This window comes from Mytilus edulis, chromosome 3 (genome assembly GCF_963676685.1).
Source record: "Mytilus edulis chromosome 3, xbMytEdul2.2, whole genome shotgun sequence".
NCBI lineage: Eukaryota > Metazoa > Mollusca > Bivalvia > Mytilida > Mytilidae > Mytilus > Mytilus edulis.
The window spans coordinates 85,975,218-86,047,306 of NC_092346.1; the positions used below are offsets into that span (position 1 = coordinate 85,975,218).

The 72,089-nt window shown below is 31.6% G+C and overlaps 3 protein-coding genes across 7 annotated transcripts; 2 read left to right on the forward strand and 1 right to left on the reverse strand.

Annotated features, from left to right (window-relative positions):
- Positions 1-10,261: 10,261 nt before the first annotated feature.
- LOC139514605 (very long-chain specific acyl-CoA dehydrogenase, mitochondrial-like) lies at positions 10,262-35,444 on the reverse strand. The gene is made up of 20 exons (XM_071304021.1): positions 35,286-35,444; positions 33,614-33,728; positions 31,792-31,864; positions 31,326-31,390; positions 28,468-28,576; positions 27,212-27,306; positions 25,997-26,128; positions 23,015-23,128; positions 22,515-22,600; positions 19,267-19,361; positions 18,532-18,635; positions 17,372-17,476; positions 16,702-16,788; positions 16,219-16,281; positions 15,602-15,703; positions 15,097-15,194; positions 14,347-14,419; positions 13,804-13,876; positions 12,541-12,689; positions 10,262-11,987 (listed from the first exon to the last, which is right to left on the reverse strand). The coding sequence occupies exons 1-20, from the start codon at positions 35,357-35,359 to the stop codon at positions 11,850-11,852; spliced, it is 1,950 nt and encodes a 649-aa protein (XP_071160122.1). The 5' UTR covers positions 35,360-35,444; the 3' UTR covers positions 10,262-11,849.
- On the forward strand, positions 23,810-25,180 carry LOC139518179 (uncharacterized protein KIAA1958-like). The gene has a single exon (XM_071309867.1). The coding sequence runs from the start codon at positions 23,996-23,998 to the stop codon at positions 25,178-25,180; it is 1,185 nt and encodes a 394-aa protein (XP_071165968.1). The 5' UTR covers positions 23,810-23,995.
- A 5,367-nt stretch (positions 35,445-40,811) lies between the features above and the next one.
- Positions 40,812-54,025, forward strand: LOC139514607 (23 kDa integral membrane protein-like). 5 transcript variants are annotated; one of them, XM_071304030.1, is made up of 8 exons: positions 40,812-40,944; positions 44,545-44,623; positions 46,080-46,298; positions 47,271-47,345; positions 48,001-48,111; positions 48,702-48,905; positions 49,275-49,358; positions 51,011-52,023. In XM_071304030.1, exons 2-8 carry the CDS (start codon positions 44,558-44,560, stop codon positions 51,071-51,073), a joined length of 822 nt encoding a protein of 273 aa, XP_071160131.1. In that variant the 5' UTR covers positions 40,812-40,944; positions 44,545-44,557; the 3' UTR covers positions 51,074-52,023. The 5 variants fall into 5 exon arrangements, with proteins under 5 accessions (XP_071160131.1, XP_071160127.1, XP_071160129.1 ...); XM_071304026.1 differs by lacking the exon at positions 40,812-40,944 and adding an exon at positions 41,340-41,563 and having other exon boundaries at positions 51,011-54,025; XM_071304028.1 differs by lacking the exon at positions 40,812-40,944 and adding an exon at positions 41,343-41,494.
- Positions 54,026-72,089: the final 18,064 nt, after the last annotated feature.

Consider the following 72,089-nt stretch of genomic DNA (forward strand, 5'->3'; position numbering starts at 1 on the left):
TCGCCTCGTTTGTGTTTCCGTTGTGTCGTTTGTTTTCTCTTATTTTTTAGTGTGAATTCACATTACTACAAGACGTGTCACGGTACTTGTACGACTTTGCCCCCCACAGAGCTATAGAAAAACAGTACATTAACGGGTGTTACACGGACTCTTTTTAGATGATACACGGACTCTTTTTAGTTGTTACACGGACTTTTTTTATGAATAGAATCACTCGTGCATGATCAGTGAGTTCATAGGCACTTTAACTTTCAATTAGATTTGAACTTTTTTGGTTCATCGACTTATTTCCTGTCTTTTTATTGAACAAACTATTTACGTTAGCATCAATATCTTTTTTCAAACATTTCTAGTAAAATACTATTTATATCAGTACACTAAGGAATTAGAAATTTAATTAACTTCAAAAAAGGGGGGGGGGGTATGGTTTTCCCCTAAAAAAGATATTTTGATCCCAAATTTTATGAGAAAAAAATTATGATGGTCAAGCAGATGAAAAATTAATGTTTTGCATGATTCCTGATTTTCCGAATACCGTAAATAGCGCTAATTTAAACAAAAACATTTGGAGGGTAAATAGTTAATATACTCAAAAAAGAACATACCGCCCCCTTTATGAAGCAAAATATTTGGTCAATAAATGTTTTCTTCAATATATGGACATGAATAGTATTTTGGACAATGCTGAAAGTAAAGAAATGTTGATACTGACGTGTATATTTCAATAAAAATAAGACAGGAAATAAGTAAATTAAAATCAAATCTTATCAAAAGATAAAATCCCTATCAACTCACCAATGCACGATTGATTCTAAACAAAAAGTGTTCATGTAATACACGTCCAAATAAGCAGTAAATCTAGAAGAAAATCATTCAACTTATGTCATCAATTTTGGGCGGTAAGCTGCGATTGGATCATAATGTAACACGTGTTTTATCCCGATCAACACTTGCAGATGTAGAGACGAGCATGAATTAAAAAAAAATAAAGAATATGCCTCAATATATCTAATATTAAGACAAAATCCATTTTTTCATAGACATTTCATACACTAATGAAGTAGGAAATTCATTCTTTTGATACATTTATATTGTTATCGAATTTATATCAGTGGCGGATCCAGGTCCAAATCCAGGACAAAAACGGGGCGGGCGAGTGGGTCCGACTTTATGTCCACATTTAAATGCATTGGTCATCCAAAAAACCGGGACCCCCCACCACTGAATATCAAATTCATGTATTTGGCAAAAAACGCGCGATATTTACGATATTTTTAAGGGGGGATGGGGGAATGGAATGGCACATCCTGCATTTTTTCATCAAAAATAAAGATCAAAGCCTGTTTATTCTAAAATGAATTAGCCCCCCTCCCCGCTTTCCTTTTCATCCATAAAAATCAAACGTTTTCTTTAATATATTACTTTTTTATTGCATTTTAAAAGTCTTAAATGTGTACAACATTCATATTTTACTTGAAACGGTTCTTTTTATCATTAGATTCCTGATTTTTTTTTTATAAAAGATGAAATACAAAAGTAACAAAAGAAACAGGCCGGTAACAACCAGCCGAATAGTTTTTCTGCACTTGTAGTCAGGTCAAGGTCCTTGGACCTGACTACTCGTGCAGAAAAACTATCCGGCAACGGTTGTTACCGGCCTTTTTCTTTGTTACCTTTGTATTTTATCTAATACTTATCTATTCCAAATTCGTGTATTTGGTTTTGATGTTATATTTGTTATTCTCATAGGATTTTGTCTAATGTTAGTCCGTTTCTGTGTGTTACATTTAAATGTTGTGTCGTTGTTCTCCTCTTATATTTAATGCGTTTTAGTTTGTTACCCGATTTTGTTTTTGTCCATGGATTTATGAGTTTTGAACAGCGGTATACTACTGTTGCCTTTATTTGTCATAGATTCTGGTACTGAGATGACTGTTTATGTCAAAATCGAGGTATAAGTTTAAAATTGAGGCAGGGGAATGCGTTTCTGTTTGGTTTTATTTTTTAATTTCTAGTTCTGGGGATATATTAATGAAACCTGATCAGAAAAGTTCAAATTGTTGAAGAACATCATCAATGTATCTAAATGTGAAATTAAATGTTCTGGCTTTTCAATCATCTTGCTTTTGACAAGTGTCTGAATGAACCCCGACTCATGAAAATACGAAGAGGTCAGTAAGGAACTCCGACTCATAAAAATGAGAAGAGGTCAGTAAGGAAAATCGGACAGTTCGTTCCCATAGGAATGTCGACAATTTTTTTGGAAAGTCTACCTCCAAATTCAACATATTTGTTGTCAATAAGAGACTTCAGGATACTGATCAATTATTCCTCTGTGTAGAATGTTTTACCTTTTTGTTCATTATTTACAAAATATGCTGCATGGTATCACAACCTTTAAATTTATAGCATATGCTACTATTTATATGTTGAAAGGCATTGTGTATTATTTCAATTTCATATGGGGGAATGGTAATATACAGGGTTAAAAAATCAAAAGTTTTGATAGGACTTATCTCAAATGTCACCAACATTCAAGTGATTATAAAAAACTATTTACTATTAAATATCGATCAAAAAAAGTAGGTCATAAATCAGAACAAAATAAGAAACATATTATTCCCGAAAAAAAACCTTCTGACTGTTATATTTGTTATTCTCGTGGGGTTTTGTCTGTTGCTTGGTCCGTTTCTGTGTGTGTTACATTGTAGTGTTGTTTCGTTGTTCTCCTCTTATATTTAATGCGTTTCCCTCAGTTTTAGTTTGTTACCCCGATTTTGTTTTTTATCCATGGATTTATGAGTTTGAACAGCGGTATACTACTGTTGCCTTTATTTTTAATATCTATGACAAAGAATACATCCAATGAAAAGATGACCTTTGAAATAATAAGAATAAATAAAAACATCTACTTTAACATAAAATTATGCAGACCATTTGAAAAAGATGCAAACACTTCTCTTATCGAATAGGATTAGTTCACCATTAAAATAAGTTGTTTTTTCCTGGTTTCTATCAAGAAGATGTACAAGAACATTGACCTGTTTAAACAAGGTCAATTACATGAATAATATTGTAATTTTCTTTCAGCAATTTTTGAGCGTTTTATGATTAAAGTTTGTTCAAGCCCTTCAAGGCTTAAAAGATGTTATTGCGGCACATGTTGTAGCTACGAATTTCAAACATTCTGAAATATCAGATGATTATGTAGAAGATTAATTCATTTTTCGATATTTGTTTTTAATTTAAACCAAATTCGAATTTACAAAAGAAAATAAAAATTACGAAACATAATTACTTAAAAGATTAAAATGTACATTTATTTAATCGAACAAACAAGATATAAACCCATACCAATATCATGAAAACTAGGATTTTTGTGGGTAAAATCCTTGTTCATGAAATATTTACACTTACCTGCCTCCTTAACTAATTGCAATTTCCCTCTACTTCCCCATACGTTCGTCGAGTTTTTTTAATATAAATACGGTAACACCTCCAGTTATCTTCCTTGCGTAACTCTTCAGTTTCTCGAGACCAATATAAAGTAATTCCTCGAGAGGGGAGGAGGGCGGATGAGGCAGGTAAGTGTAAATATTTCATGAACAAGGATTTTACCCACAAAAATCCTAGTTCACTTCAATATTTCCACTTACCTGCCTCCTTAACTAATTGCAAAAGAATTTGCAGCCCTACTAAAGGAGGTGGGAAAGGAATTAAATAAGGAATTAAAAAATTATATTCACCTATTTCTGTCTTCCTCTCTTGAAAGAATCCAAAATTGCTGACTTGGCAAAAATGAACTGGTGGTCTGGAACATCCTTCAAATAGAATGAAGTGAAAGTAGTTTCAGATGTCCAGTGACCTGCTTTTAAAATTTCTTCAGCTGATACACCACAAAATAAAGCCCATGAAGTAGAGAGTCTTCTTGTATCATGTGCTCTTACTGTTTTTAAAGTGTCTTTATCTGCATTTTCATATGCATATCGCACTGTATTAACAATCCATCTTGCAATAGAATCCTTTGAAGCTTCTTTATGATGGTTTTTTTTTATAAGTAACAAACAGTCTGTTTGATTTCCTTATAGATTTTGTTCTATTTATGTAAATCCTTAATGCACGGCAAGGGCATAGTTTCAAATCCTCAGAATCAGTTGCATAAGAATTAAATGAAGGAATGAATAATGGCTCCCAAGGCCTATTCAAAGTCTGTGTTTTTGCAAGAAACTGCATATTTGGTAATAGTTTAATTCCGGTTTTTTTTCAAATCGGAAATGTCCATCATCTAATGATAAGCTATGAATTTCACTAACTCTACTGACTGATGCAATAGCTACTAGAAAAGCTGTTTTGAATGTTAAAAACTTTAATTCAATTGAATCTAAAGGTTCAAAAGGATGTTTTGTTAGCATCAATAAAACTAAAGGTAAATTCCAATTTGGGGTCAATTGACGAATTGGTGGATTCATATTAAATAACCCTTTAATCAATGATGATAACTCAGAACTGTTTGAAATTTCTAATCCATTATTATGAATCAATGCTATGGCTGACTTGTAACCTGTAATAATCTGTGGTTTGCATTTTCTTACAGTAGAAAGATATAACAAAAATTCTGCTACTTCTGGTATAGTTGAAGAAGTGGAATTGATATTTTGTTCTTTACACCAACTGTCATATATTCTGAGTCTTGCATCATACACTGTTTGAGTAGATGTTTTTCTGGCATTTGCCATAATTTCTGCAGTTTTTTCAGAAAATCCTTTTGACTTATGACGCAATTTGATAATTTCCATGCCACAAGATTTAATGTTTCTGGACTCTGATGAAATATTTGTATTCGATTGTGAATTTGTGAAAGCAGATCTGGCAGAAGTGGTAGTTTTATTGGAATATCTATCAGTAGATCCAACATCTGAGGATACCAAGATTGTCTTGGCCACATTGGTGCTATTAGAAGAACAACTGTCTTTTCTTCTCGAATCTTTTGTAATATCCGAGGAACAAGGATTGGAGGAGGAAATGCATATGCATACATGCCGCTCCAATTTACAGTTAGAGCATCTACTTGAAATGCTGCTATGTCTGGAACCGGAGAGCAATAAACTGCTAACTTTTTGTTCTGAGCTGTTGCAAACAGATCTATACTTGGAGTTCCCAGTCTCTAAAATATAATATTTACTATCATATTGTTGAGTGTCCACTCTGTCATCTTGAAAAGATTTTTCCCCCTCGAAAGAGCATCTGCTAGTAGATTTATCTTTCCCGGAATGTGAACTGCACGGATAGTTACTTTGTTCTGAATACACCATTGGTAAAGGTCCCAAGTTAGGTAACACAGTTCTGGCGAATGGGTTCCGCCCTGCTTGTTGATATAACTTATCACTGTTGTATTGTCCGACCTTATCAAAATATTCATGTCTTTCACGATCTGTACAGCTTCTTGAAGAGCTAACTGTACAGCCTTCAATTCCAACCAATTTATATGTTTTAGTTGATAAGACTTTGGCCATATTCCTGATGTCTGCCAAGTTCGTAGATGAGCTCCTCATCCTAGTTCTGAGGCATCTGTGATCAATGTCAACTGAATTGTCGGCTCCTGTAAAGGCATTCCTTTGAAAATATTTGTCCGATTTGTCCACCATCTTAAATGTATTGTTAAGCTCATTCGTACAGGAATGAACTGATTCAATGGTTGGATGTTTGGCCTCCATAGTGCTAACAAATAAAGTTGGATTGGCCTCATATGTAATCTTCCCATGGGTATTAGGTAAATGCATGAAGCCATCAGACCTAGTAATTTTAAAATTACTACTGCTTGAATCTGTTGACTGTTTAGTAATGCATGTATTATTTCCAAAATACTTTGAAATCTTGTCTCTGTTGGTGTTACTATCCCTTTCTCTAGATTGAAAAGGGATCCCAAGTATTCTATATGTTGGGTTGGTATTAAGTTTGACTTTTTCTGATTTACTATAAGTCCCAAATCTTGAACTAGACGGAGTACAAAATGCATTTGCTTTACAAGAGCTGTTCTGTCTGAATTGCTGATCAGCCAATCGTCTAGATACATGAATATCTGAATCATTAACTTTCGTAGGTATGCTGCTAATACAGCCATAATCTTTGTGAACACTCTTGGGGCAGATTTGAGCCCGAATGGCATTGCTCGAAATTGGTAGCTGTGACCTAGAAATCGGAATCTCAGGAACTGTTTGTAATCTGTGTAAATTGGGATATGATAATACGCATCTGCTAAATCCAAAGTTACTGCATAGTCTCCCTTTTTTAAAGCTTTCATAATTGAACGGAGTGTTTCCATCTTGAAATGATGAGGCACTACTATTTGGTTTAGAGGTTTCAGATTGAAAATCGGTCGCAAACCTCCTTGTCGTTTTGGAACTACGAAAACTGTGCTGTAATAACCCAAGTTTTCTTGCCCAACAGGAACATGTTCTATAACATTTTCTAATAAAACACTTATTTCTGTTAAAATAACCGACTCGTGAATACCATATCTTGGAACACTTGTCTCTTTTATGTTTAAACATGGATGACTCATAAACTCCAGTTTTAGTCCTTCCAGTAAGGTTTCTAAAACCCATTGATCTCCTGTGATCTTTGTCCACTTCCTGTGAAACATTAGCAAACGTGCCCCTACCTGGGGACTTATATTTACAGTTTGTACAAGGTTCTTTGAACTTATTTCCTTGGAGCTGGAAAACCTTTTGGGCTCCCAGCTGCTTTCCGAAAAAAATTTCCTTTCCTTGAAAAATTTCCTGGACGAAAATTATCTTTGTTGGAGTAGTGTTAGTTCTGGCAACTTAAGCTCCACTTTCAGAATTTTCAGAATAGTCACCTTTCCTCTTTCTGTTAAAGTCATTTACCGAAGTGCGATCATCTCTAGACTTGTTAAAGTTCTTGCTATAACTACCAGTATTATTATAAACATTCTGGGTTTCTCTAGCATCCCGTAAATTTTCTGCTGATGTATGCAGTGTGTCAAAGTATTTTCCATTAAAAAGTTGACTGCCAAAAACGGACAACTTTAACAACTTCTTTTCTGTCGACTTACTTATGAAGTTAACATTTTTCAGAAAAAGTTTTCTTCTACTTAATACTGAATTTGCCATGATTCTGCCTGATAAATCAGCCATACTTCTAAAGCAATTAATTAATGCTTTACGTCCTTCAATTCTATCATCCTCACAAGTTGCCTCATCCAAAAAGGCAGAAATCATAGTACCATATGAAACGGCTCTAAAAAGTGTTTTGGCAGAATTGTCCATACGACGAAAAATCATTATCTAATTCTCTGTGAAAAGGTGGAATATTAACTCCAGATTTAAAAGAATTGCCTTTATGACCAATAGGTAGCCCTTCCTCAATATTGTCATCTAACTTAGGAGGACTACAGAAAGCATTAAAATCATCTTTCTTAACCATGAAAGCCTTATCATCCCTGCCACGAACAGCTCTGTTTTTCAAATGACCAGAGATAGCTTCCTTTTCTACAGATTTTACCATGTCAATAATTGTTCCTTCCAAAGGTAATTTAATTGCTGATTTTTTATCATTCTTGTCAGGTTTTAGTCTTGCCGAAACAAAAGAAGGATGTTCCTGATGAGTCTCTGACGCTTCAGGCTCTATATTTAGAACAGTTGCCATTTTATTAATGAAAGAAATCCATTCAATTGGATCAGAAGCACCAGGTGTCCCTTGTGGTACCTCCACTGGGGTGCAAGTATACATTTGACTAGATCGTGGCGATGCAGACCCATCAATCTTTTCTTCTGGATCAAGATAAGAAACTTGATCTTGATCAACATTTGTCATTAAAGACATCTGATCGTCATAGCTTTTGAATTTGTCAAAATGTGGCCTTTGGTTTTGCAAAGTTACAGAACTAGGCTTTCCAGGAGGTTGAACATTAAGAACATTAGCATTGATATCAATCAATTTCTTTTTGAAGAAGTTTTGTATTTGTAATTGTACCTGTTCTTGTACAATGGCCGAAATATCGACCATACAAGTGCTGTTGTCAGGTGTATTTTCAGTGACAGTGTCGTCATTTGAAGCTCCGACTGCCGCCTCCACAGGTGGACTTATGTCTTTGAAATCTGTCAACCCATCTACACAGACGGGTTGAGACAGTTTATTCAATTTAATTGCCTTCTGAACACTTTTTCAATCATTTACATGACCAAACTCCGATGTTCCTTTGATCAATTTTTGCAAATTTTGCAAGGGAATGACTCGTTACATATACGATGTGTGTATTCATCCTGTCCGGACATTTTACACACTTCTTAAACTTATCTTCCTGTTTCTCCATCTTACGATACAACTTCTATAATCCAAATAAACGTACAGGGAAAGCAACGCATGTGCTTTAATGGCTGTCGCCGAGAGAAACTGAAGAGTTACGCAAGGGAGATAACGGGAGGTGTTACCGTATTTATATTAAAAAAACTCGACGAACGTATGGGGAAGTAGAGGGAAATTGCAATTAGTTAAGGAGGCAGGTAAGTAGAAATATTGACGTGAACATGCATGTTCTTCAAAACTATGTTTTTTAGAGAGAGTTGCACAGGTCTGGCATCTAACGATTAAACCCTTGATTTTAAATGGATACAACACGCTTAACGAACTGCTTCTTCTAAAAGCATTGCTGTAACTGATCTTTTCTTCTAGGTAATAATCTGAAATTCTCTAGACATTGTTTAAACATGTCAATGTTTTGTACACCTTCTTGATAGCAGAAAAAAACGTATGTTGATGGTGAACTTATACTAATTGAAAAGAAAAGTGTTTAGTATTTAGATTAAAAATTTGTAAATTTACAATTTATCAAATGGTTAATTTTTTAATTTTTTTTTTTTTGTAGATGTTTAATTTATTCATGTTATCAATTCAGATGTCACCTTTTCAGTGAATACTTTGTGATAGTTATAAATAAGAACAACTTTCAGGTCTTGCATTCCCCCGATTAAAAAAGTTCAAAATGTACAAAGCAATGCAGCCCTGAATTTAATACAAAACACTTAACGAATAGCTTCTCCTTAATAAAGCATTTCTAAATAATACTATTTACTGACTCATTCATGATTTTACTGAAATAATCATGCCTTCTAACACTATTAAATATGTATATACAGCTACATCATTATCTGAGCAGTTACTAAAAGCTCTGTTTATGCTTCTAAAAAGTATATTTGAGTATTGAATTTCAATACAGGAATGTAATGTTAATATGTATGTTGTAAATCTTTAAGTGGATCACTATTTGTCCCAAAAAATATAAAAAAAGAGTGCACACATTAAAATGTATTGTCTGTTCTACTTACTATTAAATTCATATCGATAGTCTGCAACATGAAAAACTTTATTACAAGTATCACATAAATATGTCATTGTTCTATGATGGGGGTCAGTCAGATGAACCATGCTAGTCCAACTCACAATCATTCCATACACCTAATGTAGTATCTGAGATATGTGGTTTAACAATATCAAACTTTATCACATATATATCCATAAAATGAAGTTGGGTTCAGGTGAACTTTACACGACAGACATGTTAACCAAGAAAAATGTCAAGCAACCAAGAAAATGAGGTCAAGAATAATGGACATATGACAGATGGAAACTTTGTGACATAATGCATCTGTATAGAAGGTATGGAGCATCAAGGTCTTCCAACTTCTGAAAAAAATAAAGCTTTAAACAAATAGTTTAAGCATCGCCAAGACCACCATCAGATTGTAATCAATATGTCTTACATTCTGTGAATTTCTTCACGGGCAAGACAGACACCTTTCATTACTGTGTATTTAAACAATGATGAACTAGAATAGAAAGCACAGACAGAAACCCATCATAGATGTATCATTCAATACAATGGTTGAACAGTAACAAAATGAAATTTACTGATGTTAAAACGTTAAAAAAGCAGCTGGCAGAAGGTTATAAAAGAATGTGAAGAATACAAATTAGTTTGATTTTATGTTCTAAAAGAACCCCTAAATTGTTGTTGTTCAAATATCATACATTGAAAAGGAATAACAGTTTCGATGCCATTGACTGTTCTAAATAAAAGGAGACATTCTTATTGGGCCAACATTATCTTAAATGTCTATATTGATGCAAATTGTTCAGACATGAGTTATACCAATATTACCTTTGAAAGAATGTTAGGATATTATTAATATTTTTCTTTTAATTGCAGTAGTTAAGGCTTATGGCAATATAAACAATAAAATGGCTGGTAATTTCATTTTATTCATGATAGAACTGAAGTTACATGTTTGTTGAAATCATTACCTTTAAGTTAAATCATATTTAATTTCTTGCACAACTAAATGATTATTCATTGGTCCTGAGTCAATTCAAGTAAACCACCAAATTCAGTATAATAAAAACAAAACATATACACCTAAACTAACTCCAGAAAGAAATAATGATTTGTCACATAATAAATGAGTACAAATTTTTAATCTACTAAATACTAAAATAACATTTGTGTTTGATTTTTCATATTGTTGCTTAATATATATAATACTAATTACAAACGTTAGTGAATCAGTTACATATTTCATATTTATCACATTTAAACACACTAAAAAGTAAACCATCATCCCAATCTTTAAATAATTGTATTTACACTTGCATTGATAGGCATTGCTTAATAACTACATTTACAGACAAAAAAAATCAATGCAGTATTTTTTTCATATTTTATCTATTTACAAGCTGAGATTCACATGTTTATACATTTCTAATCAGCAAACAAAGAAATATCTTGGGTTGTTTTTTAAGCAAACTTAAACACAGAAATTTGTAAGCTGCAATATAACTTGATGTATAGCGGTTTCAAAAGAAAATCATTTACGAAATCATGAATTTACTCTAAATATATCTTTTGAAGCAGGTTATTTCCATTGTAGGGCAGTAGATCTGGAGCTGTGATTAAACCATTAGCAGTTTTTAATCCATGTTTATCTGAAGATATTTGGTTCATTATAAAAATATAAATTATTGATGGTCTTTTTCTTTCACCATACTTGGATTTAATTCATATATAAATATTGTAATGTTTGTATATAAAAGTTAGACAGTTTTCTTTTTACTATTAAACATTGCTCTGTTCTGCCGCAGAATGTAAAACAGCATACTTTCAAACAAGGATTCCTACAATTTAGAAAGTTACATTTTGTGTGACAATCATGAATTCATAGTGCTTGTTCGATATTGCTTAACTGTGTCATTTTCAATAATAATGAAGACTAAAAAAAGTGAAAATGTTAAAAGATGAAATAATGATTTCAGAAAATTACTACCAATAACTTGTGGCAAGTTTTAAAAGAACTTCAACACATTATACAAAAGTTCTGTAAAAACACATAAAAAATGTCTTTTTGAAAGACACAGGTACATAAATATATTACATAAACATTATAGTGGAATCAAATCTCAAAAATGTGTCATAGTTATAAGAGAAATAATCACATTCTCTCACGATTTCATTTATATGATAAAATCTGTTTAATGATCCAATTCTAGTAAGTACATACCTTATAACTATTTTTTGTTGGACAACTTTAGATCTTTTAAAATTTTGTATATATTTATTCAATTTTATTCAATTTTAATATACATAAGAATGAAGAAATGTTCAGTTAATCTTAATTTTCTAATTTAAAAAATTATTCAAACATAAACAATTGATGAAGAAAAGTATACATCAATCTGACCACACTTTTTAGAACACTGTGTTTTGCTAACAAATATTTAAGATGTTTTTAATGCCTGTTGGTTGTTTGTTCATTGAAATCCTAGCTATTTCTACATTAAAATCCTAGAGGATGTTCCTGTATAGTGCCATTGTTTTCCATAACATCTGAAGAAATCTGAGCTAATTGTTTATAGTTCTTCAATGATCCAGCAGAATGTGTAAGTTTTAAATTCTTCTCAATTTTCTGTGAAGCCTGCAATAAGAATGATATTTTAGCTCTTTAATTATGTTATGTTATTTAGTCATGCATTTTCACAGAAATAAATGATTTAAATAAAATTATCACTCTTGGTTTGTTTATGGTATTCAAAATGACAACAAAACACAATATTTTATTTGTTCAGTTAGAAAAATTGGGAAAATAAATATGTTATCTGGTAATTTTTTGTATATTTTCCCAAAAAAACCAACATTAAAAATTTGTAGCTATCATCAGGAAACAGTCGAAAAGGAGTGTCTTCTGTTCACTTTTAACTGTTACGAGCAATAAGAGTTCAAGGTGATATATTCTTACAATTCCTCCCTTTAAATCCATCTATTTTTTTTAAATTGAAACTCATGGTAATCACTACACACATAGAAGTTTTATGTTATTATCAATATATTATAATAAACATGCAAGATAAGAACACTATAAATTTTTAAGGTAAAATATCCTCTGCTTCTGGAACTAGGGTCATAATTAAGCCCTTTAATGAAGATTTCCTTAAATAAACTCATTCACCCATCTGTGATGCTTATCTTACCTCATCACAAAAAACCTGACAAATAGTACTTTCATGCTTGGCGGATTCTAAACCATTGGACAGTGATCTGGATGCTCTGGACAAGACACAAACCATGGCATAGATATCGATAGCGGAATCAGATACTCGGTTCAATATGTATTGTTCATCTGAAAAATAAATAAGTTTCATTATACTTAAAAGACTTTCATAGATATTGTGAGATACTAAATGAATGAATACTTCTTTACTTTATTTGAGTCTTGATACAAATCTTTTACTGAATTCTGGTTAAAATGTATCCATTTATTTTATGAAATACATTAGGATATCACCACAATTGTTTTTTCTTCGTAATATAAGACTAACCCCATTTCTGGCTAAAAATTATCATTAGGAAAAAAAAAATTCCTGTGCGTATACTAATTGAAAGAGCAAATAATAAAATTGAAGAGACTAACTTCTTCTTTATGAACAATCTTTCTCATATGTAGTCTTATATACTACACCTATATGACAATTGCAGGACTCTCTGAGATATCACCTTAATTATTCATAGCATACTGATAAATTATCTTATAAGTTAACAGTAAAGATTTACAAACATTTAACTTTTTTAAAGTACTCCTTGTAGAAAAATATCAGCCAGTGTAATTGCAGAATTATCTATCTAGCAAGCTTATACAATGCATCCCCCATATGAAAGCAGTTATGGTCTATAAACAATGTGTTTCTATTGCTACTGGCATATGATTTCTGGAATTTCTTATTATTCATAGAATTATTACATCTCACTTATTAAGGAACCTGGTTTAAAACTTGAACCCTGTCTTCAAACTTTTATCCCACAAATTTACATCATTACAGTTCTACAAAAAAATTTCTGATGTTACTATCATACATATGATAATTTATCAAAGTGTTACTGCTAAGCTATTTAAATTCATTTTAACTTGCATATAACTTATGGACAAATACATTGTTTATTTAAGGAATGATTGTCATATTTTTTCTGTCTATGAAGAAATAATATAAAAAATGTGGTGCACACTTAGCGGGGGACACCACAATTTTTATGTTATTTCAAATAGACAGAAAAAATATTAGTCATTTCTTATAATTTAATTCTAAATTCAATTTAAAACCGGTGTAAATCATGAAAAAACGTTGATGACGTCACGGTCACATGACAAAATTATGTCTATGGGCTCATTAACAAAACAATGTCAGCCAATCAGAAGACGCATTACATCCAAAATTACATTATATCTATTTAAATCATACTTATAATGTTCTTCTTGTATTTTGTTAGTAGGTCTTCAACTGTAAACCCAAAACTTTCTATGGCTTTAGCAGTCTGTAAAAGAAAAGCAAAATACATGTAAATTAATGAACATATAATTTGTAAAAAGTAATTTAAATATGTTTTATTACTGCTGTTTTTATTCTAGCTTTAATGTCACATTAATGAAACTGAATACATTGTACAGGTTTACAATGCTAACTCCTTCACTATATACTATAGCAATTGATCTAAGCTATTATCTAATACATTGTGTGTAGTTATGTATATTGTTGTTTCATGTTTTCTATCTGAGGCATTTAATTGAAAATTTAATCACTTTCCTTTGTTTTTACTTCACAGGTTTAAATTCTCTTGCTGTATTCCAGTTATAAATTAACCATACTATGACCTTTATAATAGTTAAAAGTATTCAGCTGTACTTTTCAGTTTTTGTGTGTGCTTGATTGTTCTCTTGTGACAACCTTTACAATACCACATTATTTTCAGATGTTAATCATAAGCCACTATATAATGTGCAGTACCTGATCAGCTGATGCTGTGAGATCTTTATGGACATACTGTGTTAATGAAAGACCTGTACTCATACCAGCCATTCTGAAAAAGATAATTAGGTCTTATTATAGTTAAAGCTTACTGCAGTGAAAACTGCCCAAACACTACTTGAAACCAACCTGAATAATTCAATCCCTACCTGTATTCCATCTATTCTACTTGCAATTGCCCAAATTCCTAATACACTAAAAAGTCTTCATGAATCAGGGATTTGGATTGGTGCTTGTGGGAGAGGTGACCAATTAGCAGTCAGCTCAATTTTATTGCGATATGTAAATCCTGAGTTAGTTACAGAATGATTAATTGATGACTGTTCATTGTCTATGTATTTAGGCTTTAATGAAGCAATCACAGCAAGAATATGAGAACTGAAGTGTTATGGTTGCCTTGAAACCAAATTTCATTGAATGTCAAACCAATTTTGTAGTCCTGAAGCCTTTCCTGATTTTTATTGTTTCAAAACAAAACCTCAGAAAATTGTATTTCAAACTGCTATATTACTTCAGTACCTAGGAAAATAGAAACATCTATTAAACGCCTTCTCAACAATACAAACATTGGAATAGATTTTAACATCATGAAAGAGTGCAATTTTTTGGTGGGATAAATATCATGAAAGTGTGCAATTTTTTGGTGGGATAAATATCATAATAGCACTTGACTTTTTTCCTAATAGTGTTTCTGGAATATTGACTCCTGATAACTATTATGTTCCCTACCTTTTAGCCCTGGTTCCAGCAGCACCAAACAAAGTCCCAACATTTGACAAAGGATTTTCTAAAGCTTTCTGTAGTTGTCGTAAATGTTCTCCAGCATGCTAAAATAATAAAAGTTTATCAGAACCAGAATGGATATAGTAAAAATAATTCTTTCATATAAATCTAGTACAGTTAGTAATTCTGGGAGCCAGCATAATTATGATATGATAAACTTAAAATCTTGTAAATTCATTTGTGCTTTATATTATGCAATGCAAAAGTTATTATTTCCTTTTAATTTTAATTAAACATTCTTTTACTTTCCTCATTCAACAGTATCAATAACCATCATGATAACTATAAATAAAGGCTCCCTTGGTGTATTGATTGATTTTCATTTGCTGTACTTTAAATTAAACCTGTTTTCAAAGTACACATGGATTACACCACATTTTTAACAGAAAACTATCAAACACCACTTCAGTTTTATAATGATTAGAAAGTATGGAAATTTTGTGATACTTACATTCATGCCTGTTAAAGCCACAAGCAATCGAAGAATTTCATTGGTTCCTTCAAAGATTCTAAAAATCCTCAAATCTCTCATTACTCTCTCTAATCCACAATCCTAAATAAAAAAATTTCTCCAGATTAAGATAACATGATTTGATTTTCAAAAATATGAGTTTGAATTAAAATTTAAATAGAATTCTGCAAAGCAAAACAAAACTATTATTAACAATTGACCGTGACCTCCTATATTGATATTTAGATTATCATGTTCAGTAAAGACTATACAAAAGAAGTAATCTGTACTGTTCCTTATTAGCTTCATACTTCCAAAACCATAGTAGTAACTAATCTTCAAGTACAAACATAGCCTAAAATCTATAATCTAATTGACATGTAGTTTGTCAGTGCACTTTTTCACTTTTTTCTTCTTCAATATTATAAATTTGTTGACAGAAAGTGGAATTCTTGAACATTCAAAGATTGTGTTTAAAACAGAATTAACTCAGCTAGGGCAGAGCATCACAGAGGTGGTGATGAGGATACATAATTTGCAATTTAAAAAATCTGTTATAGTTTTGTAGGTATATTTTGATGGCGAATATTTGAGTATATAAAATTAAAATGTTTTACCCTCATGTAACCCATTCCACCAAGGATCTGTACAGCTTCATCTGCACAAAACCAGGCTGCTTCCTGTTCAAAATAAAGAATAGAATACATAATTAAACTGCTTGAAAAATGCCCTCTTGTGGTAAAAATTTAAATAATGGCCATTTTAAGTGAAATCATATTAGTATTTTGCACACAGAAAATTGATGAGTAATGTTAAAATACATCATACTGTCTACAATTTTCACTTTAAGTCTGATACCAAATTCCATGTAGCTCTGATTTCTAGTGGAAGAAGATATAAGTAATCTATAAACAGAAAATAAATGAGGGAAGGTTTTTTCCAGTTATCTGAAAATTTCCCATTTTTTTCTGTTGTAATTATGACAGATGAATGAGTACCCTTTTTGAACAAACATGTTTAAATGAGTTTTTTGGAAAATACTGATTAACAAGATAGAGAATTAATTGGTACATTAATTGGTACATTAAGGCTGTACTTACAGAAGCATACACCTTACTGATAGCAGCCTCAATCTGGAATTCTGTAGCTCCTTGATCCATATTAGCTGACAACATATAGGCCATGGACTACAGAAAAAGGTTACAAAATATGCAGTTTAGTATGAAGAATAACCTACACTACAATTTTGAAATTGTTTAAAATCTTGAGTATGATTTATACTGCAACAAGTAAAATGTTTAGAAGGTATTGTTTTTCCTTTATTACTATAATATAAGTGTTCTGCTGACATTGTCAATAAGCACAATGGGATTTAAAAACTCCCTTTATTAGTAAAATACGAAAAAGGTTGAAATAAATATTTTCAAAATATACCTCTGGATACTGTATTTTGGCAAGCTTCTGCCCAAATTTCATCAATGTAGATTTGTTAAGTTATTGCTTTTTTTAACCACAGACTGCACCTAAATGTTGACGCAGCTGACGGAGGAATCTAGGATCGCTATGTTATGCTGCTTTTGCAAAATAATTTTTCTCAGGTTCGATAACAACAAAAGTTTAAAAAAAAACTTAATTTGTGAACAAAGTTTAATGATTTGATAAAAGTATTCAGTCAACTATGTAAATTGGTGCACTACAATTTATAGTATTATTTATAAATAACCTGCCATAACTAAATAGATATAAAATTACATATAAACCTATTTATACCTCAGTGACATATTGAACCATAACCATTCTAGCAATCTTCTCTTGTATAGAACCAAAGTCTGATAATTTCTTCTTAAACTGGGTTCTCTGTGATGCATGCTCAATCTGAAACAAACAAACAATCAATAATTATCTTATAAATTATAGCATTTGTTGTGTTAAATTCTTTTTCTATACATTTCAATATAGTTTCCAGATTGTTTTATCCATATATTTCCCCTGTTATATCATTTCCACACTTAGTAACCCCAAAACACCTTTAAATTAAATAATAAGCTACTTGGATTTGTATATGTAGATGTTGTCAATGCACAGTCAATACTTAAGGGCATACGATACAGTAACAGGGGAGGTAATGACGTTGCTAACGTAAAATGTTATTTTCACGACGTTAAACTGTGACATATCGGGAAAAGATTCATTTTTCGACTGATTTTTATCATTCAAACTGATTTAATTTGAAAACGAGTGCATGGACCCCTATTTTTTTAAACGACATTTTGTTTCATTTTGCAGGGAGATTATGTGGATCAAATTTTATAAAACTGTAAATAGTGCAATTTTTTTAATTTTGATAAATATACAGCTAAAAATTACGTTTTTTTCTCAATTCATGACCATTTGATAAATATGAGTTATTTCTGAATAAAAAATGCATAAATTTTTAGGATACTTATAAAATACAGAAATTTACAAATTATTTAACAAGACACAAATTGTGTTTATCTTTTAAAACAACAAAGTTATATCTTTCTTTCGAAACGAAAAATACAGCTACAAATCCGAATTTCGAGCAAATATACAAAACTTTGACCTCATTTAACTCAAAAAGTATCACATGAAGGTATATTTTTTTATTACATATTTGATTTAATCAGGCAAAAAATAGCCTATATGGAAATTTTCATCAAACTGTAAATATGGGATCAAAACTGTATCGTATGCCCTTAATACATGGAACTTAAAACATTTTTTGAGAAAAAACATAAAACAAATGCTTCTATCAATAATGGTTAGGGTGAAATCAACATTATAATATTTATAACAGAATTTGCCAGACTGTTAAAAAATAGGAAATAAAGCAACCTTTTCATATCTCATCTAACACAAAAAACATTCTCATACAAATCTATCTTATCCAAGTTTGACAAAATACTTACAGCTTTCTGAATACAATAGTTCATTGTCCCTGAGAGAGCAGCTGCCATACCAAATCTACCATTATTGAGAACATTCATAGCTACCTTAAAACCACCTCCAACCTCTACAAAGTACAAAAGTAAACAAGACTTGTACATTTTGAAATTCATTATCTTATTTCTAATACATGTAATTGAAAACATATTAGGCTTGAATAGCACATCTATCATTGAACCTATCCTTTGATTTAGACATTAAAATTCGCTCTTGTAGTATGACATTGAATCATGAGTAAAGTCAATCTCTGCATTCGTGAGTGTTTAAACATATGTAAGTAATTGAGTCTTTATTATATCTATGCATTTGAGCAGTCAAAGTTCTGCAGATTGGATCAGAATAAGTATTTGTATGAAGCCACTTGTACAAAGCCTGGTTGTCATATAAGATGAGATAAGATATAACAAATATATGCTTCTGTATAAATTTACTTGAGATACTGCAAAAATGTAAGTGTTCACTGAATTTCCAGGTGGTCCCTTTCTTTCAAGACACTTTTGGTTTCTAACGCATATGTTTTCTTCTAAAACAGTTTTAATTATCCATGGATACTTTCAAACATATTTCATAAAAGAAATGCTTTTACATAATTTCTTCAAATTCAGGTTTTAAACATTCAAATTAGATTTCTTATTTTAAGACAATGCTTGATTATCAAATAATTATAATAGGATGAATTTTTGAAACAACTTGTTTACCTCCTAATACATTTTCTACTGGAATGGGGCAGTCTTCAAAGTATACCTCTGCAGTGTTTGAGGCCTTTATTCCCATTTTCTTCTCTGGAGGACCACTGAAAATATTATATTTAAAAAAATTTACATTTCTAATTTATATAATGAACCATATCATAATCATATCTGTATTAAAATTTTAGTTTATGACCCACAGAAACACTAGAATGATGTTTTATTTTTAAAATAAGATTCTTATCGAAATTTGACTTTTTTATTACACAATTTACAGATGGTATCAACTTAGCATTGGTTATATGACATATATACTTGAATCGATATCATTCATATTTCTATTAATATTTTATGATATTCAATAAAACAGGGAAAATAATTAAAAAACACAGATTCTATTAATTACAATGGAAAATTACTAGAGATGACTGATGCATACAAATATCTAGGTATAATTTTTAAACCATCTGGATCTTTTACTACATCAATTGATCAGTTATCTAGAAAGGCTATTAAAGCTATATTTTGTATTAGAAAATTATTATTTTCTGAAAAGATGAATTTACTACCACATTTAAAGCTTTTGATTCATGTGTTAAACCTATTTCATTATACAACAGTAAAGTTTGGGCTACTGTTAGTTTAGTGAAACAAAATACTACCATCCAGTCAAACTATGCAAGCTTTAAATTTTTTAGTCCAAATAAGATTCAAATCAAGTTTGCTAAATTTTTATTGGGTGTAAATAAAGGTGTCGTTAATAATGCTGTACTTTCTGAATTAGGTTTATTCCCAATTTCATTGTCAGCCCTTAAAAATATAATTAATTTCTGGCTTCATATCATTAATATGGACAGTGAGAGAGTATGGTAAAGAAAGCATCCAATGAAAACTTAAATATGTCTAATGGTTTTTGTAGTAAAATAAAAGCTAGGTAAATTTGGTTTTCAGCATGTTTGGGAAAATCAAAGTACTATGTCAAAGACAAAATCACTTTTTCATTTCAAATAAAACAACAGGAGTTCATTAAACCCTGGAAACAAGCTCTTTTTTGTGACTCTTAAATAAAGATAGTCATGGTAATAAACTAAGAATGTATCGCAAAGTTAAAAATAATTTCCATTAGAAAAATATCAGAGTGGTGGATCTAGAAGTTTTCATAAGTGGGGCCCACTGGCTGCTTAAGAGGGGGCCCGATTTCGTCACGCCTCAGTGATTCCCTATATAAGCAACCAAAATTTTTTCTCAAAAGGGGGGCCCGGCCCCCCCCCACTAAATCCGCCTCTGTATCTCCTACTGGACCGTAACAAAAGTGTTATTTCTAAAATGGCAAAAATTAGAATAAGTAATAGCGAATTACTAAAAGAAGTTGGTAGATATACTAGAACACCTTTAGAACAGAGAATTTGTCCAATTTGACAGGATGGAATTAAAGATTAGTTTCATTGCCTTATTAATGTAAAGCGTTATAATTTAATAGAAATATACTCTTTTGTAATTTAGGTGATATAGTTCAATCTTTTGTTAATATGTCTGAACAAGTTAAACTAAGATTCATTTTGAAAAGTAATGATACTGACATTTGTACTGTATGTGTAGCTGGAATAAGCAATATGCATGATTCCAACATTCATTTAAAGCAAACATAATGTTGTTAAGAACTGTTGTAGTAATAAAGCCATGGATTTTTCTAGCATTCCACTGAGTCCGGTATCTGGACCCATTCCAAATGGCAAAACCCCTATATTTTTCCCAATTTCAGGTGTAAAAATTCCCAAACGTAGTCAAAATTTCATATTTGAAAAGTTCGGATTGAAATACGCAATTTAGCCTTTCCAAAACTACGCTCTTCACTTTAAAGGTAAAAAAAGCTCTTCACTTTAAAAGTAAAAAAAGCGGGAAATCCTTATCACATGTGCGCTTTAAGAAGCCCCGAATTTTGATAATAAAATAAAATATTTTCTTTCCTTTTGTAAACATGTCGTCTCATAATAGTAAATACGAGCGTTAGCCTTTCAAAAAGGCTATTCGACTCTTAGCTGATGAAAATGGAAAGTGCTCTCACTTTGTAGATTAATTCATTTACTAGAATACTGAGCCACGTGCATCAATCAGCAAATTTTACCACACACGTGAGGTCACATGCTATGTGAATTATTATCGTTTAACGTTGTTGTTTACTCCAGAAGGTTCGACTTTTTATAGATAAAGGTTACCTGTGTAAAATCTAATTGCTAAAATAGAGAGGACAAATCCGATACTCTACGGGATTGAAGGACATTTATTTGGTTTGGATTGTCCTAACCAATCAATAAACTTTGATTATTCACGTCTCGTAATATCTTCCAATCAGGAAGCAAGAAAAATTCACGCACTATCTGTCCATCGTTCAATTCTTAATCTCAACTCCTAGGAGTCGAGAATTATGTGAAGAAATTGAAAAACACCGCGGCAACAAATCCCGTAAAATCTTATCTTTTTTCAAACCAAGAGCTGTAATTGACGATGCCTCAACTGCATGTAATGAGTCAGAGGCAGCGTTATCTAAGACTGAATCAATTGAAAATGTTACCGATGTTGTTGATGTTTCTTCCAATGACAATTTAATTTCAAATGATAATCAAAGTCAAACAAATACCGATTCGCTACTGATACAACCTGAGGACCAAGCTTGTAAATTCCAAACTCAAACTGAAAAGCTTGATCGTCTTCTTGAGACATTTAAAAACAAAGAGGACAGAAACATAAAATTATAAATGACAATGAATCATGTATCGTAGTTTTTCTTAATTTTCACAAAAAAAGATAATTTCTAATGAATTATAGTATAATACATAGTAAAACTGACTTCTGGTTTATTTGTAGTTTTCCCAATTTCTATATAAATCGCGTAAAAAAATTCCCAAAAGTGGCCAGGGTCCTTTTTCCCAAAATACCCAGATAAACCCCTGAAAGCTTATTGTAATAGCTTGAATTAATAATATAGTATGAATAACATCTCCACTCAATGTAGATATTAACAATATGTGTCTCTTATTGAGAAAATATGTCTCTATATATTATTTTGGGGTTATTTTTGTATTTGTATTTTGTAGATGTCAGCTGGTATCATTCCTGCATTGGAATTTACACCAATCAAATTATTTGATTTGATTTATTCAATTTATTTCTGAATCCTGGCAGTTCAGTTTACATCTTATAGGACAAATATAGAATAATATATTAAATCCCTACCTTACCCCCCAAAAAATACTTACTTTGACACACCACCAAATGATCGTTCCACAATAAAAGCAGACAATTTATCTTTGGTTTCTCCTGTCTTCTCGTCTTTAACTGGAGTCTGTAAATAAAACATATCAAGCTTTATAACATTTTCTAGTCACACATCTAGATGTACTGACTGATGTACACCATATGTTCTACAGTTACAGATTCTAAACACAACAGTAATTAATTTGGAAGGAGTTAATGTTTGAATTGCAATGACTTCAAATTTATTTGTTCAGAACAGGACAGCTTCAAAAAAGGACCAGGGTTGGTTTTCGATGAGGTCATGAGAACTTTAATGATTTCAAACCAAATGAAACTCTAGTATAACTTTGTTTCAAAACAAAAGTGTGGATATATCTGGAAAAATAGTTTCCAAAAAATAAATATCTTCACTCTTGAAATAAGTTGAACAGCAAGATTTACATAAGCTGACTATACATGCATGACAAGTATTTGTATGTTAAAGTCGTTTATCTTTCCTTACCTGAGCAAACACTGTGAAAATTTCAGCTAAACCACCATTACTGATCCAAAGTTTGCTACCATTCAATATAAAATGTTTTCCATCTGGAGATAGTTCTGCCCTACATTTAGCTGACTACAATATACATACATAAATATCAAGTAAGAAACAACACACAGTTCATGGGGGCTTCAATATATCGTGATTTTATAACGGGTTGGCCCTTTATGACAAATATTTTACCCTGAGCGACAGCGAGGGGTAAAATATCAGCATAACGGGACAACCCGTGGTAAAATCACGATTTATTCAAGCCCCCATGAATTATTTCGATTCTAATAGGACAAATATGGCAATTGTTTTGAATCGAAGCGCTCTAGATAAAGGCATTATTTGCCGTTCCCATAAATAAATGCACTATTTAATTGACGTAAAAGAACAGAGCAAACTGAATAAGTGACATGCTTAAACTGTTTACAATAACATATTTAAATAGGTTTGGATAAATCTAAATGATAATTGTACTTATATGTAAATCAAAATGGCTTATTTAACACATTTTAACATTTTCTTTTTGCGATGATTTTCGGTTTCACAAGCATGTATTTAAATTCTGACGTCATCATTCTTTACGTCAGGTAGCTTCATTCACAAAAAAACATATGACGTGGGAGTAAGATCGGAACAGCCCAAACAATATATTCATATTTTACCATGGGTGTGTACTCAAAGCATTTGAAGGATGTCATGTTAGATTATTATACTTCATGTAAAAATGCCAGATTTTGATTGGCTTAAACGAGTGTGTCATTTTACTCTATCACATAGCTGAGCGGGTGACAATTTTTTTGAATGTTACCCTCTCGTGCAGAGCCTCAACTGGTTTCTTCAATTGGTTACCAGATTGTATAACTGTCACATGTACGCTTGAAAGTAACGAAGATAAGCAAAGACATGTAAGATCCTAAATGACACCGATTTTAATCAAAAACAACAGGCGACATGTTTGCTGAAGTTTCAGAGGATGATATAACCGATTTACTTGAATTAAAAGACTCAAAGTCAACAAAAAGATGCATTACACATAGTCTTAAGAGTTTCCGTGGTTTCCTAGGAGAAGACAATGAATTTGAAACGTTTGATAAACCAAAATTGAATGAAAAACTGAGACTGTTTTTTGCTTCGTTACGAAAAACTGACGGGAATCACTTAAAAAAGTCTACCCTCACTAATTATAGGTATGGCTTAACAAAATATTTGAAAGAACATTGTTCCATAGACATTACAAAGGATGCTCAATTCGCAGGTTCAAAGGATGTCTTCAAGGCTGTCGTTGTAAACTTAAAGAAAAAAGGGTATGCCTCTACTGAACACAAACCCCCTATTTCTAAAGAGGACTTACAAAAGCTTTATAACACTAATAGTATTGCAATCAATACGACAACACCTTATGGATTACAAAAGAAGGTATGGTTTGACATAATGTTCTATTTGTGCAGGAGAGGCCAAGAAAACTTGAGATCCATGACAAAAAACACATTTGCTATTAAAACAGATTCAAGTGGAAGAGAGTATGTGCATCAACAAATAGATGAATACGATAAAAATCATCGTGATGAAGCTTCCCCTGATGATACCGTCGGTGAAGCAAGGATGTACGCAAGAGAAGGTGATCCTCTGTGTCCAGTATTATCATTTAAATTGTATCTGGAAAAACTTCACCCAGCTCTCAATGATTTTTGGCAGCGCACAAAGGATTCCTTTGATATAACTGACACAACATGGTATTGTAAAGCTCCCATGGGGAAAAACAGTTTATCAGTAATGATGCCAGAAATTTCTGAAAAGGCTAAACTTTCTAGAAGGTACACGAACCACTCTATACGCGCAACTTCCATTACTGCAATGGATGAATCCGGCATAGAAGCTAGGCACATAATGCGAGCCAGTGGACATCGAAGTGAAGCCTCTATCCGTAGCTATTCTAAGAGACTAAGCGAAAACAAGCAACGTGAGATGTCTGACAGTTTAAATAGTATTCTTCAAACTAATCAAAGTGACAATATTAATCATGAACTTCAGTCTGAAAATGCTAAAGGTGATCACAATATAACTGTAACTACACCTGAAGCACAGCCATTACTTGGGCTCAGTGCAGCTGAAATTGAAGCGTTTTTTTTCATATGAAACCACATTGGAAGAGATCCCTGTCCCGCCTATGGATATTACGGTTGCGCCGCAAAATGTTTGTGTATCTGATAACCAAAACAAAGAAAACTCACCACATCCAGCTGTTTCTTCAAATGTTCAACTGTCGATGAACAATGTGCAGCCATGGTGGAACACACACACAATGAATTTATGTCCTAATATTACTAACAGTGTGGTCAATTTCAACATTTACAAATGATTTTCCAAATTTAATTGTTTCACCAACAAAACAGTCATTTTCAGTAACTGTTAAATTTGATCCGACAGACAGTTAAATTTATTTATTGTTGAATTGTTTCATATATAGTTATATACAAAATGTTTATAACATTTGTTTTTTTCTCTTGTTAAAGAATTGATGAAAATATTTCTGTTTTCTTGTTTTATTTTCTCCATTATGTGACATAAAAAAAAAAATGGGGTAGATGCGCACATGAGACAATATCTTTATTTCTATTATCTTATACACAAATGCCAATACAACATGATTTAAAGTTGCAATATTTTTTCAGATAAAAATAACAGAACATTCAGTATAATAAATTAAATAACACATAGCTGAGAGGGTGATAGACAGATTGTAACCCCTTGAAAAACATTGTCAACCTCGGCTTCGCCTCAGTTGACAATGTTTTCTCGGGGTTACAATCTGCTCTATCACCCTCTCAGCTATGTGTTATTTATATAATGTCCAATATATTCTACATTCATCATTCACACAACTGCCAGCTATACAATGAGACATAACAAAAATTACCAAAACTAACTGATTAACTATAAAATTATACATACTGCAGCATCAGATCCACTGGAAGGTTCTGTCAGACAATAGGCTGCCATGTTTTCTCCACTTGCAAGCTTTGGCAGATATTGGGCTTTTTGTTCAGGGGTACCAAATAATAATATACCTTTGAATCCGATGGACTGAAAAGGAAATACATTATATTTTGATCAGTAACATACAAATAGGCTACTTCAATCTTTAGTCTGGTAAAAATAACCTCTGGATATAAAAGATACATGAATGACGAGATGTTTAGTAATTTTTCAGCCTCATCGGGATAAATAAAGTTAAGATGAATGCATGTTTGTGATGTGAAATTCGCTTTGTACTGGACAAAAATGTTGAATAAATTTTATGTAACCTTTTGATGATAGTATGCACATTATCAAATTAAACTTCATGGACAACTGCAATATACAAGGCAGCACTTGCTGCGGCAAAGTGGAAAGGGATTAATATAAGTTGCAAAACTTGTTTCCCAATCCACTATAAATAAATATGTTTAGATTAATAACCATGTTAACCAATCAAACTGTTTGTAAGCACTGAATGGTAAAGATTGCTTCATTTATCAGTGGGAAGTAAAATTAAATATTGCAGATGATTTTAACAATGACATCATTTATATTTTTAGAAGATTCCTGCACCTAGCAAAAGTTATGTAATTTTCTTGACAAGTGTAACATCATTTTGTGCCTTGAATATCTGAGCATATATTACATCAATTAATTTCTGGACGTTTTCATGGATAGGATGAATAGAATGCATATGTTATTATCAATGCACTATATTTTGTGTATCAAAAAGGTAGTGATAAGCCTTGGAAGATTTAGATATCAAGTCAATCCCATAAGGTTTTGATTGCATTTCATGCAATCTTTACCTAAAATCTTTCACCTGTTTTCAACTATCAAATTTCTATATTGAGGGAAATTGGGTCAACATGATAATTTGGCATTACATTTTAATGTTCACATTACAGGAGTCAAGTGAACTGTTTCAAGTTGATGTGACCACACCTTCAAGTAAAATATCTCAACCAAAATCTTTATCATCATATGGGACCAACTTATTGATGCATGAACAGACCAAAAATAATAAGGGTCCTTGATTACCAAAAGCAAAAAAATCAATCTAAAAGTAATATAATAAAACTAAAGAGAAATAGGAATATATCAATGCTTAACATCTTTAATTATGACAATATTAAACCAATTAATTACCTGATGTGCACCTAATGTAATCCCAACTCCAAGATCATGTGAGCCAACAATCTCTACCAGTCTCGCATACTGTGTATTACTTAACCCTACACCACCTACAATACAAATAAAACAATTGGGGATGATTTGTCAGTCTAAATCTGATAGGTCATAATATTTATCACCATTATATTTTTTGGCTATTTGTCTTTGGGTTGTTATTTTCATTCCTGAATAAGTCATCATGGTGCATTTATTTTTCTGTACTACAATGACTGTATAAACATTTTCTGTCAAATAAATCAATACAAAATAAATATGATTATAATTATAAAGAAGCTTCCATTAAAAGTAAACATGTTTCGTATTCATTTATCAAAATGAAACCATGTGTTGATATTGTCTACATTGTTTCTTCTTTAAATTTGATATTTTATAATTTGGAACAAGATAAAAAACGTTTCATGAAACATCTGTCATTATTAAAGTATTACGGTCATTTATGTATAGGACTTAACTGTCTTAATGTATTTTTTATACTATCGCTTGTCATTACACTGATAAGAAGATTTTATAATCAAAGTGCTTGTAAGCACGGAAGTGTAAAGATTGCTTTAATTTATCAGTGGAAAGTAAAATTAAATATTACATTGTAAAGACAAAGGAAGATAACTCCAATTTTTAAAGATGACTTTAACAATGACATCTGATATTGATATATATAAAACAGATCACTGAACCTTGCAAAAGTTTTGTGATTTTCTTGACAAGTATAACAACATTTTGTAACTTGAATATCTAAGCATTGAATTCATTGATAAATTTCTGCAAATATTCTTGTATAGAATGTTATGATCAATGCACTATATTTTGTGTATCTCAAACGTAGAGATAATTCTTGGAAGATTAAGATATCAAGTCAGTACCATAGGGTTTTGATTGCATTTCATGCAACCTTTCCCTAAAAACTACTTTAATTTTGGTAAATCTTACTGCCAAAGTCTCCTGTCTGTATTCTTATAATAGGAATCTTTGTTCGTATTTACCTTTCAATAATTTAGTGTTGATAGTAGATCTTTATTTGTCTCTTTTAAAGTATTTTACAATTTTATAGTTTTGGTTTGATTAACAACTTGTCGTCATACATTTTTTAACACCATATTTCGTCTTAAATATTATTTATCTTGGTTTTAAAGTGATGTTAGATTGCTGTTTCATTCACCTTACTTACATGATAAATTCTCATGTGTTGCACCTGAAAACAAACTTCTTCTTACCTAATTCTTCAGGGACTTGTAAACCAAATGCCCCTAACGCCTTTAGTCCTTCCATAACATGGTCCTCTACTTTTTCTAATGCATCATTTTTCAATGCATCATTTTGTTCCTACAAAAACTTGACAATTGATCAAGGGTTTAAACAACAAAGGTCTGAGGTTATAACCATAAATTGGCATTATGCAAAAGTCCCGGGACATCAGTTCCTGAAATAAATTATAACACCTCACCTTTCATTTTCTGAAAAAAGACATTAGATTAGTCAATCCAAAAGTCATAACTCTGAAACTAATTTTGATTCTACAAATGATTTTCACAAATAATTACTTATATAACATAATGTATGTATTGGTTGTGTGTGTCCCTTTTATTAAATAACCAGAGAACATGTACAATCTATTTTTCTAATTTGTGTAGTGTTGTGATAAGAACAGTTCATGTATACAACATCTTGGCGTAAATGCTAACAGAATTACTTACAATCAAAGAGCTGATAGCTCTGAGGTGGAAGAAGGTGAATAAACATGATAAAAGGTAATTTGAATTACCATAAAAGCAGCCCCACTAACCCAGGCTGCTTTGTTCCATTTATTGTTTTTGAGATACGGAGGGACATATGAACCCCCTTCTTTTTTTCTTCAAAAAAACTAAATATCACTAAAATAAAATTTTGAATCAAAACCGAAAAGTATACAGATCTTTAGATTAATATAACAAAGAAGTGTGTAAAGTTTTAAGCAATAATCATAAATTGTTTTTGAGATACGGCACGACATGTAAAATAACCCTCCCCCTTTTTTACAAAATACTAAATAACTGGAAATTTTTTTTGAATCATCACCAAAAAGTATACAGATGTTTAGATTAATATAACAAAGAAGTGTGTAAAGTTTTAAGCAAAGAAGAAGAAGAAGGTTTTTAAATCCTATATTTATCAAAATAAAATGCCCTGAAATATTTATGTGAATTATTATCTTCCATCCATAGTTTGTCTTTACTTGTTTAGTAAACAAATTAATATCCATTTAGACCATTATTTACATTTTCACACAGGTAAACTAATTTGGCTATAAATAGATCAAAGCATGTATGTGTAGAATCTCTAATCTAAAATCGTAATTGTTATAATTTTATTTCTGTAAATAATCAAATTTAAATTTATGAAAATAATCATGATTGATAAAATAGTATTGCATAAAGTTTACGTTTTCGGAAGACTATTTATGTTTAGGTCATGGTTCTAGAGGCTTCTTCGCATATTTGTAAACAAACCAATATGGCTGCCACACGTGATTACCTTGCACATGTGAAACAAATATTTCTGACAAAAGTCAGATTTCTCTTGTCAAAAGGGATTTGAATTTATATTGCAATAAATTATTCAGAAGGAGGTACATTCAGTTTAGATTATATTTCTTCTTCTATCAGCATTTAGAGTTTAATCAAAATTCTCCAAACAGCAACGCATTGCTCTTGTCAACCTGAGACTACTATAACACGGTTAACTTATAGTAGTCTCAGTGTCAACTGAGTCTTGAATAATTTTATAAATAGATTCAAACCATTTGAAGTAGAAAGGTATCTAATTCACATGACAAAGGAAAACAATGAATAAAGACAACAATTTAATGAGAAATAGATCCTTTCTATTTATCAAAAACAAAATCTTCTTGTCTGCAAATTCGTAACTTCAAGGGCGAACATGTAAACAGGGCGAGTTGTCCCAATACCAAATTCATGCATGCGTACTTCGAATATCTACAGTAAAAACATCCGGTTACAAGTAAACAAATAACGTTCATGTAGATGAGATGAAATCTAATAATTTACATAAATAAAAGGGTACATATTTACGATAGTGATTGTTTTTCAATCCTAATTTACAAATTAGATGATTCAGATGCTTAATCATGTGTCAGGAATCAGAAGTTGTTATGAAATTGTAATACACAGAAACGAATGCGGCATACAGAGAATTCAAAGATTTTAAAGTCGGCACCATTGGCCTTCAGAAGACTTGAAGTCTTCTTCTTACTTTACGTGAGTCTGCATTTATGTATGCCGTCATACGACAAAATTATTTTTATGTCTACCTGTGCGAATTTCAAATGCGCAATTTTACACCAGTAATGAAAACCTTCTTTCATTTATGGGTAGACTTTACATAGATAAATTCAGCCGTATAAGAAAAGCAAAATGAGAATGTTAAATTTGATGTATGCCTTTTTGTGCTACTTTGTTACATTTGTTGTTTATGTAGTGATATTAAGATGATAACACAATATTGACTGTTGTACCCCTATTTTTGACATTTTTACTCTTTGAATATGTTTGTTTTGTTCATGAATCGTTGACAATGTAATGGAATTTGATGCGACTGTCATACAAGTGAGAGGTTTAGCTAGCTATAAAACCAGGTTCAATCCACCATTTTCTACATTAGAAAATGCCTGTACCAAGTCAGGAATATGACAGTTGTTATCCATTCGTTTGATGTGTTTGGACTTTTGATTTTGCCTTTTGATTTTTGATTTTCCTTTTTGAATTTTCCCCGGAGTTCAGTATTTTTGTGTTTTTACTTTTTTCCACCAAAAATGCACATCAGCACATAACCAAAATGTAAACAAACTATGATGACGTATATGTTAATTTGTATTTAATAATATTTTATGTTACCCTTTGCAAATCTTTGAAAACAGGATTTTAACCTCAACTTTGGAGAATCATGTATGGTTTTGAAAGAGCCTTACATGTATCTCTGCATCATTTCACCAAAAAATTAAAACAAATCAAGAACCAATTCATAAGTCATATGAACTGTCTGCTGAGTCTTTCAGTACTATGGTAATGGTACTTACTTCAAAGAATTTGGCTGTAGGATCTATTAAAGCTTGCAGCATTTCTTTTTGTTCATTTGTTAAAACTGAAATAAACAGTAGGTCATGTAAAATTTAGAACTTTTAAAAGTAGTTCAATGCTAAGATTATGTGACAATTTTTTTTATCAAAATAACAAAGCCAAGAACATGACCTTTACAATGGCAATATCCATATATTACAAGTACATTTGTTGCTGTTCAATGTCACTTTGTTGACCTTTAGTTTTTACCAACCAGGAATTTGACCCCCTTGTTCATATGTTTGATAGAAAAAAAATTGCAGCTGCTGATTATGAATTATATACATGTCAAACATTTGGAATAATTGTCTGATGTAACAAATTACATGGTTATGATTTTATAGATTTTTTTTGTCATTCTTATATTATTTAACACATTCGTACGCACTTTGTCTTTTAAACAACAGATAGTATTATTGAAATTACCTTCTGGGTATGGGAAAACTTCATCTGACATTACCCTTCCTCGAAATAAGTTCATGGCAAAGGATTTGGTCTCCTAAAATAGAAAAAACATATATGTTATAATCAATTCATTGTCACAAACTTGTAGACATAAAATATAGGTTTTTTTCAAACCCTTTAAGGTCCAATATAAAACAAACTGTCCAAAAGTACGATTGGAAAGTTCAGAAGATAATTTTAAACCTAAAGTGCATATATATGGTCTTTCATGGAGGTAGTATTATAATTGCTTTATATTTTGTAATGTCAGGATCTTTTACATACCTGCCAAGTTTTGAAAGTGCCCATGGGGGTTTTAGTGCGCGACAGCAATTTCAAAGGTTACAATTCTTTGCGACGACTATTTTGCATGTGCTGTTTTGTGGTCTAGAAAAAGTGTCATATTTGCAAGATGAGCTTACATGCCTTTTTCTTAAGTTTATTTGCATGATTCTAGTTATTATATATCAGTAGAAAAGATGAACATGTAGCTGCAAGACCAGGAATTAATTTCATATGTAAGGATATTAAATAATTGTTGACTTTTCCAATTTAAAATTATGCACAAAGAAAGACCTTTATCAGGTTGGGAACAACACCTAGGGGTATCCCTTCAATGTAAGGACATTAAAAACCACTTTTTAAGTAAAAATGAGCACATTTTCTGAGTGATATTCATATATTATTTGAAGTAACTTTTCCCAAAGAATTATACATCTTATGATCTATCTGGTATAATATGGTCAACACATGTCCAAGTATTATGGTATGTTCATGGCCTAATATATCATGTATATCTTCTTTATTTTTCAAAATAATTGGACCCTACATTTAGAAAAGTAGTTCTAAATATAATGTCAGAATTTCCCATTTTTAAGTTAAATAAAAATCCACATTTTTCATTTTTATTTTTCACAGAAGTAAAATGACCCCTTGACTAAGGGAAGTCCCTCATTTAAGGGATTCCTCATGTGGGTTTTTTTGTTTTGTCCATGTGAAAAATAAAGAATAGTACATTAAATGATTTGGTATTTTAATTGAATACATATCATTTGTAACAGCAAGTGAAATATCAATAAATTAGTGAATAAACTACTATTTATTATCTTTATGGTAGTACTGCATCATTGAAGTTTGTCAATCAACCATGCTTTTATTCTTATTCTGTGTAAGAACCTCCTTGCAGGTGAAAAAACATTTGCCATGTTTACGATTTTAAAAAACAGAGGAAATCAACACAAGTTCAAAATCTAGGATGTTAGAATTATCTTGAGAGAAAACGTTTTTGATTGGCTGATTAATTTGATCATGAGAAACATAGAATCTGATTGGCTGAACACGAATGTCTTCCTTGGACACAGTTCAAAATCGGGAACCATCATATTTTTCGTGTAGATTTTCACAAAATCGTGTTTTAGAGGGTTTTTCACGATCACGATCGTGCAATCGTGACAAAGGGTCAAAATCGTGTAATACACGCCTAAATCGTGAAAGTTGGCAGGTATGCTTTTATAAAGGTATGAGTTTTGCTCATTGTCATTTGGACTTTGTTGTAAACATTGTAGTTATCTCATTGCTACTCATACCACATCTTAGAATCTTCTTATTTTATTGAAATACCTCAGAAAATCTAATCATACGATAATAAATCTGTGGACATGTCCATTTAGCAATGTGAACATAATTTGATGTAATAGTATCATTTAATCTCTTGGCAATTCACAGACAAAGACAGTGCTCATAGTAATTAAAGTACAGGTGAATATACATGTTTGTGTGAAATAAGACTGACTTCACACTGTACCTTGGGTTTGATTTCTGCTTTCTTCTTAACTTCTGTTTGAGCAGTAGTGACATTGTCTTCTACTGTGGCTGTTGCTGTACTTCTATATCTGGATATCAGTGATGACAACCTCGGGCTGTTACAAAAAAAAACTTGTATTATTCTTTTATGTTACTTTGTAATTACATGTATCAAGGAGATACAAATGTATCTGTATATGATATAAATGGTGTTGTTATTCTTATATACATGTAATTTTTTTGTATTTTATTGTGTTGTTATTCTTATATACATGTAATTTTTTTGTATTTTATTGTGTTGTTATTCTTATATACATGTACATCATGTATGTTATCAATTTACAATTGTATCTTAATTGATTTAATTTGTGTAACTATAAAAGCAATGCTTATTCACCAGGCCAAATATAAAAGGTCTTTTGAACTGTTCAACCAGATAAATCTGAATAGTTCAATATATGTCTTCAAAGGAGAGTTGATTCAGTTTCATCATGTTCATGTTTGTTGTAAAAACAAATCATTTCAAGGTATGCTGTATAAATGTACATATAATGATGCTTTTCTTTAGCCAGTCAAATATTTTTATTTCATCCTATTTTCTAACTTCTGTAGCTTTTTCTATTAAAGCTGAAGGCATTCAAGAATTTTTTTTTTAGGAAAGCTGTGGTGTTTCAAGTAGAAGATACAAATATATATTAGTTATACAAGTAGTGAGACTTTAATAAAATAATGAATATTTATTTAAAATAAAGAATTCCACCTGACCAAAGTCCACTCAGTTACACACTTTAAATCACCTATTGTTGTTCACAGCAGTTCAAATATCTACTGTCACTCTATTGTCCATATCCATGATATCAATCAATACTGTTGAACTGTTCGATACAATTTCAACACCAGGGGACTTCTTAAATTAATCTTTATCAATTATGTATATTTTTTACATAATTATACATATATCTGTACATGAACTTCATTAATGACCATTAAATTCATTGAAATATCATATGGCTCTCTCAATATTTTTTACAACTTTTTTTCCATATTCATAATGATTTTTTCCTGGGACACTTCCTAGAAATGCAAGACGTCATAATTATTTGGACTAGCAGGCTGTGCAACATCACAAGATTTCATCTACATTTGTAGTTTATAATCTTGCATAATATCTTTTTCAATTTTGATTTTACCACTTTCTGTACATGTAAAACATATAAAATGTACTTAGACACTCAGGCAGAAAAAGGTGCACAACATCCTGGAAAGTTCATTTTTATTAATTTTCTAAAACAAAAAATTGCATTTACATTTAATTATCTTAAAACTTTCCAGCATTTATTTAGGGGTAAATTTTGTGCTGTACACACAGTCATATTTGACATAATAAAAAGTTATATAATTATTTTCCTGATACATGTATTTATAAAATAGTCATTAGTAACTGAACATGAATGGACTTTGTAATACCCGTCTCATATCACAATAAATATTACAAAATTCAATACCAGCATATATGCCATATATTTTGAAATTCTGTCAACTACTGAATCAGATTACATAAATGTTGAGTTCCCCTTTTTTTTCATCGGGTCAAAGTCCAGACGGTAAATGAACTTTTTAATGCGACTTTGAATTGTTTACGAAATTTGTATGATTGACTGAAGGAACTGTACCTTATATTTATTCCAAACGTTTTTGAAGAAAGTGCTCGCTGACACAATGGTAGAATCTGAGCAGACTTATGCATGTTGTTACAGAAGAAACTAGATTTTGTCGTGTGCAAGGTTTGTTTACAACAGGAAGTACGAGTACGCCGAATCGAATCTATTGTTACGTTACTTCCTTTCCATTCGGAATTTACTATTTGACGTTTTGGCGGGAAATCTTGAAAAGTAGTGTTCCCACCTCTGTTAAATCTTCTTTTATACAGACTTTCTGATTGAATTAGTTACAGTTAAATTCGAGACATCATGTAATTAATACAAATTATGTATCTGGTTAATGTAAAAAAAAGAATTAAAAATCATCTGATAAAACTTGGCCGAAAAAGTAACTGGCAAAAGTGACCCAACATTGACTGAGTTTGGGGTGTAAATAGAAAAAGACTGAAAAAAATCACGAGACGGCTTTAAGATTTATCTCTTGAAAATATTCAGAAAGTCAAATTAAAATATATCGTGCAAATCTAAATTATCGACTTTGTAAAAACAGAAAAATGATATTCATATTATTAATAATAGAAATTACTGAGTAAGTCTGTTTATCTTTATGCACGAACTCTTACAATTTTAGGTACCAGCTAGAATACAACAGAGCTACCACATGTCAGAACATTTAGAATGAGCTACCGGATAACTTCCATTGTATACAATTATATCGTATCTATGTATCGTTGAAAAACGTCATATAGTATTCTTGGAATGGCAGCTCTTTTGTGTTTTATGTTTGAATTCGCTAAACTCCTGATTTCTATGTTCTATTGTTTGTATAACTTGTTTTATCTTCTTTTGTTCAAGTTGTCGGTTTTTAAAAATCCTCAGTCAGAGCTTATATAGAAACAAGGAGATCTGATATGAATGACAATGAGACAACTATCCACAAGAGTTAAAATTACATGGATGTTAGAAATTATGTAGGATACTGCATTGCCATTAACAATGAGCAAAACCCGATGATATTGTATATAGTCAGCCATAAAAGGTCACAACGCTATGAATTGTGAACCAATTGGAACGAAAAAACTAACAGCCTAATTTATAACGATACAACCTACTAAAAACAAGTATGACAGATAAAAACCAATGATTTTTCTTTCAAGAAACAAGTTCCTGTGGTGAAACAATAATTATTATGAATATTTATTCCATTTTCATCATATATATATATCATTAACCGAAATTGCCACAAAAGGAATCATCTGTTAAAATGACACATCCAGTTACAGTAAGACTATGATCTTGAACCTTATTTACATTTTAGTATCTGTTGTATATAATTGCTAATATTTGAGGTATTTATATTTTTTTTAGCTTGAACGACCTTTGGTGGTTTATAGAATAAACCGGTTGTGCTGATATCTTTATAAACGCACTAACCGACGCTCCCCTAGTTTCGACTTGCTAACGACGGGAAGTTTTGTTACTGATTGCAAGTAAAAGCCGAGTTTTCGATGCAAACTGTTTCAAATTAACTGTCTGTGAGAAAAGATTTACATTTTTGGTCGAACGATTTTAATATTTCCACCTTATTGATGTTTGCATGACAAACATTATTCTGTCTTTAATGCCAGGTCTGTTAACTTTTATTTAGTTTCATATCATCTGAATGTGATAGTTTCCTCTAAGTTACTAATCAGGTTTAGGGTTAACCAGTTTGTCTGTCACTTTGAAATGAGGGTATATTATTATATGAACGCCCAGAAAGTGTACTAAACAGCACCAATATTAAAAAAAGGAAACATTAAATGTAATTATCTGTTAATATTTCGGTTATGATGTAAAGTTAATCATATCAATCTATTCTGATTTAAGTATAACGATCTTGAATTTTATACAATTAAAGTCTAAACACAAAAACGTTTGTATAATTCTAAAATTTCAAAAATAACGTAGGTCATATAGGTATTTATACAACATACACTGCATAGATATGCTTCTAATAGATATAGAAATGTGGGATGTGAACTGGCACATTTCTAAATTTTTAAAAATGACAAAATGCATCAGAAGCTGCGTATTTAAACATCCAAATAAGTATAGCAGTTTGAAAATGATGAAAAAATAATAATACATTTTGACAAAGGTTAAGTAATTGAACGTGGGTGCGTACTTGTACATCCCAAATGAATAGAACCCAGCGAATTAAACTTGTATAATTCAAGGATTTTAGAGTACACAAAGGTAAAGAAATAGCAACAGAGACTGTGTAGTAATACTTGATTTTATATAAACCATGCAAATAGAAAGCACTGTGCGAACTACGACTACACCTTTTCAATTATCCCATTTTGTGTCAAAGTTTATAATTCTCTTATCCAAATCCATCCTGAGATAGGGTATCCTCTCTAGACCAAGCAGTGTTATGATCTATGATTTTAATGGTATGATTATATATGGGGCCCACACTCACGGTGCGTTACACTTTGAAGAATTGTTGTAAAGACTCTCATATACTTTGCGATATATTATCTCGTATCAAAGATCTATGATATCAGTAAGTATAGTATCAATGTCTTTTGTTATTTATCAATTTTTGTCAGGTTGCTGTCTTATTTACTTGATACTTACGTCTACTTTTTCCATAACAACTATACAGTCTATACAAAGTCACACCTCAAGGTTTAATTGTGCATAGGTCATTGGACGTGTGTACGTACGTGACAATACGACGCCTGTTGAAAAGAAAGAGTATGGCATTTTTCATTGTGGAATGTTTAAGTACACAGTCACATTTATGGATAGGTCAGCAGGGGTTGGGGTGGGTATTTAAGGGCGGAATGGCCTATCATGGCCAACAAACCAACTTTGTGCAATTATGTTTCACTACAGATTATACTGACCTGTTTTGTTATTTAATTTCTGTGCCTGAATATACCTTAAATGTTTCCAACTGGACGTCGGCCAACAAATGTAACAATACACACTACATCTAGTATTAACCACTTGCATTATCCAAGGCCTATTTACGTGTTATACAAAAAAATAAACTCACAAAAATGCCGAACTCCGAGGAATATTCAAAACGGACAGTCCTTAATTAAATGGCAAATCCAAAAGGTCAAAAACATCAAACGAATGGACAAATACTGTCATATACTTATAAATATATCATTGATTCGATTCATGTAGTCTTACATAGATTTTAGGAAGATATTTCAGTTTAGCATTTTTCAAAAATACTTTTTTTAAAAGCCTTTCTCAAGCTACCCTGTATATCATTGCGAGTTCTTTGAAATACGCAAACGATGTTGGCTTTTATTTCAAGAATAATAATACAGATAGAAATACATTTTGAAAATTACCAGGTGTGTATTAAAAGTACAAAAGTGAAAATTTATCAACCTCTTTCATGTATAACATTAGATTCATTGCATACATTATTTAAAGTTAAAATATGTCACAACATCAATTGCATGTAGTTCGTTTTCATTAATTTTACATTTGCTTTTACCTTAAAGACATATTCGAAATGTGCAAATCGTCGTGTATTCAATTTTGTATGTGAACTGCAGATGTAATAAACTAATTTCAGAGAAACGTTAAGAGACATAACAAGGTGATACTATGAACGTAAGCTATTTTTGAAAGAAAAACGAACAGTTCTAAAGTTGCCGTATAATAAGGATCTAGATCATTCCTTCATTGTTTTTTTAATTCCTTGTGTCATACTAAATACACGTTTTAGATTTTGTTTCAAAATTTTTTTTTTTGTTATTAAGAAGATGTGATTTGACGGCAATAAGACACATATCCACAAAAATTGTAAGCAATTATAGGCAATCGTACGACCTTCGGGAAGGAGAAAAACCATACAGACGCCTATAAAATACCCCTGCATTGAAAAAATATGAAACAATGCAAGCAATAGATTTAGGAGGTTCATTCCTCCTATTCCCACTTTTTAAAAATCTGGTAATAATAATTAAAATTTCATGTGGAAATAGGGGGAAAACTTGTTCAAACAATTGATTATACAATATAAACCTTGTTATTGGCCAGTGTTTTTTTGATAGGTAATAGGTTATTTCTATATGTGTATGAACTCTGTGTTCTGTTTTTAATGCTGGCTTGACTCAATAGTTGAATTTGTGTTATAAAAAAAGATAAAATGATTTACTGTATTTGTTTCCATTTCTTTCATATTTATTTAAATCATATAAAACAAACAATACAAGTGAACAGCACTAAAACAAATTACCAATTGTGGCACAAACATTAGAAGTTCACTGTATGATAGTCTATAAAAGTTTATTAATCTATTCAACATGAATAGGATGGGAAGCTGTATTTCCCCCAGCTGCATACTGGAACATGGTCAGGGCGTAGCATCCTCATGTTTCAGTAGTTTTATAAATTCAAAGATGTTTGGATGTGGACGCAGGAATGTTTCTTCAGCTTGCCTTGCCATCCCTTTAGATGATGTGTAGTCTCCAGTCGTCCCTGTGCTGTGTAATGATCCCATCAGTATTTTGTGACCAATTCTGTAAAGGGCGTGTTAGTTAGATCGTTAGATGTCAGTATCAATCTGATCTATGTCGGATAGGGAATAACACCGTACATCTTCGACCTCAGCAGTAGGTACAAGTGGACGAACAGCGACACGGAATACTAGTTGATGAATGTTGTTGTCTTTCTTGTATGAAACCTGAATCCCTGTTCCTATTGCTTTTCTCCAGATGCGTTGTGTGTAGTGGAAAAAAACAACCAGTGGTTTGCGTTGATGTAAGAAAATACATAATATTCTGTATTTCGGAAGACGACTTCATAGTCCAGGAAGATATTGGTAAGCGGAAGTTGCAGTTAGTGTTGGTGACATATAAAATTGAGAATGGAAATGGGGAATGTGCCAAAGAGACAACAACCCGACCATAGAAAAAAACACAAATACATCTTTGTGTAAAGTGAGAAACCTTGTGTATACTAGTTCGATCTTGGATGGAGGTAAACGGTGTACCAGTGGATATATTGCGCTGTCAACCATTGCGTGAAATGTGTAAAGTGTGAAAAATAATTAGCTTTACAATTTCAGTGATTTTTAATCTTATATTTAAATTACTACCAAATTATTTATCAAAACATCTATTATCAGATTATTATATGCATGTTGGAAAAGAAGGAATAGTATTTCTTTTAAAGTGGGAATAGGAGGAAGACACCATTTAGTGTACATACTCCATTAACGGTCAGAGAAAAACATGTCCATGTCCGAAAATCAAATTCCAATAAAAAGTGTATTATTTAAATTTATAATTTCTTTTGGGTTTCCAGTTGGAAAATGTACATTTTTTTCTTCTAGACTTCAGGTTATAAAAAAATCAAAGTGTCCCACATGAATATGACATGGCTACATTTATTGTCATTTTACAGAATGTTGGCAGATCCCTGATAACGAATACTAATAAGATTAATGCATGTATGCATAGAAAATATTCCCAGATAGACATACATGACAGTTCATCCCACAAAAAGCCAATAATCATTTCTGATATACTGCAAAACTCAATTATTTCATAATCAACTTGCTATTATTCTGTCTATTCAAAATATTACATATTTACATGCCTAGTCGTCGTTTCCCATGGAAACAATTTACAATTTTCCCAGGACATAAGAGGTATGTAAGATTTGTTTAAATGAAATGAATTTGTCGACTATATATTTATTGCTTTACGATGCCTTTTTTTTTTTTATTGTAAAAGTATATTACATGTTTACTTTTACTTTAAGTGGATGATTTACGCATTAGTTTCATTACCAGGGCATATTTCATTTTGACCTTTTTATTTTATTTTTTATCATTTTGAAAACCATCATAATAATCTCTCGATCTTGGACAAGAACTGAAATTTCGATGGAATATATATAGAAGATTTCTGTTCATTCATAAGTTAAAAACGCAACACAATCATTGTATCATTCGCTCGATCTTGAGAAAGAGCTTAAATTCCAATAGAGTAAATGCAATATTTCTATTCATTGATAAGTAAGAAAACGTATATCAATCATTGTACCATTCTCTAACTTTTTACCACACTCTTATGACTTTGACATATCCCATTTTAACGATAATGTAAATTACGCAAAGGCGTACAACTTACATTCTTGGAAGTTCATGGGTTCATCGGAGAGTGAACACATATAAAAATGACACATAGTCATATAAGGTAAAATATCTGTCAATCATTCGAAACACTACCACTGGGAGATCAACATATACGATATAGTAAGACAACGTAAGTTAGAATTATTTAATAACTAGTATGGGAAAATTGTTTTTTTTTCTTATGAAGGAAAACTTCCAATTAATTTTAGTCTCTGTGTGCATGCTTATTAGTTTGGTACAAAGTTTTTATCTTTTTTCTCGATTCTTTTGTTGACATTGTGCTTTAATTTCTATTGTTGACATGGTGCTTTAATTTCTTTTGTTGACATGGTGCTTTAATTTCTTCTATGACTTTTGTGAAAGGGTCTTTGGGCAGTCAACAAATTTGCTCGAATGGAAAAAATTGTAAACAATTAAATCATGTTTTGCGCAGTTTCACGTTGAACATGTTTGAATCCAACGACACGCACCACTCACGATGCTCGATAAAGAAAAAAAGGTTGTCATGAATGCAGCCAATTTCTTTGAGTAAAAAGCTATCAAGATGTATTTACTAAGTAAGAAGGGACTCAACCGAGTCTCATGTATCCTTATGCATCTAAAATGAGACGAGAACTCAAGGACATAAAAATGGGAGATTTTAAAGGCATGATATTATTAGTAATACAAAATTTGATCTTTCCAATATTGAGTTATAGTATTCAACTGGATTGCTATCTTTACACCAACAACTGCAATTTCGTTCTCATGAGAAGATCAATGGTTTATGCGTTGCATGATCTGTACGTATTGCAGTCTAGTATATAAATCATCTACACACATAAATTAAAACATAAATTTTTCATTTGCAACATAAAAAAACGATAAACTTTTTATGTGTCAAGTATTTTTTAATATTTACACATCTACGAACTAACATTGTTATCTTACTTTGAAGGTTGTAATGATAGTAAGATATTTGACATACTTGCTATAAAATAGCCCTTAGGATATCTGACATAGTATTATTATACATGGCCTTGAGTGACATCTCTTTGTTATATATTAAACATATTCAAAATGAGAAATAATTCATTTTATGAAACCAAGGCGTAAATGTTTTAATGAAAGGTCTATGAGGTCGTTGTGGGTTAATATGTTCGAGGCCTGACAAATATAGAGGGTATATTGATGAAGATTTTATTTTCTGTATGTACTAGTAAGACTGAACATTTCAGAATAAACTAACTATATGTAGTATTTTTACTCGATATATGTTTTGTGTTCAGTAGAGCATATTTCTTATTCCCTTAAATGTCAAATAATCGTTTTGATACGGATTTATTGCTTCTCTCATAAGATGTTATTCATGTTTACACATGATTGAGCATAGTTTTATATATCCTTGCCAACTATGACTATACTACATGTATGAAACTATAAATAGGAAATGTTTTGCTTGACAATATCCGGAACATGATAAATAGTAAACCGTATAGTAAAGTTAAAGTACATAATGTATTGGCATATGTAAAAGAGATATATAATAAGCAAACATCATCTAGAGGTTTTCAATTATTATAGATAAGAGACATCAAATGGATATAAAGTCTCATAAGTCGAAAATTTAACCCATGCTGTTTTCATTTTTGACTGGTTTTACACAAGTCATTTGTGGGGTCCTATATATATTGCTTGCTTTTCGGTGTGAGCCAAGGCCTTGCGTTAAAAACCGTTCTTTGACCTATGGTCATTTTATAAATTATGACTTGGATGGAGAGTTATCTCATTGGAAATCATACCACATCTTCTCATATCTATGATATTAATATAGCTTGTTTAGAATTTTCACCACTTTATAACCTAAATACACAGTATAACTAATGTACTGTTCTATACTATTCAGAAAGAAATGTGATTATGGATGATAATCGTTGACTTTTTTGCTATTTTTATTAACCTCTGGCCACCAATGCTTTCTGGCCTTTTATCAAACAATTAATACAAATTCAAAAAATAGATCTAAACAATCCCTTTTCATCTATATGATCCATCACTCAACTTTGGAAAATATTTTCAGTAGATGCTGTATTTTTTTTTGTCCAATCACAGTGTTCAGATACATTGACCTAAGTAAGGTACACAAAATAGCAACTAAGTTCCCAGTTCCCAGATAATACAAAGTCAATTGGGAGAGTTACAACCATTCTGGAACTTATAGAACTCTTTGCAACAACTTTGTTATGGTCCGTAGGTGACATGTTGCAAAGTAAAACTTATATTAACCGTTGAATTCCCGGCTTTTAAGCCAAACGAAAAAGTATAGATAATTTGTTGGTCTCAAAAATCTAATTTCCGTTTTAATATTTCATAAATACATGTACGGTTAAAGATGAAACACTGTCTCCATCTGTAATTTCCTGAATATTATTGTATGAGCTTCACATTAAATAATTTAAAATCATCATTAGACCACATTATTTGGTCCGTTGTTAATTTTCCAAATTTGATAATGACCAACAAATTAGTAAGTACAATGTAATATGTTTCTGTACAATACTCTTGACATCTAACCAGACGCAAATGTTGTTGTTTGTTTTTGTTTTGCTTGATAAGTAACATTCCCGACAAATACCAACGGTTGACACTGCAAAAAAAAAAATCATATTGTTTTGTTTTGTGCTTGTGTTTACGCGTGTACTGTATCGTATTAATATTCTTCTTGCATCGACCAATCCAGGCTCTCAAATAAATGTATGAGAGTAAACTTTCAAATGGTTGTAAATAACTTCATGACGTGTTAATGTTTATCATATTGGGGAAATATATACAGATCAGATAACATATAGGTCTATTCATTAACATTTAATCAACAAACCACTCAACAATATTACACCCACAACGTTTCTCTATTCAATGACATATGGGTTTTTATACACCAATTGGTTTTATTTATTCCCTAAAAGGTAATAAATATTATTTCAATATCAGTACATGTATAAAATAATGTTCGGATCGAGTCAATCACTTTTATTGTACTTTAACCGAGTTTTTGTTATTGTAAGAATCCTTGACATGCAATAACTCTGAGATTTTATGTTTTAAATGATGTCAACCTTGTATGTTTTTCAGGTAAAAGAACAAGATGGCGATTGGATGTGGAGCTAGTATAGTGAAGATTATCTTATTTGTTGTTAATTTTATATTCTTTGTAAGTAATTGTTGATCAAATTCATAAAACTGTGTAGTTTGTATTTAAAAAAGAAATATAACAGAATTCATTTAGTTATTTGAAGGTATATATATACATCTTAGGTAAATATGGTGGTGCATTCATCAAATTACGTTAATATCTAGCAAAAGTTAGTTGGCCTCGCACAAAATTCCAATTAGACACCTCTTTGCTCAATTTTAAATAAAAATGCTAATTAAATTATTCATTTGAACTAAAACAAATTCAAGTTGCTTAATGAGCTGAGAGTCTTTAACCAATATTTATATAAAATGTATATCAAATGTGAACTTTTCCAGCAGACCACGTAGCTGTTGACAACAATTTTGTTTCAACATTGCTAATTATACACATGTTGGAAAAGTTTGCAGTGGAGATCTACTTTGGATAATTCCAAGATGCTGCTTGAAGAAGATCTTAGGAATATATTTGATTCTTTTTTCCACAAATTTGTCACTCTCACCTTGTGCTTAATTGGGAATATTATACAGTATATTTTTTTTCATTTTTTTCTTCTATGGACAGTCTCTGATTATAGAAATGAATATATGAAATAATCTATAGTTAATTTCATACATAAGTTTTGACACAACACATTTTACGATATAGACACATATGCATTGTACAAAACAAGTAAAAATAAACATAAGTTCTGATGAGTTAATTATTAATATGTGAACAAGACTTCACGATACAGTTTAACCTGAGAGTAATGATTATTAATTAAAAAATCACTCGATCTCCTATTTGAATCAAATTGGGGCCCTCTGTGTTACAAGCAGCACTCTAACAAAGAACATCTTATTTTTTTTATCATTATAATGTTAAGTTACTTCGAGAATATATAGTAAACTGAAACAATTGAAAGCCTATTCGATTCATAAAAGTAAAATGGAAAATGTTTTTTCTTGTACTACATAATATATGTGATATTAAGATCGTTGCATGATCGTATAAGTCATGTTTTAAACACAATTTAGGATCATGTTTACGCGTATGAAAGGCCAGAAGAATATATGCACGCATATGGTCTGACCATATACACGTATATGAGTCTATAGAAAACAACAATCAGCATATTAAATAGGAACCGGGTCGTCTAGAATTGACAATCCTACATAAACAAGAAAAAATACAAAAGTCTTCTGCAACTTTATATGTTAAATCAAAAAGGCTCACTCGTAATTTGTAACATGCACTTTCTTAACATAACAACGCCCAATTTTATGTGGACGCGGCTGTGTATTTATATATCTAATCATGTCAAAAAATAGAAGTACATATGAATATTTTCAAAAAAATATATGACACCCAGAAACGAAAACTGCTACTTCCTTTTGCTGATGCCTTTTGGATGAAACACATTTAGTTCTTAAAAATCTTATATATGTGTATACGTGTGTTGTAATAAATAGTTAGAAACATCTATTTTCAGTTTTTGGGAATTCTAGCTGTAGCATTAGGTATAACTGCAATAGTTAAGAACAGTGCTTTAGAAGTACTTACTCAATTTGGTGATGCTGAGAACTACGATGTGACGTCATTATTGAGAACAGGTGCCGTTGTGTTGATAGTTGGAGGAGTTTTTGCTTTAGTTGTAGGATTTTTGGGATGTTGTGGTGCTTGGAAAATGCACAAACTAATGCTACAAATAGTAAGATTTTTATATAAGATCTTTCCTCATAACTAATCAACCCCGTTCATGTGTTCTGCAACTTGTGATTAAATATGCTTCACAATACAGTTACGTAGCGAAATGATTGCCAAATAGACAGCTCTCCACTAGGAACTTAATGAAATAAAAGTTAACAGATATAGGTACACCGTACGACCTGCAACAAAGACCAAAACCCATACCACATAGTTAACTAAACAAAGGCACCGTACGACATTCAACAAGCACCAAAACCCATACCACACAGTTAACTTAACAAAGGCCCTTAATAGTTTCTGTATAACTATTCAAACGAGGAAACTAATTGATGTTTCTTTACAAAATAATATACTAAGAACGAAAATGATATACAGCAACACACGACAACTAAATAATAGGCTACATATTCAGAACAGATACATAAAGAATGTAACTGGGTTTAGCATGTTTGCTGGCGCCAAACCCTCCACATAACCTGGGACAGTGCTGTAAGAGTACAACATAAGTAAAGCACAAAAAATAAAAAAAAATAAAAAAAAACCACTAACACAGACACAACATATACAACGTACAGATACAAGAGTCCTCGCAGTTAACCGAGAGCTATTTCATAGCCAATAGCAATTGATAAAAAAAAATCATGTGTCTAAGACTAATATATCAATCATTACACATTCAACATCCTCTGGCTTTAGTGTAAATATGTCATTAACAGTCAAAACATGAACTCGTGAAATGTTAAAATATCGGTATCGACAGATTGTAGAATCATGCATGTTCTTATGTGTATACAATTGTACATAACAAACAATGATGTTTAGTTTTCTAGTTCTTGATTTTCCTTCAATGCCTTTTTATTGTCATATGCAGTTTCATTTAAATCTCTCACAAACTTTTAACTGCCAATGTTAACAGTATCACAATAATTCACATCTAGCATTCTTTGTGTCATAATAATTTCCTTTATTTCAGTACGCTGGTATTATCATCATTATCCTGATAATAGAACTGACAGCTACAATAATTGCAATAGTCTTCACATCCGATGTAAGTTTATTTTACTTGTATTACAAATGTACTTAAAATGTCTTTTATATCAATATTGGAAGTCTGGTATATTTGCTAATGACGTGAATATAAACAACATCACAATACTGCCTTCACTAATGGACAAAACTATACCGTATAGGCTCCTATGTGAATGTTCAAATGATAAAACAAACGGCCTGGTTTATAGGAAATATGACAAACAACAATCAAGGACAGCCATTGAATTACAGATCCAGACTTCAGAGAGGCCTATACAGAATGTGGCGAGTATACTCATGTTTGAAGGCCCTCAATCATCTGTATAACCTGGAAAAATGATACAAGAACAAAGCATAAAAACATAGTTCATTTCAACATTTTCTTCTAGACAAGAAGTTCAACAAACTGTACAGCTGTCACATTTTGTGCTTATTATTTTGATATCTGACATATATAACAGTAATTACTGTGTGAATTTTATATCCCTGTTGTTAATTACCATTATAAGTTAAATGTTTTATACGGTGTTGATTGTCATTTAATTTGTTTCATGTAACTTATTGTTTTGTCTGCCTTCATTTATATCAAATGGTTTTAATTCCCTCCATTCACTTCACTTCTTAAAATCATGAGATACAATACAATTTATGTTTCTTTGTCATATCTTTTTAAGGTAACGTCAAAGTTAAAACCAATTCTGTTGGAAAGAATAGATGCCAAATATGACGGTAAACTGAATACTGGAGATGCCTTTACACTTGGTGTCAATTTCGCTCAAGTTAAGGTATGCTTTTTCTTAGTAGTTACAATTACTTTATCTTAAATATTATATTAAGCATATTTATTTGTTTGTTTCAAGATACTAAGGGCTTATGATTATATTACTGATATATTGGAACTATATTTCTGAATTTGGCAGAGGAGTAATCTCAAGAGACAGCTGTTAAACATAGAAATGAGTGTTTCCAATATGACATTTTTTGAGTTAAAGTTAGCTTGTAGACCTGATAAAAAATTTCTAGCAAACAATTACACGAAGTCTATGTCATGTACACATGTATCTATAGAGCGGCGGATTAATATTGATATTTAACATTAGTTTACCTCACTGAATAGACATTAATGTCAATTCCTGACATCGTTTTCTTAGCCTCTGATGGTTTGTATCATGTTTTAACATTTTAGAGATAAACTCTAATATAAATACCGTGATAGAATCATATACTATTGTTAAAAAAATTACTAAAAAGTTAAAAATATATATATATATAATAATCAACGATCTGTTCTTTGGTTGGGTTGTTGTCTCTTTGACACATTCCTCATTTCCATTCTCAATTTAAACAAAAACCTAATTCATTCATACAATTCCAGTTTGATTGCTGTGGAGTAAATAACTATACAGATTTTGATGGCGCCAAGAATTGGAACAAGACCTTAAGTGATGGTAGTACCGCAAGCCTACCTATAACATGCTGTAAAATTAAGGACAAGGATTCTTTTTACGACAATCCATCGTCTGCTAAATTTGAAAATTGCCAAACAACACCATCTGATGTGAATTCTAACTATAAAAAGGTATGCCTACAGTTGCAAGCAATAATGAAAATTAAAAATTAATTAAAGATTAAAAATCAAAAGATAAAATCAAATCGAAAATAAATAAACATAATACGTTGCACAATAACTCGAGCAGAGTACTCTTAACATATTGAAATTTGTCAACCTTCTCCAAGTCCGTGTAACGATTTCAAAGAGACATACCTTGAATTTGAATTAGACCAAGATTACAACTGTTTACACAGACCTTTAAAATTTATGCATTTTGAAACTCTCCCTAACTATTCATTTATACACTTGTATATATGTCGTTCAGTCTGTTGAATTAATTATAGATGTTCCCAAATAACTGTTTATGGACCTCATTATGATAACTATATATTGCAGGGTTGTTATAGTTCTATTTATGACTATGCTAAAGATAATGCTGCATTAGTCATCGGAGTTGGAATAACTATTGTCATAGCTCAGGTTTGTGTAGTTTACTAAATATTATTCTTTTAACTTTTTGTTCATCTGTCAAAGGATAGATTTACATTTGCAAAATGTAAGGTGAACTTTGTCCAATGGAGTTGAAACTTTAATTTCAAAATGTATAAACGGACAATTTTAGGAAGGTTTGTTATAATAGTTGTCAAAAAATACCAGACTTATAATTTGATATATTTTGTTATAAATCATGTCATTACAAAAGAACTGTCTGCTGAGCTGGTGATACTCCAGGGGACTGATAGTGCACCAGAAGAGGGGTCGACCCAGTGCTGTGAAATAATGAAGAAAAGAAAACAAGACGTTATTAACCTCATGTGCTTTCAAAGCGTATTTCTGGATTAACCTTCATCGGGAATGCCCAAAGTCGAAAATATGAAAGCCAATAATGTTTAATAGCTTTGTACCTTTAGTAGGTGATTCAATATAGGCGTATTGTGAAGAAAATGTAAACCATTGAACGACTAAAGTTTGTTTCATTATGGTTGATAGTGCGTGGTCTGGTCTGGTCTGTTTACGCGAGCGACTTTGTAGTGGTTTAAATGAATGCTTTGCCCGAAAAAATAATAGGTACGATGTAAAAAGCAATGATTATTTATAAATATCTAAATGATATAAATATCCTCCGCACAACGTTGTATTGGAATCACCTACTTACGCTTTTGGTAAAAAGTTGTAGAACACACTTTTAAAGAGATAGAAATAAACTCATCATAGATACCAGGACTAAATTATATATATATACGCCAGACGCGCGTATCGTCTACAAAAGACTCATCAGTGACGCTCGAATCCAAAAAGGTTAAAAAGGCCAAATAAAGTACGAAGTTGAAGGGCGTTGAGGACCGAAATTCCTAAAAGTTTTGCCAAATACACCTAAGGTAATCCATGCCTGAGGTAGAAAAGCCTTAGTATTTCAAAAATTCATAATTTTGTAAACAGTTAATTTACAAATATAACCAGATCAATGATAATTCATGTCAGCACAGAAATAAGTTTAAAGTTTAAACAGAACAGCTTAACAGCCAAGGTTTTGTCCGCCTGTTCTCGTAGTTCTTAGATTACAATAACACGATTTAATGAATAAATGAAATGGACATCTACACTATATTGTCAAAGTTTAGTCATAATAACACGAAATCATGATTTCAATTACCAGGACAAGAGGACAACTTTGATACGTGGTGCATATTTAACGATACCATGTAAATCAAAACTTTCAAAGATATGACTTTCATTTTTAACTCTTTGTTCGGTTGCTTCCTTGTAAAAAGCAACCATCTATTATAAAAAAAAAGTATGTCATCCTGGAGTATCGTACAATAACAACGGGCACATAATTATACTATATACAGGCGCTGCTTGAATACTGCATCACACAAATGGAAAGTCACAACATAAAAGTAAACTCTATCTTTTGTTGACTCTTACTATCATGTTTACTTGTAAAACAAGGCATGACACAGACATGTGTGGTTCATTTATATGAGAGGTAGAGCGTATATTGTGAAATCAACGAATAGGATAAGAATACCAGAAAAGATAACTAAAAATTGTGGTTACCATCTTTCATAAACATTTAACATATTTTTCATTTACTAATTGTTAATTTTACTATTCTTTTTTCTTTACAGGTTTTTTGTATCTTTTTTGCCTGCTGTTTGATCCGAGCTATGAAGGATCAACTTAATATGTAAATATGACAAAAACAGATATAAGATCTCAAATAAACCTTCAGCCAGATCTTGAAATTGTACTGATAGATATATATGTTTTGTATCATTATGTATCTTATGCTTACTTGTGCATACCTGTATATGCTGTTCATATCATTGTGACTTATTTGTCAACGCCCTTATATGCTGTTATTTCTAATATCTTTGTGAATCTCAATTTCCTTGATTTTACCCCAAAACCCATTTGCTGCATTTTCGGGGTTCTAATGCAAATCGTTAACTTGAAACCCATTTTATCAAACTGTATTATATATATCTATTAGACGGTAAGGTCAAAGTTTCATAAATATTTTCACCAAAGCCCATTTTAAAATTCAATTTTCCTTCTTTTTTGAAATTGCATGAATCATAGCATTAAATGCACATTCTTACCAGTTTGAATTACAACTTTTATCTCTGGACATGGGACACAATTATAACTACCTTAAAGGATGAATCACGAAAGAATATTCTTATTTGACGCGAAAAAACCTACCAATCTATGCATGTTTGAAATACTGTAATTTTATTGGATCGATGTCCATAACTTGCTTAAGGTTATAAATACTCATTATCTTTGCATAATTGAATCAGCATTATTATCTTCAACATCAACGTGTACTGCTGAATTTTTGTTTTCACGATATTTCTAACTTTGGTGGAAAGCTTTTAAGCATATAATTTCAACACCTTTTGATATTAAGGTGAAGTTGGTGTATCCAATTTCTGATTTTTGAAATTATGAGACAAAAACAAGGGTAATGGTCATAGCCTTTTCCACATATTTGAAATGATAACGCATATATTTGTAATAGCTTGTTAGTATACTGTGTTAGTTTAATATTTTAATAATTTTTTTATTATATAGTTACATATATTTTATCTATCTTTATGTCAAGTTTCGTAATTTGTTAATAAATATGAAAAAAGAAGTTTCTAGTTTCCTTATTTTTCACCGTTTGTCATACCTGAAATCACCCCGATTTTTTGCTGGGGTTTGTGTTGCTAAGTTTTCAGTTCCTAATGTAATGTTTTGCAGGCTGATGTTGGGCTATTTGTTGGTTTTTACTTTTTTACCATGGTTTTGTTGGTATCAACTCATATAAGGCCTTTGAAAAGAGCGGAATTAATTACCTTTGGAGTGTCTAAAACTCGTTGGAAGTACTTGATAAATTACATTCTGTTCAAAGTTTTGATTTTTCTACCCTATATACTACTTTGCCTCATATTCACATCCCTAATTAACTGGGCATTTAAAAAGTCTGAATGCGAGTACATATGTTCAAACTCTTGAAGGTCATATTTTAGTAGCAATAAACAAAATACCTATGTCAATTGGACATGTTTTGATACTATATATATGCGCTTGAAGATTTACTTGATAGCATCTTTGTTCGCTTTGGAGATTCCGTATATCGTCAAGTTATTGGAATTCCAATGGGGACTAACTGTGCACCACTTATTACGGACCTGTTTTTGTATTGTTATGAGTTAAAATTTATGACTAAAATTAGCAAAGACCATTCCAAACAACATTTGATACACAAATTTAACAATACAATATACTTTAAGATATTTGGATGATATATTGGCTCTCAATAATGACGACTTCAGTATGTATACTAAAGAAATTTATCCTGTTGGACTTTCTTTAAATAAAGCTAATACTAACAATGACCACTGCCCTATCCTCCATCTTGATATCTATATCATTAACTGGAAGCTTAATACAAACATTTATGATAAAAGAGATGATGTTTCATTTCCTATCGTTAATTATCCATTTTTAGATGGTAACGTTCCCTTGTAACCATCTTATGGTGTTTATATATCTCAACTTGTACGATTCGCTCGTGTATGTAACAACGTATTAGATTTTAGCGAGAGAAATTTATGTATTACTGAAAAATTATTAAACCAGGGTTTTCGATATCACAAACTAGTCAAAACATTTACTAAATTTTATCCTCGGCATAAGGAAATAATTCATAAATATAACTCAACATGCAGACATCTTATACGTTCAGGTATTTCACATCCAATCAATTATGGTAATATCCTTAACAAAGCACACAAATGTCAGTATTCACCCCAAAAGCTTACAAAACTTTAAACAGACTTATTTAGAAGGGATATAGTTACGATACCGTTGTCAGGTCATTAAAGATTGCATATTTTGGTTTTAATATTGATTCACTTATAGGTGTAATACCACCATTGATTTTCCTCTATTAGTCATTGTTAAATTGGCACTTAAAAAAAAATGAACATTGACTGCTCTTCAGAATATGGTTAACACTGAAATGAAAATTCACATGTTGTAAAAACAAAACTGTAATGGTGATTTAAAATTTGACACAGTTAACTGAATACAGCTTTGTCTGTCCACCCATTTGACTTGACAAACACCAAATTTTACCTCAAACGTGCTTTCTGTGTCTCAATCCATTCCAAATAGTCCATGTTTACAATGTATGTATGTTTAGTAATAATTTTTAAAAATGAAAGTACAATAAGGTCTCGAGTGAACATGTAGTTTCCTTAAATAGGTGTAATACCACCATTGATTTTCCCCAATTAGTCTTTGTTAAATTGGCACTTTTAAAAAAATTGTACAGTATTTACCTTTATTTCTTCTTCTTCTTTGTATAAGCTTCCTATAGACAGGAACACCTCTTATGATATTAGAGTATATATGAGGGTAATTTTGTGGATAATTTTTTTTTTGTTTCTTTACAACTATGTACAGCACATTATGTGTATGTTTGTTATTATATGTACTTTTTGGTTTTGTTGATGTGTCTTTTAAAGTTATATATACAGATATTGCTTTTTAACTGGTTTATTATCATATGCTTATCTTATTTACATGTGTCAATGATGTGTTTTTCCTATTCATGCAAGTGACAATAAAATTACCTATATAGATGCTTACATGGGTGTAATTTACATAGGGAGTTTATGATGTTAAAAGAAAAAAGAAAACTTTCAACAAAAGAAATACTTTGCATGTATAAACTTTAATCCTTTCCAGTGCTACAGTGAAACATTGACACTTCATTTCATTGCACATAAGAAAGTAACCATCACCGGAAGTAAACAACCCAATGTTTACACTGTTATTTACTGGTTACCTGATTTGGTAACTATGCAACCTTAATTTTCCAAAATATTTTATAAGACCATCAAATCAAAAAGGAATGATGCTTTCAGACACAAAATATACATGTTTATGACTCAGAAAAATTGAAGTGCATTGAAATGCAGGGTTAATTTTCTACAACTGTCAAATTCAAGGGAATATTTTTTTAGACCTACTTTCGTATACAACCGGATGTGACGTACCATGATTTGATGGTATTACACCTATAGGGTCTTTGCATCATTATTTAAAAAACGGTTGTTGGCATGACACGCGTTATGTTCTTCTCATATATTATATAAAAGGATGATACTAAACCCCTAACGGCAAGGATTGTGCCTGATATTCATATGATGAAGACATAATATTTCAATCAGTTAAATTGAGGTCTGACGCTGGCATGTCAGTTAACTGCTAGTAGTCTGTTGTTATTTTTGTATTCTTAGTCATTTCATTCATTTTCTTCTTAACATCTTCTGACATCGGACTCGGACTTCTCTTCAACTTAATTTTAATGTGCATATTGTTATGCGTCTACTTTTCTACATTGGCTAGAGGTATAGGGGAAGGGCTGAGATCTCATAAACATGTTTATCCCCGCCGCAATTTTGAGCCTCTCCCAAGTCAGAAGCCTCTGGCTTTTGTTAATCTTGTATGAATTTTAATTTTAGTTTCTTGTGTATAATTCGGAGTTTCGTATAACGTCCATTATCACTGTACTAGTATACATATTTATTAAGGGGCCAGCTCTAGGACGGCTACGGGTGCTGGAGTTTCTCGCTACATTGAAGACCCATTGGTGACCTTTGGCTGTTGTCTGCTCTATAGTCGGGATGTTGTCGCCTTGACACATTCCCCATTTCCTTTCTATATTTTATATAAAAAATGGTAAAATCTTTCTGAATATTACTACAATTGTATTATTATGGAATTTATTTACGAAGTACGTTCAATTTAGAGGCATTCTATCATTCCTCTTTTTATGCTTGTTGTGCTAGTAATCATAAAAATAAAAAGGACAAATGAATATAACACTTTATAAATTTCGTGCGTTCGAATCGCTTTTTTATAGATCTAATGTGTCAAAAGCTTTTATAGGATGTACCTGCTGCTCGTTCCTTTATTTATATCCTCATGGAAAACATCTTTAAAGGTATATAAAAAAAAAATCAAATCTGTTATTCCGCTTATGCTGTACTATATTTCGGACAGATTGAATTGTTGATACTGTTCTTTGTGCGCCGTGTTTTTGTTTTGTCATCATTAAAATGTATTTTGATACTTCAAGATTAACGGTTCACCCGTGTTTTTTTATTAAACAAGAATTGGAATGTTTTGTACGGTGTTATATTGAAACATGTAATTTCCTGTCTACAAGGGGTTTGTAAATATCTCTCAGGAAAATTAAAAAAAAACAGAAATCAAGGAGATCTGACTTCATGATTACATAAACATTTGCACAAGACTATTAGTTTGTATGATAAATAATCATGGATTGCAATGAAGAGGTTATACAATGTAAGAGATGTCAAGAGATTGAGTTGCACCCTATAACACTTTTAAAAAATCTAAGTAAACAGATAAAACATATCTATCTACCTTAAATGTGTCTCATTTGTTTGGAAAGGCGATTTTATTTTTGTTCCACAATACAGGCATATGTTATGAATTACCATTCTCCATCAAGCTGAAATATCTCAACAGTGTAAATGATAGAACCCGATAGTTACCTTCGGCTAGAAAATATGTGTATAAGTGTTGCAGTTAGATCTACAGCATGTTTTGACAAGGGCCATGACGCTGTCAGTTTGTTTTCTACTTATTCATGTAAGTTTGAATGTGCTTTTGGAATTTTCTGCCTGTCTTCAAAGTATAAACTACAGAAAGAACAGCAACCCCAGTATCATTTCGAAAGAAAAATTGAGAAATAAATAAAGGCAAAAGTAGTATACTGGTATTCAAAAGTCATTAACCGTTGAGAAAAAAACAATAAATTTGAAAATAGAAATAGGACATCTGTCAAAGAGACAACTACTGAGCAAAGGGCAGAACACACATCAAGGCCAGCAATGGGTCTTCAATACAGTTAGAAAATCCCGCACCCGAATGCCATCATCAGCTGGCCTCTTAAAATATGTACTAGTTTTCAGTGATAATGGACGTCATACTAAACTTCAAAATATATATAAAAAAATAAAAGTAAAAATCATACAAGACTAACGAATGCCAGAGGCTACTGACTTGGGAAAGGCGTAGTTAAACATGTTTTTTTTAAAATCTCAACCCTCTCCATATACAAATGTACCTTTAGCTAATGTAGAAAAAACAAACACACAGTAATACGCACAATAAAACTCAGTTTAAAAGAAGTTCGAATCCGATGTCAGAATAGGTAACAAAATAAACTAAACAAAATGACACTGATACAAAAATTAACAAAGGACTACTAACAGTTACTGATATGCCAGCTCCAGACCTCAATTAAACTGATTGAACGATTATTTCTCATCAGATAAATATCAAGCACCATCCCTCCAGTTACGAGTTTAATATCATAGCATCATAACATATATGAGAAGAATATAACCCGTATCATGCCAACAACTGCTTTTAGAATAAATGTGGTGTTTATTTCCGATGCACAGAGGATAAGGGAAGCAATAATAAATCCGGACTACAAAATCAAACCGAGCGAAATACATCATATATAAGAGGAAAACAAAGAAACAAAAGGAACACTGAAGAGTACAAAAAATAAACGCCAACAAGCATGGAAACGGTAAGATACTGAACAGAATAATAGGCCCTGAATAAGGTCGTGGGTTGATATGCGTTTGGGAACCTTTATATTCCTCCTACACAAAACATTTAAAAAAAAAACAACAACAACAAAAAACGTGGCAATTTGGTATTTGAATCCGATGCAATGGACAAGCGAAAAGAAAATGTTACACTACGAGGAAAAAATTATTTGCTATTGTTACTTTCAATACAGACACTGCATTATAAGTTAAGCAGTTAATCATCAAGACGGATCGTAATAGCCTCATTTGACTATGAGAAACAAATATATGTTTGTACTTTCACACAGGATTGAATTAATTGTTACAGAACTATGCGACTTTTTAAATTCTGCGTTGGGAAACAATAAGTTAACGCATTTGCATTATCACGATTTCAAGACCCTTCACCAGCGTACATGGAGTATTAGTCAACTGTAAAACTGTACCAGCGTCCGTTTGGTTTTTAAACTATGTTTAACTGCTAGTAGTCTGTTGTTATTTATGTATTATTGTCATTTTGTTTATTTTCTTTGGTTACATCTTCTGATTTCAGACTCGGACTTCTCTTGAACTGAATTTTAATGTGCGTATTGTTATGCGTTTACTTTTCTACATTGGTTAGAGGTATAGGGGGAGGGTTGAGATCTCACAAACATGTTTAACCCCGCCGCATTTTTGCGCCTGTCCCAAGTCAGGAGCCTCTGGCCTTTGTTAGTCTTGTATTATTTTAATTTTAGTTTCTTGTGTACAATTTGGAAATTAGTATGGCGTTCATTATCACTGAACTAGTATATATATTTGTTTAGGGGCCAGCTGAAGGACGCCTCCGGGTGCGGGAATTTCTCGCTACATTGAAGACCTGTTGGTGACCTTCTGCTGTTGTTTTTTATTTGGTCGGGTTGTTGTCTCTTTGACACATTCCCCATTTCCATTCTCAATTTTATTAATGTAGAGGAGCCCTTCGGTCAAGAGGTCTGAGCAGTAACTATTGTATCAATGGCCTGTCAACTCTGAGGTTTTGAATACTGTACGTATCGCCCACGTGGCATGTGCATTCTTCTCAAATTTCAATTGATAGGGATTGTCAGTTTTCTTCAGACGTTTTTGGTTCTCATCGAGCATTTCTACTTCCTTCAAGAATAACAACCGACCGCAACGAAATAGCTATTAGTGTTTAAAATGGCGTTAAACATAATTTATCAGCAATAATTCGAGTATATTTCACTAGTAAACTAATTATGAATTTCAATTGTCATTTTGATCCTGACAGTTTTTAAAGGACTGACCAAATAATTATTAAGTCATTTTCAATATTTCAGTTCATTTCACGAATTATCAACTGAAGTAAATTCAGTGCTGTTCAGAAAATTTTGTTTGCAGTCGATTAAGATCTATTCCGTGTATGTTCAGACTTTTCAGTACTTGTAAGACTTATCTATCTACACAAACAACTTACTTAATTATCCGACAAAACAGTACTAATTTGATTAGATTTTGCTGAACATTTTTTAAATCACCTTAGTAGATAAATCTGAAAATTGAATGAAGGTCTGAACACTCAATCGAACTTTTTAAGAAAAATTTGAAAACCCATTATTTTAGACTCGCTTTTAGTGATTACATGTAACTTTTTTATACTGACTTGACTTTTTAACTTTGTTCTTTTCGTTGTAGTATAATATGTCTTTTAACTATGATAATTAATTTTTTTTTAACTTTTCTGTGCATTGATTGTTTTAATGTTTAACACCTTTTTGGTTTTTTTTAACTGCATTGATTGTTTTATGTTAAGCGCTTAGAGTAATTTTTAATTAGATAATGCGCTATATAAATATTGTAAATAATAAATAATAATAATAATAATATGATGTTAAGGACATATGATACAACTATAGGGGAGATAATGACGTTGATTTTTTATTTTTATTTTTATTTTTTATCATTTAGTCTGATTTTACTTGAAAACGAGTTTATGGACCCTCCTTTTAAAAGTGACATTTGTTTTGATGACGTATTGATTTATTATCAGATGTTGTGAAATAGTCACCGGATGATATTTTTTAAATTAGATAAAGATAAGGTTTAATCCACCGTTTTCTACTTATGAAAATGACTTTACCAAGTCAGGAATATGACAGTTGTCTATTCTTTTGATGTGGTTGAGCTTTTGAATTTGATTAAAATTGATTAGGGACTTTCTTCTTTGAAGTTTCCTCGGAGTTCAGCACTTTTGGGATTTTCCTTTTTATACAGCAAAGCAGAACATACTTTTTCAAAAAAGAAGTCCGAGTCTGATATTAAAAAATATAACATAAAAAATATTCAAAATGACATTTATCAAAATGAGTTAACAAAGTACTACTAACATGCCAGCTACAGACCTCAATTAAACTGATTGAAAGATAATGTATGAATCCATTGATTTACATTTACTTACCATGATACAAAATACGGACACCTCGAATTACGGAATATGGTTAAACATTATGGAATGCAAAAAACGGAGTTATAAACGGCAAGAGGTCATCGATAAACAAAGGCAACAGTAGTATACCGCTGTTCAAAACTCATAAATCCATGGACCAAAAATAAAATCGGGGTAACAAACTAAAACTGAGGGAAACGCATTAAATATAAGAGAACAACGATACAACATTATAATGTAACACACACACACACACACACACACACACACACACACAAAAACGGACTAAGCATTAGACAAAATCCTTTGAGAATAACAAATATAATATCAAAACCAAATACATGAATTTGGGATAGATAAGTACCGTGACACGTGTTAAAGTAATGTGAATTCACACTAAAAAATAAGAGAAAACAAACGACACAACGGAAACACAACTTCAAAATGTAACACACACAGAAACGAACTATAATATGACAATGGCCATATTCCTGACTTGGTACAGGACATTTTTAAAGGAAAAAAAGGTGGGTTAAACTTGGTTTTGTGGCATGCCAAACCTCCCTCTTTTATGGCCATGTGAAATATAACATTAAAATGAGTCAGACACAAGTTAAAACCGATAATAATGTCAGACATGTTTGAATTAGATAATAAACCAAAGTGGGTGAAACATATCGATAATGATTGGCGGAGAAACAACTTATACCAAAAGGAAGACGATTACGCTACAACTAAACCACTGAAGCGGTGATTCTGTATTAATCAACCGATTCATGATGACGACCTTAGAATCTATAAAGTTCTTCGTTTCTTCTTAAATGGATTACTAGTAGTTTTCGGTTTAAGTGTATAACTTTCTATGTGAAATTATCATTATGAGACTATGGTTTAAAATAAATTATCAACTTAGATACGTAAACAGAATAGCTTTTTGACTTTCGGTTTTCTGGCTACTCAATAAATTGAAAATATGACAATCATATCATTGTTAACGTCTAGGATCCTATATACACTATTTGAAGTATCTGAATATGACACTAACACTACCTTTGTTCTCTGTGGTATCTTTTTTCAATTTCACAGATATTTGAGATGAAAGTACTTACTCAAAAGGGATTTTTTAAGTGAAATATTATATTCAATATATATATAGAAAAAAAGTTTAAGTGTTTGCTAAATGTGTTTTTCTTTTTCCTTTAACATGTACTTTAATTGCCATCTCAAACATACTGCATGAAGCTTATACGGAACTGTAAATGAATATCGGGAAAATGATATATGATGTTTTACTTTTCAAGATAAAGCAAATTGAATATTCCACAGACAGAATGTTCATTAATAACGGAAACAGTTACCCAATTTACTTCAAAATGTCTTTTGTCAAAAATGTGATTTTCAAATTTTCTGTAAATATGATATGTTATTGCTACCTAAAGAATTTTCTTCATTGATACAGTCAAACTTAATAAAACCCTGCGATCAGAATGTTTATTAATTATATTGATAATTAAGGTCAATAACTTTAAAGTATAGATTATCGGGTTTTCTACACATTGATATCGTAAAATATCAGCCGCGAGCAACAATGTGAACCGTTTTGACGAGTGAGCGTAGCGAACGAGCTAAAAAGTTTCACATTGTGTCGAGCGGCTGATATTTTACGATATCTAGATACGAAGAAAACCCGATTATCTTTTTATCGTTCTATTACTGGTCGTTTCTTTCTCCCTAACACAGTTTTACGCTTGATAAAAGAAAGCTTGATAACGTCTTCTCTCGCATTGTGACGTCGCTGATAACTTCTCCTCTCACATTGTGACTTCGTTGATAATGCCTGGTCTCGTTTTGAAGTCTTGATACGAGAATTACGGAGCAACAGAGCAGGGTGATATAGGCAGAGGGAAGGACGATAAAACAAATTATCAACCTTTAAGAGTCGAGGTAACAAATACAAAAAAAAATACGCAAGAAAAGTTCTGTTGTTTCATGTGAGTTAAGTTTTCGGTCTGTATCAGAAATTAAAAATGACTGTTAGGGCTTACAGTATTATGATTGCTTAAAATGTCAAATGGCTACTAAATAAACTCATCATAGATACCAGGACTAAGGAATTGCTTGCCATGTTGAATTTGGTTATTTAATATAAATTTATCTGTCAATTTGGTTCTTGGTATCAATCCCCAAGAGGGCAACTGATGTTGAACATAGCTGAACATAGGTGTTTATTAAAAGACATGACTGTACAGGGACCTATAGTTGATGACTTCAAAGTATTGTGTAGAGAATTGTCTCATTGACAGTTAAACCATTTCTGCTTATTTCAATGATCACATTGCAATCTTTAAAAAAACGTTTTTCCCATTGAAACCAAAATTTGTACTAATGATTCTAGGGGTTATTCTATAAAGTATTGGAATTGTTGTTGAAGAACCAAAAAAAAAGAAGTGTCCATCATGCTGGACCATTAAAGCATGAATGGGAAACACATACACACAGCTCGTAGTACATGGTATAATACAATCCACCAAATCATGCAAATATGAACCTATGGTGTTCCTTCCTGAAACCAAAAGATGGCCACATAACATATCTAACTTAGAACCATATTGGAAAAACAAACGAATAGCTTCTTCAATGAAATTATCAAAAATCTTTTTACCATACAGGAATGAATAATACTAGGTTGATCAATATTGCAAATGCTAATATTATAGCAAACATTTTACTGAATATCATTTGTAGTTCAGCCATCGAATTAATTTTATTTGAGTATCTGCATGTCTTACTCCAAAGGGGGGATAAATATTATACCTGCATGATATTGCTATTCATATCATTCCAAATGTAGTATGAACAAGTTAAAAAAAAACAAAAAAAAACACTAAATATTTCATGCGTGCGAAGCGCTTTTCTGAATTGACCTTCATCAGTTATGATCAAAGACGTATATATTTGAAAGCCAAGGTACTATAAGAATCGAAACAGTTGAAGAGCTATATGATAAAAAAAAAAACTAAAAGCTTAATCTATTTTTAAGGTCAGCTATGCCTGAATGAGTCGAATACTTAGTTTAGTTATAAACAAATAATTTGAAAAGATTGAGAAAAAAAATGTCGATACCGAAGAATTGAGTGCTGCGCTGATGCTACTATTGGTGGCTGATATTCAATCAGCAGCGGTATCGAACAAGTGCTGAATAGTGTTGTAACTTTCATGTGTCCGAAGTGCTTATCTGGGTTTACCTGCATCATAATATGAGAAAGCGAAGAATGTATGAAATCCGAAACGTTTTAACTATAGAACAAAAAAGAACCTATACATAATGACCATTTCAATCTAATGTTACAGACTCTCACTGTGTAATAAAACATTAACGGTACCAATTTATTTGCATAAAGAGCGAATTTTTCCACAATCAGTGATATAAATAAAATTCACGGTACAACTTTTCTTGCACCAGATGCGCATTTCGACAATACATGTCTCTTCAGTGATGCTCGTGGCCGAAATATTTGAAATCCAAAGCTTATATAAAAGATGAAGAGCTATAATGCAAAAGGTTCAAAAAGTATAGCCAAATCCGTGAAAGGAACCAGAGCTGTGCATGAGGGAGATACATTCCTTGATTTATAATATTTTCTGACATTTTGTAACAGCAAATTTTAATAACACAAAAAATCCGTATGTTCATGCCAGTACCGAAGTACTGGCTACTGGGCTGGTGATACCCTCGAGGACTAATAGTCCACCAGCAGAGACATCGACCCAGTGGCAGTAATAAAATTCACGGTACCAATTTTCTTGCACCAGATGCGCATTTCGACAATACATGTCTCCTCAGTGATGCTCGTGGCCAAAATATTTGAAATCCAAAGCTTATATAAAAGATGAAGAGCTATAATCCAAAAGGTTCAAAAAGTATAGCCAAATCCGTGAAAGGAATCAGAGCTGTGCATAAGGGAGATACTTCCTTGATTTATAATAATTTCTATCATTTTGTAACAGCAAATTTTAATAACACAAAAAATCCGTATGTTCATGCCAGTACCGAAGTACTGGCTACTGGGCTGGTGATAAAAAAGATATGAGTTTTGAATAAAACATACATATCTGACTCAAAATAATAAAGGTTGTCTTGTGTGTATTCTTTTACAATTGAAATAATACATCTGTTTGCAGTCGCTAACACAATAAGGTGAAGTTATTTTTTTATAATTAAATACATACATAAAGAATTGAAAATTTGTCCAGAGTGTTTCATTCTGCAGTAATTAAAAGAATTACAACATCGAATCTTGTTCCAGAATATCTGCCGACATTGTGTCTGCTGACGGAATACTGTCACGTGACCTCTTGTTGAATATTTTACATTTAGATATACTACAAAAGGACTTTGCAACTATTTGTCTAAAATTGTTTCCAAAAGTGTAGTAAACTATAAAATTTACTGCAAAGTTTAAACAATACATAACTTGAAACACATAATTCAAGGTCTTCACCACTCCCGATAGTTGTTGTGGATTTCCTGCAAATGCTTCTATCACACTTTTCAGTTTGATCACGTGAGTTGGTGTATGAAGAATTAAAAATGTAACAGACACAGCAAAAAGAAGTTTTGTAACTTTTAGATAGTGGCTTGTGCTGGATGGCCACGTCCTTGAGCTGTAAAGTTCGCGACATGTTGTGGATCTTTGATGAGAACGTACTGCTTTACAAATTAGAAGGGACATACAAATTAAAATGGCTGATAATGGAAAGACAAAGGTCAAGGCCGTGTCGACGTACGTTAAGATATACAAAATATCTATATGTTCTTGTTTAGGCCAACAATAATAGTTTCCAGCAATGACTGTTACATGTGTTGTCCACAAGGGGATATTGTAAATACCTAAAGATATTGTAATCAGTACTGAAAGAATCACAAAAGCATACTTAGACTTACAATACAAATTAACTATGGATGGATAACACATTCGAATATAGTTGTCAATTGTCACACAGACAATGCACCATACAGACAGAAAACTGCAGATGTATGATAAAAACACAGTTAACTGACAAACAACGGGAACATGAAATATTCGAACATATATGAAATCTAGCCATGCAACTAGTAAGCTAAAAAGAACACCATTATCTGACAGAGATCTTGTAGCTAAGAAAATATTGCATGAGTATCGACGTAGTTGTGGATTAAGAAACACAAATGCTGAAATCGTATTACCTAGGAATCCCAAAATTATAATAATCGGATATGCATATTTCCGAAGGATGAAATCAAAGCTGTCTGGAGATGGTGGAACAATAGACGCATCCTTTTCATTTGAAACTTGAGTAATGTTGACTATCAATTTATAACCATACGATGAATTCATTTGATTAAAGTGTAGCAGGATCCATGACTTTATCTATTTCAATCATTTACAAAGTTGTCATCCATCTCTATCTGAAAAGATTAATATATAATATATTACAACAACAAATTCATTGGCGATTTCTTTTAGCTTAAATATATTGGTTACGCGAAATAAGGTTTAAAATGATGTATACGTATATCAACAATATAGTTGACATACATGAGTAAAATAAAGAAAAACAAAACTTCATATACAATTTGCTAGTGATAAAACACAGCTCCTTAAATAAAGCATTAAATTGGCTGCAATGCTATTGCTACTATATTGTGGGTCGGCTTTCTATTTGAATTGTTTAGTATCTATAATACTAAAATAACCAGGACCGATCTGTTAGCCGTCATGGGGAAAAACGACAAATCAAAGAATTCAACTTTATATATAGCTAACATAGGACACTGGTGTTGATTAAAATTTCACCATTCAAAACCCTTTTGTTTTCCACATAATCAATATTGCCAATAATTAACAAGTTCCGGGTCGAATCCGATACCGATAGCAATAGTATATTCACCTGTTAACTATTACCTTATCTGTCCGTTCCACTTCTGTCAGGCGCACCACCAAACGGTGTATTTAGGATTTAGCTATATACACGGGTCATAATCTTAGGGTTGACACTTCTAAATTCATTCATTTTCACATTGTTTCCTTTAGTAGTGACTTTATAGGATGACAAAACAAATACTTATAATTTAGACTTTAAATAACGGGTATATGTACAGTTTCCAATGTGTTAGCCGGCATGACGTAAAAACGGCGAAACAAAGAATTCAACTTTATCTATAAATAATACAGGACAATGCTGTTGATTTAAAATTACTCCTTTCTAGGTCCTTTTGTTTTCCAAATAATTAATATTACCAATAATTGATAAGTTCAAAGTCGACAGGTTCAAACAGAGAAATTTTGAAAACAGAGAAAGCTGTGATAATTAGCATGACTTTATCAGATGACAATACCAATACTAAAAATCCAGGCTAAAATAAGGCTAATACAAGGTTATATACTTTAATTCAGTCGCGGGTGTGTTCTAGTATCTACTATATCCACACTTTAAATCTATATAAAATTAACGAATTTAGTATGATTGCCAATGAAACACCTACCAAAGACTGCAGAAAAAGAATATAAACAAGTACGAAACCCATACCATATTGTGAGCAATACAAATTTCAGTTGGAAAAACATCGTTTAACTGATGTTTATACTTGGAATCTTTATGGGCACAATCAGTTTGGTTTTATTGCTTGTTTTACAATTAGCATGGCGGGCGATGTATGCACATTAGGAGACGCTTAACCTGTCGACGGACCTGGTCACTCTCAGTTGCTAGTTAAAACAAATCCCTTAGTCCTTGTTTCTTATCTTTTCTTATCTCGTAAAACCAATGTGGCTTATTTTAGAAGTCGGAGTCATATGTTGTTATAAACAATAAGACATACACTTAGTTTCGATTGGATGTTTGAAGCCCTTTTCAACTGATTTTTATATTATGTTCTTATGCTTTACTGTTACACCACTATCCCAGGTTAGAGGGGACCGGTACAAAAAATAAATGTGGCGAGGTTGAACATGTTGGAAGGCGCCATCCGCCATTATTCTGAACATGGACAGTGGTGAAACAGTATAACATAAGAAAATAGTTGAAAATCGCTTAAAACATCTGATTGGTACAAATCAGGGAAAAAAAACATTTAATAAAGACACAGACAGGATGTGGCAGATTTAATACATTCTAACAACAAACTAGAGGCTCTAAAGAGCCTGTGTCGCCTACCTTGGTATATGTGAATATTAAACAAAAGAAACAGAGGGATTCATGACAAAATTGTGTTTTGGTGATGGTGATGTGTTTGTACATCTTACTTTACTGAACATTCTTGCTGCTTACAATTATCTCCATCTATAATGAACTTGGCCCAATGAAAATTGTTAAAAATTGACTATAAAGGACATTAACTCCTTAGGGGGTCAATTGACCATTTCAGTCATGTTGACTTATTTGTAAATTTTACTTTGCTGAACATTATTGCTTTTAACAGGTTATCTCTATCTATAATAGTATTCAAGATAATAACCAAAAACAGCAAAATTTCCTTAAAATTACCAATTTAGTGGCAGCAACCCAACTAGTCTAGTCAAAATAGCATTTGACCTCAAAAAAATTGCAACATAATTTGTTTTGGTATTTTTCGATTCAAATTGGCTTTCTGTGTAACATACCAAAAGTCTACCAAGATATCTGAGTGGGAACATGGTTTTTTTGGGTGAAAAATAGCAAAATTTGTCAAAAATAGCGAAAAACTGGGAAAAGCTTCTTAAACATTCATTTTTGATGATAATTATTTCAAATCAAAAGTTTTACAACAGTTTATACAATGTTTATGAAATGAAATAACAAAAAAATAGTTTTTTTTTATAAACATGAAATTTTAGGTGAAAACATCCAATTTTTGTTGGAATTTGAGATTCACATAGTGTGAATTGATTACCAAAACGGACAGGAAAATATAAAAAATGGTTATAGAAGTTCATTTTATTCTTTCAAAAAGACAAAAACCTTTATTTTAATCATTCATAAACTTTACAGCAATTCCTTATTGGGTAAATGGTGATTTTGGGTAAAATATAGTAAAATCAATCAAAAATCGTTAAAAACTGGAAAAACACCAATTTGGAGTTTTAACTGTTTTTGAATCACTCCAAAATAGAAAAACGGAAATCTTAATATAATTATAATCAGAACAAACAAAATTCATTGTAAAACAATTGTAAAATAACTGATTTTAGGTGAAAAAAGCTGAATTTGTTAAAAAAATCGTCAAAAACTGGAAAAAAATACAGAATTTATATTTTTCAGAAACCATTTTTTCAACAGACACATCATTTCGTGTCACAGTTTGTTTACAGTTGCATTTAATATTTAAATGTTAAGAAGCTTATCAAAAGCAGGTGGAAGCTCCATTAAATTGGACAAAGTTTTCCATGTTTGATTTCCCAATCATAGTCTGCATGGTCTGTAGGATCTATGTCAACTTCTTCTGATAATACACTTGAAGGCTATGAAATTGCCCTGAATCTGATGTTGGTGGTAAACTTTTAACCTGAACCAATGTGTTTCCAGTAATTACTATTAATTTGAATTTTCTCCAGAGAAGAATGTCAAGTCCTTTTAGAGGAAGTCCTCCATATATACATGTGAGCACTTCTTCTCCTGCTTTGATGATATCTGCTTTAATGAAGCCTTATTCATGAAAACTTGATCTTAATGGAAGTCCTTTGCTTATTCCAAAAAGCCTAGATGATGAGTCACAACTTGTTAAAGAATGCAAAAAGAGCAACAAATTACAAACATCATCCCCAAGAAATCCTTTAGACTGTTTTATGTTCCATATTTTCATTCGTTTGGTTGTCCGATTCATCTGAAAATTTATGGCCAGATAGATCTTGACCTAATAAACAATTTTACCCTCATCAGATTTGCTCTAAATGCTTTGGTTTTTGAGTTATAAGCCAAAAACTGCATTTTACCCCTATGTTCTATTTTTAGCTGTGGTGGCCATCTTGGTTAAATGGTGGGTCATCGGACACATTTTTCAAACTAGATACCCAAATGATGATTGTGGCCAAGTTTGGATTAATTTGGCCAAGTAGTTTCAGAGGAGAAGATTTTTGTAAAAGATTACTAAGATTTAAGAAAAATGGTTAAAATTGACTATAAAGGGCAATAACTCCTAAAGGGGTCAACTGACCATTTCGGTCATGTTGACTTATTTGTAAATCTTACTTTGCTGAACATTATTGCTATTAACAGTTTATCTCTTTCTATAATAATATTCAAGATAATAACCAAAAACAGTAAAATTTCCATAAAATTACCAATTCAGGGGCAGCAACTCAACAATGGGCTCTCCGATTCATCTGAAAATTTCAGGGCAGATAGATCTTGACCTGATGAAAGATTTAACCCCCTGTTAGATTTGCTCTAAATGCTTTGGTTTTTGAGTTATAAGCCAAAAACTGCATTTTACCCCTATGTTTTATTTTTAGCCATGGCGGCCATCTTGGTTGGTTGGCCAGGTCATCGGACACATTTTTTAAACTAGATACCACAATGATGATTGTGGCAAAGTTTGGTAAAATTTGGCCCAGTAGTTTCAGAGGAGAAGATTTTTGTAAAAGCTCACGACGGACGACGGACAACGGACGACGGACGCCAAGTGATTAGAAAAGCTCACTAGTCCCTTTGGGCCGGGTGAGCTAAAAAGACAAACAGCGCAATAACAACTAATAAAAAAACTAACATGTATCAAGACTAAAATGTCAGTCAGTGTAAAGACGTGTTTAACAGTCAGATAAAAAAAAAATAACTTGTGCTATTCCAAAATATAGGTATTGACATATTGTAGTACTGTTCATGTACGTATGTTTTATAACAACACTATTACGTATGGATTTAATTTACCTGATAATACAAATCAATATGTTACCAATAAAAACAATATTCAAAGATCTTATTACAATTTTCAATTCATAACCATTTAGAATGAGTTTATGTAAAGGATTGATAAGTTTGCCCGGTTCATTTATAAATTTCCAGGGACGGTAAACAACATCACTGTAAAAAAAAATAGGATGTGCTACTCTGGTGCAAATACAAAATTTCAATCCTTTTATTTATATTGTTTCAGCATCAATTTTTACAATTAAAGAAATTTGATCAAATTTGTACGATGTGGTTTAATTTTAATCTCTCATTTCAACGTTTCTTGAATAACAATTTATTGGAAGACCTATACTATTTAGAAGCCAAATATATCAAACGATTCGGTTGATGAAAAACAAAAGGTCAATACAGAAGAGTCATTAATAAAGTTTTGTTATAATTAGACAAAAGTGTTACAAATGAAACAAAAATAAATGGATATTTATTATTTTTAGAGAGAGGGTACGTTTTTAAGATCCCCTCAATTCTAAAATATTGTAAAAAATATTTTTTCGATGTGCAAACTTCTGTGGGTCATTCGGAGGGATACATTAAATGACAGATGCGTGACAGTTTAGTTCGAATTTTAACCGAAAACTAACTAATATCTCTTATGTTCCTCAAAAGAGCCAAAACATAAAGAAATCTTAACCCGTTCCACAGCTCACAACATAGTCAGGTGTTCTATAATCTTAACCCGTTCCACAGCTCACAACATAGTCAGGTGTTCTATACTTGTCAACAGAGGGATTAACCCGTTCCACAGCTCACAACATAGTCAGGTGTTCTATACCACAGCTCACCACATAGTCAGGTGTTCTATACTTGTCAAGGGAGGGATTAATTCCGATTTGATTTGATTTCATTGGTTATTTTTTAATATATGAGTAATTGTTCTTTCTCTCAATTTTCTACGTTACAAAAATTAATCTTTTTGATTTATATTTTGATTTATTGAACCGTGTGTGCATATTTATATGTCAAACTTGGTGTATTTTTGTAATAATCTATGAAATAAAAGCTACCATTAATTGGGGACCAAAGATTTATTCGAATCTGAATACTATTTTTACTGGTGTAATGAACGCTAAATAGTTTTCTTGTTTTTCCGCATCATGTGAGAAAACTCATAAATAAATTCCAACGGATGTACTCAGGCGGCATATGATTCCATATCGTTTTAATTGCAATGAAATAGTAGGGAATTGACATAATTTGTCTTTTTATTATGCCTCAAATTGAGTAAATCATGATAATTATTCAATATTTGTCAAACAGAAGTAATATGACCCACGTGTTTCGTGTAAAAGTAAATTATGAGAAGGAGAAAAACATTTTAACCTTTAACCTATAAACAATTGACCGATGTTGGTTGTCGCATTTTATCAGAAAAAGTATTAACAAAGCTGAATGTGTCATGTTGGGTTGTCACCAAATGAGGCTGAAGTGATATGACCGGACTGAACACCAAACTATTTGTTTGCAAAACTATCTGGACATATGAGTAACAGAGTCCGCCATCCAAATATTTTATTAGACAACAGTTTATTGGCGAGGTATCTTATTCCATATAACACTTGTCTAATCTATATATATATACATACAACCTGAATAACAGTGTATATGCATGTTTGCAATAGATAAGAGTGTGTGCTCAATTTTCAGAATTAACAGGCCTTTGATTAAATATGACAAAAAAGACATAACAAATGAAGTTTTGAAAATATGCTCTCATCTAAAGGCGTCTAATGACACTTGTCTGGTTTCTTATTTCTGTTTATCAATTTGTAACAAAAAGTGTCCATTTTTCATTCTGTACATAATAATGATTGATGTGAGATTTTCCTCAGTTTGCAACATGACATATACCTCGCATTGGGACAAATCTTTTAAAACATGCAAAATTGAAGTATGTTTTTAGTCTTTTATAGTTTTAAACACTTCCTGAAGGATTATAAAAGGATAAAATGAACGCGTTTCGATGGACCTGTTTCGTGTACCAATTAATGACAATGAGACTATATCGTATGAATAAAAGAATGTTGAACACTTGTTGTCAAAGAAACAAAATAATGTGGATATTCAATTCTACGGTCTTAAACAATGAACAAAACCCATACCCTAAACTAAGCTTTAAAACCTGTCTATATGATGAAAGAATTTTAACTATTAACTTGTGATAAATACCATATCAGTATAAAAATCAAACGATATGGTAAAACAGTTGTCATCAAGAGTCCAAATGACGTTGATGTAAGCAACTTCTTAGTTCTGATCATATTTCTTCACAACTTCGTCTAAATTCACCAAAGCGAATTGACTGATCCCGTATATTTGGATAAGGTCACTAACGCACTGTGTAACTAATATCATTTGAAGCAGAACTGTCATGTTATTTTATTTCACATCATATCACTTTATGTGTGTTAAAGTGTTTTAAAATTGAATCCTGAAATCAAAATTCTTTGCGTTTTCTGATACTGTTGCTTCGATAGACATGCACTAAAACGACTTTGAAAATATATGTTCAACAAAGCAAACGTATATTGTATTTGAAGGCACCAGAATTTATTAGTTTCAATGCTTCACATTATTTGAGGTAACAATGGCAATTACTGGCGACAATATTCACTCAAGGCTTTATGATATATAAACTGAATTACCACATAATCAAATTAAATGTTGCTTCACTTGACAACGTGTATCATTAGGAATAATGTCTGTAAATATTTCTCAATTATG

Coding starts and splice junctions, on each gene's coding strand:
- LOC139514605 (XM_071304021.1), bottom strand. CDS start 35,359: ATGCATAAGTCTGCTCAGATTCTACCATTGTGTCAGCGAGCACTTTCT. Junction 26,129..27,211: donor TTACATTAGGTGCACATCAG/GTAATTAATTGG, acceptor TTTCCTTTTCAG/TCCATCGGATTCAAAGGTAT. Junction 23,129..25,996: donor CCAGTGGATCTGATGCTGCA/GTATGTATAATT, acceptor TGTATATTGTAG/TCAGCTAAATGTAGGGCAGA.
- LOC139518179 (XM_071309867.1), top strand. CDS start 23,996: ATGTTTGCTGAAGTTTCAGAGGATGATATAACCGATTTACTTGAATTA.
- LOC139514607 (XM_071304030.1), top strand. CDS start 44,558: ATGGCGATTGGATGTGGAGCTAGTATAGTGAAGATTATCTTATTTGTT. Junction 44,624..46,079: donor TTGTTAATTTTATATTCTTT/GTAAGTAATTGT, acceptor ATCTATTTTCAG/TTTTTGGGAATTCTAGCTGT. Junction 48,906..49,274: donor TGAATTCTAACTATAAAAAG/GTATGCCTACAG, acceptor TATATATTGCAG/GGTTGTTATAGTTCTATTTA.